Source organism: Ovis canadensis, chromosome 14 (assembly GCF_042477335.2).
Source record: "Ovis canadensis isolate MfBH-ARS-UI-01 breed Bighorn chromosome 14, ARS-UI_OviCan_v2, whole genome shotgun sequence".
Classification (NCBI taxonomy): domain Eukaryota; kingdom Metazoa; phylum Chordata; class Mammalia; order Artiodactyla; family Bovidae; genus Ovis; species Ovis canadensis.
Genome location: NC_091258.1, coordinates 34,286,032 through 34,358,120, shown reverse-complemented (window position 1 = coordinate 34,358,120; position 72,089 = coordinate 34,286,032). Strand labels below are relative to the sequence as shown.

General features: G+C 43.0%; 1 pseudogene; it reads right to left on the bottom strand.

The window, feature by feature from the left end:
• Nucleotides 1-31,718: 31,718 nt before the first annotated feature.
• Nucleotides 31,719-32,455, bottom strand: LOC138419001 (CTD nuclear envelope phosphatase 1 pseudogene; annotated as a pseudogene).
• Nucleotides 32,456-72,089: the final 39,634 nt, after the last annotated feature.

Sequence of the window (72,089 nt, the reverse complement as noted above, 5' to 3'; positions counted from 1 at the left end):
TTGAGTAATGGTACAGCAAGAGCACCTGAAGACTGGGCTAAGAAAGGAAAATGAAATCACCCATAATCGCTTCAGTCATGTCTGACTCTTTGTGACACTGGACTGTAGCCCCTCGGGCTCCTCTGTGCATGGGATTCTCCAGGCAAGAATACTGGAGAGGACTGCCATTCCTGCTCCAGGGGATCTTCCCAGCCCAGAGTTCAAACCCATGTCTCTTGTGTCTCCTCCATTGGCAGGCGGGTTCTTTTACCACTGGCACCACTTGGGAAGCCCTTTTGACCCTTAAGACAATTGAAATCAGAGGTAGACTAAAACTAACTTAATTACAATTCAGCCACCACTTATTTTAATTCTTGCTTGAGTCAAGGTGATTAGCCCCAGTTTCTCTTACAATGGAAAATTAATATTGATTTACATCTCTAATTTCTTTTATATGAATGTCTGACCTATAATAAAAATATGATAAATGAAAAGGAGAAGGAAGGTGGATCCATAATCAAGAGAATAATTATCCAATAGAAACAGGCTTCCTCATACAACTTTCATGCATTGTGGGTGGAAAGGGAAAATGTTGCAATTCTGGAAAACTTTAGTCCTTTCTTATACAATTAAATATAGTTACTTGAGCTTTCCAGGTGGTGCTAATGACAAAGAACCTGCCTGCCCATGCAGAAGACTCCTGCCCATGCAGGAGATCCAGGATCAGTCTCTGGGTCTGGAAGATCTCCTGCAGGAGAGCATGGCAATTCACTCCAGTATTCTCACCTGGAGAATCCCATGGACAGAGAAACCTGGTGGGCTACAGTCCATAGCTTTGTAAAGAGTCAGAAACGACTGAAGCAACCTAGCACATGTGTATAGACTTACTTAGCATCAAGCCTAGCAATTCCACTCTCAGATATTTATTCAAGAGAGATGAAAACAAATGTTTCAACAGAGATAAAAAACATTAATAGCAGGAAAATCTAGAAACAATGCCAACTTCAAAAGGTAAAAGGATAAACAAGTTCTTCAGGCTGAGGGAAAAGTTTGCAGTTAGAACAGAACTGTAAGAAGGAACAAAAAGCTCTTAAAAAGTATGAATACATGTAAAAGATTATTGACTGCTTAAAGGAACAATAACACTAGCTTATGGTGTTTATAAATATGACACATGAAGAAAATATAAAACCATGATAACCTAAAGGATAGAGGGTAAATCAATTACAAGCTTATAATTTTAAAGTTAAATAAACTGGTGTTGACTCTCCAGGAATATGACAAAATGGAGGTATTAACTGTTTTCAAAATAATCTTGTCCATTGAAGAATCCATTCTTATTCCTCAGAAGAAATAAAAATGTTCTTGTGAGGCCTAAAATAAAATTTCAACTTGCCATTTATAGTTGGGACATTGAATGTAGTGTGTGATGTACTCAAAAACATCCCTGTAAGAAACATAGTAACTTTGCTTAGCAGTTTCTTAAAGCTTCTCACAGTATAATCCAAGAGTGTATTATCAGGGCATGGCTGGGTGAAGACTATTCTATTGGTGGAAGTACAATGTAATTTATCACTCAAATTGAAACCGTTATCTGATTGGTCAGAAGATTATTTCTCCCAACCCTTCATCTCACATTAATATCTTGAAATGACATTATGAACATATTTGGAACATATGTAAATCCTGATATATCAATAGTCACCTTAAATGTAATATGTTTAGAACATGATCACCTTAAATGTAAATGAGCTAAACCCAAGAATTAAAAGGCAGAGATTGATAAAATGGATTTTAAAGCACCATCTAGTAGATATAAGAAACTCATTTCAAATACTTAACAGTAAAAATTTGAAACAACAAAAACAGGCAAAACTATACCTTTCTCAAGTCAGGAAAAATAATCCACGGTATTTGTAAAAGTGAAGTCGCTCAGTTGTGTCTGACTCTTTGCGACCCATGGACTCTAGCCCACCAAGGTCTTCCATCCATGGGATTCTCCAGGCAAGAATACTGGAGTGGGTTGCCATTTCCTTCTCCAGGGGATCTTCCTGACCCAGGGATCGAACCCAGGTCTACCCACATTGTAGGCAGACGCTTTAACCTCTGCATCACCAGGGAAACCCTTTACACGTGGTATTTGTAAAGTGATTTGGTAAGTTTCTTGCCAAAAGCTAAAACCCAAATAAAAATGAAAACAACGTAAGCACTGGCTAACATTGAAATTACTGTTCCTTTCTCAGCAGCTAGTATATTGTGTGTGTTCACTAAGTGAATATTTTGGATCAAATTGTGATCTTTTTTCAATGTATGTGACTCACAGACTTCAGTAATTCAATTCACTTTAGCTCTACAATTGATCCAGTTCAGTTATTAAGACAAGGGTTGAAAATGCTGCCTTTTGAACAGGACGCTAACTTCCTTATTCCCAAAAACATGGTTCTCATAAAAACAAAACCGTAATAATCTAGAGGAAAACACTTATATTTTCAAATAAAAGAAGAGAAAAGCTAAACTTAACCAGAGTTCAGGTCTATGTGTACATAGTGAGATACTTTTATTTCTTTATCACTGCTACAGAAAAAATACTTGCATCTACAACTTTTAATATTTTAACTTCCTTTACCTTTTGATGCTAAAAAGAATCTTTTAGGTATGTATTTCCCCCTTTCTCTTCCATGAATTTTTGAGCAGTGGAAGGATTTATATTGCTAAGACAACAGAGAATATTCAACCAGCATGTTACTTAAGGATAGAAATAGAAGTTTACATAATTAAGAAGTTTGCCTAATCTTAATACTAAAAACTGATAAAATAGCACAAAATAAGAAAAAAAATATTGGTTTGGAATATAAATGCTATAATCCTGAATAGTATATTAGCAAATATAATATCTCAGGCTCAAATCAGGTGATTAGAAAATCTCTTAGCATGAATTGACATATATATATATATATATATAATCACTTATGATCCCATTCAGGTTGATGAGAAGAGTCCTATGAGTTGGGTTGACAAAATATTGTTTTTTTCATTGTTTAAAAAAATAGCCCAAACACTTTAAATATTCTGAGTAATGGGATATAATACTGTCTGCTTACTGCTTTTCTGGTTTTATATTGCTGCAGTAAATTATGGGCAACTTTATGATGGGATTACTGATTTACTTTTTAAAAGGACATCAGCTTTATTATTTATTATTTTTAACAGATTTCTTCCATAAGCACTCTATAAATATTAACATATTTGATAGATTATAAAGATCTCATGAAAGTGAAAAAACATTATGTCTGACATATGGTGACGATTTGACAACATCCTCTTTTTATGTTGTTTGTTCTTTATTGTTTTTGATAGCAAAAAGTGCAATTAATTAGCAACATGCCAGTGGAAGAGAAAGATGTAGTATTAATGTAAGTGAGTTTTAGATCCTTCTACTAGGAATACATACATCATTCTCTCTAGAAGTTTATAGTAGTATATTTTTGAAGTTTTCCTAAATTAAAACTTACTAAAAAGTTTTCTTTAATTTACTACTATAAATTATTTTCAATAGAATCAAAGTTTTCATGATTAAACTAGGGAAATGACCAGTGCCACATAGACACAAGGCCTTTTTAAAATGAGATAGATCTGGGTCTTAATGTCTTTGAGAAGACATCCTCAATATACAAGTATTAATTAAGTGCTCCTTGTGGTGGTGGGCTATTAATATCTTAATATTAATGCAGGTCTTAATATCTTTTAGTAATGAATCTTACTTCTATATTTAGTTCAGAAATTTTAAAATTAAAGAAAGTCTATTAGCAAGTTAAAATTCTAGACCATGGTGACTTCCTCTTCATAGGAGTACCTCTTCATCTCAATTTAACATGCAAATAGAAAATGTAACAACGGTGGGAGGGGGGGTCATGTTTGGGAACGCATGTAAGAATTAAAGATTTTAAAATTAAAATAAAAAAAATAAAAAATAAAAAAAAAAAGAAAGAAAATGTAACAAATAAGAAGCTCATCTGTGTTTTCCCTATGAACAAGAATGTGGGTAATGGACCTGTACATAAAATTTTAAATTATGGCTAATATGTCTTGCATGTCACTTATATGCCTGGCCCTGTGCTAAGAACCTTGCATATATTATTTTGCCAATCATTTACTCTGAAACCTGTGAGATAGGTTATTATTATTTCCTTTTTTTTTTTTAAGTATAAGGGGAAATAAAAGTCCAGGAACACATCATCAGTGAAACTGAGTCGATCTGTGAGATCTTTAAGTTATTTCCTTCTTTGCGGTTTCAACAAAGAGGATGTCTCAGCAGTATGTATTTAACACCTCTGTAACATTTGTTAATCAATTTCTCTCTCAAATTTTTTCTCTTTCTCCCTCTCAACAAAGACAGAGCAAGCCTCAGGCTTGAAGCCTCTGGAAAGCAACAATTTGTAGCTAAATTGTAACAACATTGTTTTGCTTGAATTCCATTTTTTCCACACTAAATACAAATACATGTTTATTGTAGAAACATTAGAAAGGGCATACAAGCAACAATTAAACTTCTTTATATTCCTACCGCTCTAAAATAATTGCCACCAACATCTTGCTTTTATCTTATTTTGATTTTACAAAATTTTAGGTTGTTTTCTTACGTGACCTAGAGGTCTGAGATTGGATCTTAGCTGCTAGTCACCTATAAGTGACTCATGTATTCATATATTCCTCAATGAAACTATAAGCCATGTCGTGAAGGGCCACCCAAGATGGACGGGTCATAGTGGAGATTTTTTACAGAATGTGGGACCCTGGAGAAGGAAATGGCAAACCACTTCAGTATTCTTTCCTTGAGAACCCCATGAACAATATGAAAAGGTCAAAAGATATGACACTGAAAGATGAACACTGAAAGGGGCCCAATATGCTACTGGGGAAGAGTGGAGAAAAACTCCAGAAAGAATGAAGAGACGGAGCCAAAGCAAAAACAAGACCCAGTTGTGGATGTGACTGGTGATGGAAGTGAAGTCCAAAGCTGTAAAGAGCAATATTGCATAGGAACCTGGAATGTTAGGTCCACGAATCAAGGTAAATTGGAAATAGTCAAACAGGAGATGGCAAGACTGAACACCAACATTTTAGGAATCAGCGATCAAAAATGGACTAGAATGGGTGAATTTAACTCAGATGACCATTATATCTACTACTGTGGGTAAGAATCCCTTAGAAGAAATGGAGTAGCCCTTATGGTCAACAAAAGAATCTGAAATGCAGTTCTTGGGTGCAATCTCAGAGCTCTGTTTGTTTCCAAGGCAAACCATTCAATATTATGGTAATCCAAGTCTATGCCACAACCAGTAATGCTGAAGACGCTGAAGTTGAATGGTTCTATGAAGACCTACAAGACCTTCTAGAACTAATACCCAAAAAAGATGTCCTTTTCATTACAGGGGACTGGAATGCAAGATTAGGAAGTCGCACCTGGAGCAAATTTGGCCTTGGAGTGCAAAATAAAGCAGGGCAAGGCTAACAGAATTTTGCCAAGAGAACACACTGCTCATAGCAAACACCATCTTCTGACAACATAAGAGAAGACTCTACATGGACATCACCAGATGGTCAATACTGAAATCAGATTGATTATATTCTTCACAGCCAAAGATGGAGAAGCTCCACACAGTGAGCAAAAACAAGACCCGAAGCTGACTGTGGCTCAGATCATGAACTCCTTATTGCCAAATTCAGACTTAAATTGAAGAAAATGGGGAGAACCACTAGACCATTCAGGTACGACCTAAATCAAATCCCTTACAATTATACAGTGGAAGTGAGAAATAGATTCAAGGATTAGATCTGATACAGTGCCTGAAGGACTATGGACGGAGGTTCATGAGACTGTACAGGAGGCAAAGATCAAGACTATCCCCAAGAAAGAAAAATGAAAAAAGGTAAAATGGTTGTCTGAGGAGGCCTTACAAATAGCTGAGAAAAGAAGAAAAGCTAAAGGCAAAGGAGAAAAGGAAAGATATACCCATTTGAATGCAGAGTTCCAAAGAATAGCATCGAGAGATAAGAAAGGCTTCCTCAGTAATCAATGCAAAGAAATACAGGAAAACAATAGAATGGGAAAGACTAGAGATCTCTTCAAGAAAATTAGAGGTACCAAGGGAACATTTCATGCAAAGATGGGCACAATAAAGGACAGAAATGGTATGGACCTAACAGAAGCAGAAGATATTAAGAAGAGGTGGCAGGAATACACAGAAGAACTATACAAAAAAGATCTTCATGACCCAGATAACATGACGGTGTGATCACTCACCTAGGGCCAGACACCCTGGAAGGCAAAGTAAAGTGAGTCTTAGGAAGCATCACTATGAACAAAGCTAGTACAGATGATGGAACTCCAGTTGAGCTATTTCAAATCCTCAAAGATGATGCTGTGAAAATGCTGCACTCAATATGTCAACAAATTTGGAAACCTCATCAGTGGCCACAGGACTGGAAAAGCTCAATTTTCATTCAAATCCCAAAGAAAGGCAATGCCAAAGAATGTTCAAACTAACACACAGTTGCACTCATCTCACACACTAGCAATAATGCTCAAAATTCTCCAAGCCAGGCTTCAAGAGTATGTGAATCGTGAATTTCCGGATGGCCAAGCTGGATTTAGAAAAGGCAGAGGAACCAGAGATCAAATTGCCTACATCCGTTGGATCACTGAAAAAGCAAGAGAGTTCCAGAAAAAAATCTACTTTTGCTTTATCGACTATGCCAAAAACCTTTGACTGTGTGGATCACAACAAACTGGAAAATTCTTCAAGAAATGGGAATACCAGACCACCTGACCTGCCTCCTGAGAAATCTGTATGCAGATCAAGAAACAACCATTAGAACTGGATGTGGAACAACAGACTGGTTCCAAATTGGGAAAGGAGTATGTCAAGGCTGTATATTGTTACCCTGCTTATTTAAATTATATGCAGAGTAAATCATGCAAAATGCCAGGCTTGATGAAGCAGAAGCTGGACTCAAGATTGCTAGCAAGAATATCAATAACCTCAGATATGCAGATGACACCACACTTGTGGCAGAAATCAGGAAGAACTAAAAAGCCTCTTGATGAAAGTGAAAGAGGAGAGTGAAAAAGTTGGCTTAAAGCTCAACATTCAGAAAACTAAGATCCTGGCATCTGGTCCCATCACTTCCTGGCAGATAGATGGGAAACAGTGGAAACAGTGATAGACTTTATTTTGGGGGGCTCCAAAATCACTGCAGATCATGACTGCAGCCATGAAATTAAAAGATGCTTGCTCCTTGGAAGAAAAGCTATGACCAATCTAGACAGCATATTACAAAGTTGAGACATTACTTTGCCAACAAAGGTCTATTTAGTCAAAACTATGGTTTTTCCAGTAGTCATGTATGGATGTTAGAGTTGTACCATAAAGAAAGCTGAATGCTGAAGAATTGATGCTTTTGAACTGTGGTGTTGGAGAAGACTCTTGAGAGTCCCTTGGACTGCAAGGAGATCCTACCAGTCAATCCTAAAGGAAATCAGTCCTGAATACTCATTGGAAGGACTAATGCTGAAGCTGAAGCTCCAATACTTTGGCCACCTGATGCAAAGAACTGACACATTTGAAAATACCCTGATGCTGGGAAAAATTGAAGGCAGGTGGAGAAGGGGATGACAAAGGATGAGATGGTTGAATGGCATCACCAACTCAATGGACATGAGTTTGAGCAAGCTCCAGGAGTCAGTGATGGACAGTGAAGTCTGGTGTGCTGCAGTCCATGAGGTAGCAAAGAGCTGGACATGACTCAACTGAACTGAACTGAATATTCCTCTAAGTCACCAAACTTTCTGGGCCTGGTTTTCCCATTCGTAAAATGGGAACAACAATGGGACCCAAATAGGTTTTGCTTCCTTTTTTTTTTTTTTTTAAATTGGGTAATTGCTTTACAAGATTTCCCTGGTGGCTCAGACAGTAAAGCGTCTGCCTACAATGCAGGAGAATGCTGTGTTGGCTTCTGCCATACAACAACCATGAATGAGTCATAATTTTATATATATATATATGTGTGTATATATATATATATATATATATATAATATAAAGCTTCCCTGGTAGCTGAGCTGGTAAAGAAACCACTTGCAACGCAGGAGACCCTGGTTCCATTCTTGGGTGGGGAAAAACCCTTGAGAAGGGATAGGCTACCCACTCCAGTGTTGTTGGGCTCCCCTATTGGCTCAGATGGTAAAGAATCTGCCTGCAATGCGAGAGACCTGGGTTTGACCCCTGGGTTGGGAAGATCCCCTGGAGGAAGGCATGACAACCCACTCCAGTATTCTCGCCTGGAGAATATTCCATCTAGTCAAAGGTATGGTTTTTCCCGTAGTCATGTATGGATGTGAAAGTTGGACCATAAAGAAAGCTGAGTGCCAAAGAATTGATGCTTTTGAACTGTGGTGTTAGAGAAGACTCTTGAGAGTCCCTTGGACTGCAAGGAGATCCAACCAGTCAACCCTAAAGAAAATCAGTCCTGAATATTCATTAGAAGTACTGATGCTGAAGCTGAAACTCCAATACTTTGGCTACTTGATTCAAAGAACTGACGCATTGGAAAAGACCCTGATGCTAGGAAAGACTGAAGTTTGGAGAAGAAGGGGACGACAGATGATAAAATGGTTGGATGGCATCAAGACATGAGTTTGAGCGAGCTCTAGGAGTTGGTGATGGACAGGGAGGCCTGGCATCCTGAAGTCCATGGGGTCTCAAAGAGTCAGACATGACTGAGCGACTGAACTGAACTACATCTCCAAACAGCCCCCAAGCTCCTATAGGAAGAAGCTTGGATATGGACGTGCTATTGGAGTGTCCATGTTTGTAGCCCAGAGGCTTCCTGCAGCATGGGATGCAACCAGGAATGGTACGGGAAAGAGAACATACCATGAGCTGGGAGCAAAGACATAGCTCTCCCAATGCAGAAGCCTAAGGACTCCAAGAATTCCAAAGTCAAACCTGAATTTCCATGTAATTAAGAAGGTATGCATGCACGCGTGTGCACTAAGTCAATTCAGTCATGTCTGACACTTTGCAAGCCTATGGATGGTAGCCCGCCAGTCTCCTCTGCCCATGGGATTCTCCAGGCAAGAATACTGGAGTGGGTTGCCATGCCCTCCTCCAGGGGATCTTCCCACCCAGGGATCAAACCAACATCTCTTATGTCTCCTGCATTGGCAAGTGGGTTCTTTACCACAGCTGCCAGCTGGGAAGACCCCATCCCTCCAGGTCATCACAAAATGCCAGGCTGGGCTTCCTGTGTTACATAGCAGCTTCCCACTAGTTAATCGTTTTCCACATGATAGAGTATATATGTCAGTGCTGGTCTCTCAATTCGTCCTACTTCTTCCCCATTGTATCCACACGTCCATACTCGACATCTGTGTTTTGATTCCTTCCCTGCAAATAGGTTTATCAGTACCATTTTTCTGGATTCCATATATATGCATTAATATAAGATACTTGTTTTTCTCTTTCTGACTTACTTCACTCTGAATAACAGACCCTAGGTTCATCTACCTCATTAGAACTGACTCAGAGTCATTCCTTTTTATGATTGAGTAGTATTCCATTGTATATAATACTACAGCTTCTTTATCCACTCATCTATTGATGGACATCTGAGTTGCTTCCATGTCCTGGCTATTGCAAATAGTGCTGCAATGAATAGCGGTACACCATTGCAACAAAAGTACAAATACCTAGAAATAAAGCTACGTAAGGAGATAAAAGACTTGTATGCAGAAACTATAAGACATTGATGAAAGAAATCAAAAGACACAAACAGATGGAGATACATTCCAGGTTCTTGGACTGGAAGAATCAATATTGTGAAATGATTATACTACCCAAAGCAATCTACAGATTCAATGCAATCCTTATTAAACCACCAATCGCATTTTTCACAAAACTAGAACAAAAAGTTTCACAATTTGTGTAGAAACATAAAAGACCCTGAATAGCCAAAGCAATCTTGAGAAAGAAAAATGGAGCTGGAGGAATCAACCTTCCTGACTTCAGGAAGTTTAAGTCATCAAGACAGTATGGTACTGGCACAAAAACAGAAATGAAGATCAACAGAACAAGATAGAAAGCCTAGAGATAAACCCACGTACCTATGGGCACCTTATCTTTGACAAAGGAGGCAAGAATATACAGCAGACTAAAGACAGTTGCTTCAGTATGTGGTGCTGGGAAAACTGGACAGCTACATGTAAAAGAATGAAATCAGAACACTACCTAACACAATACACAAAAGTAAACTCAAGATGGATTAAAGCCTTAAATGTAATTATATATACAGAAATTATGCAACTCTTAGAGGAAAACATAGGCATATATCTTTGACATATATCACAGCAAGATCCTCTTTGAATTCCATTTATAGTGCATATTTTTATTTATGCTCAGAGATACTCATATTCCATATATAATAGTACCCCAAATTTCCTTTTGAAATTAATTTAAAAATATTGAGTAATTAATTGCAATTTTAGAAGGTGGTAAGCAAAAGGCTAAAGTATGGGAAATAGCATAGAATGCACTGCTGCTTTAGTCACTGAAAAAGTTCATACGTGCTTTAAAATCTATTTGTATTTAAGGCACATATTTTCTGGAGATTTTAAACTAAGGTACAAAGAACTGGGATTTGCAATACTAGAAATGAGTCATGGTTCTGAAATTTAACGTCTTTGAATACATAGATCTAAGTTGATCAAACCAACCTGAATACTATGAGTATTTGTGACTTTTATTTTAATAAGGAAGAGAAATGTAAAAGAAAGGGAAAATTAAGACTTTACACACCCTTGATTTAATCAAGACAGTCTGAATTTCTATTTTTTACTAATAAATATTTTGATCATTTTTTATACATCATTTTACTACATGTCTTAAATGTGTTATTTCACTTAATTCCTGTAATAATCTTATCATATAGGACTGTGGTTGTCTCAGTTCTTAAAACATAAAAAAATCATAGATTAGGAGACTTGATCAATGTAATAAACTTCAATTTTTACTCTTCTTATATAATGCCTAATATCCACCATGGCGACAGCTCCAGTCACTGAGAGCCCATTATGGGCTGAACCCTGTACTAAGCACTCTAGGGACATTTCTCCAATTTCTTGATACTCATACAGAGGTGTTATTAACCCAACAAGGGATAAAGGAATTGGCTCAGAGTAGTTAAACTGATCTAATACCATATAGTTTATAAGTGGTAGACCTGGAATTTATTCTAAACTTCTCTGATTGGATATAGTTTTAACTTCATTTCGTTCAGTTCAGTTCAGTCACTCAGTCGTGTCCAACTCTTTAAGACCTCATGGATTGCAGCACACCAGGCTTCCCTGTCCATCACCAACTCTTGGAGCTTACTCAAACTCATGTCCATCGAGTTAGTGATGCCATCCAACCATCTCATCCTTTGTCGTCCCCTTCTCCTCCTGCCTTCAATTTTTCCCAGCATCAGGGTGTTTTCAAATGAGTCAGCTCTTTGCATCAGGTGGCCAAAGTATTGGAGCTTCAGCTTCAACATCAATCCTTCCAATGAATACTCAGGACTGATGTCCTTTAGGATGGACTGGTTGGATCTCCTTGCAGTCCAAGGGACTCTCATGAGTCTTCTCCAACATCACAGTTCCAAAGCATCAATTCTTAGTGCTCAGCTTTCTTTATGGTCCAACTCTCACATCCATACATGACTACTGGAAAAACCATGGCTTTGACTAAGCAGATCTTTGTCAGCAAAATAATGTCTCTGCTTTTTAAAGTACTGTCTAGGTTGGTCGAAGCTTTTCTTCAAAGGAGCAAGCGTCTTTTAATTTCATGGCTGCAGTCACCATCTGCAGTAAAAGGTCTTCCCTGGTAGCTCAGCTGGTAAAGAATTTGCCAATAATTCAGGAGACCCAGGTTTGATTCCTGGGTTGGGAAGATCCCCTGGAGAAGGGATAGGCTACCCACTCCAGTATTCTTGGGCTTCCCTGGTGGCTCAGCTGGTAAAGAATCCACCTGCAATGCGGGAGATCTGGGTTTGATCCCTGGGTTGGGAAGATCCCCTGGAGTAGAGAACGGCTACCCACTCCAGTATTTTGGCCTGGAGAATTCCATGGACTGTATAGTTTATGGGTCACAAAGAGTCAGACATGACTGAATGACTGTCACTTTCAATTCTTTCTCATCTTCCCTCCTTGTAACTTGGCAGCAGTCTGCTCCTCGTTATACATATCCCTAAGAAATGTTTTACTTCATTACTCTTCTCCATTCCTCCTCTCCCTTTTTAAATTTCCTTTTTGTTGATCAGTCACTCAGTCATGTCTGACTTTTTGCAATCCTATGGACTGCAGCACACCAGGGTTCCCTGTCCTTCACTATCTCCTGCAGTTTGCTTAGATTCATGTCCATTGAGTCGATGATGCCATCCAATCATCTCATCTGTCGCCCCCTTCTCCATCTTTCATATTCACTTTCATAGTCGCCTTTTCTGGTGCTCGTCATTCCTCCCTGTAGATCCAAGCTTCTACATGTTCATTCAGCCTGAAGAATTGCCAATAGCACCTGTTGTAATTCAAGTCTGTTGCTGACAAACTGTGTTAGCTTTTATCTGACAGTGTCTTTATTTCACCCTTGTTGTTTAAAGATATATTTTTCTGCATATAAAACTCTGGCTTGACAGTATTTTCTTTCAGTACAGAAAATGTATTGTCTCATTGTCTTCTGGTTACCTTATTTTTATAAAAAGTTGCCTCACATTTATAGTATTATTTTTCTCTAAGTAATATGCTATTTCACTCTAGCTGTTTCAGGATATTTTTTATGTTTCATTTTCAGGTATTTGAGTCTGATATGCCAAAGCTGTGGTTTCTTTTTGTCTTGTGTAGGCTTTGTTAACCTTCTTAAATCTTTTTTTTTTTCATTAAATTTGGGGAAATTTTACATCATTATTTGAAGAAAAAAACTTTTGTGCCCATTCCCAACATCTCCCCTCTCTCTGGTACTGTAATCACATGCGTAACATCAAGATACTCGCTATTGTCCCTTCTGTCACTGGGACTCTAGTAATGTTCTAATTTTTAAAGCATGTAATCTTCTTATTCGGTCTTTGCTATTATCTTGTTTTAAAGGTCAGTAGACAATGGCACCCCACTCTGGTACTCTTGCCTGGAAAATCCTATGGACGGAGGAGCCTGGTAGGCTGTAGTCCATGGGGTCGCAAAGAGTCAGACACGACTGAGCGACTTCCCTTTCACTTCTCACTTTCATGCGTTGGAGAAGGAAATGGCAACCCACTCCAGTGTTCTTACCTGGAGAATCCCAGGGATGGGGGAGCCTGGTGGGCTGCCATCTCTGGTGTCGCACAGAGTCGAGCATGACTGAAGCGACTTAGCAGCAGCAGCAGCAGACAGTTTTCTGCCTTTTGTATCATCCAGCTCATCCAGTGAAGTTTCCATTTCAAATATAGTACTTTTCAGTTATAGAATTTCCAATTCATTTTTTAATAGCTTCTATTTCCCACTAAGATTTTTCTGTTTACTTAATAGGACCATAGTTTTAAGTTTTCAAATATTTATAACAGCTGCTCCTCTGTTGTTCACCCCTGAGTTATCTTAGCACCTATTTCTAATGATTTTGTTTCTTCTTGACTACGGGCCACATTTTCCTATTTCTCCACATCTAATTGGAGAAGGCAATGGCACCCCACTCCAGTACTCTTGCCTGGAAAATCCCATGGATGGAGGAGCCTGGAAGGCTGCAGTCCATGGGTTCGCTGAGGGTCAGACACGACTGAGCGACTTCCCTTTCACTTTTCACTTTCACGCATTGGAAAAGAGAATAGCAACCCACTCTAGCGTTCTTGCATGGAGAATCCCAGGGACGAGAGAGCCTGGTTGGTTGCCGTCTCTGGGGTCGCACAGAGTCGGACATGACTGAAGTGACTTAGCAGCAGCTGCAGCCACATCTAATACACGTCTATTGTATGCTAGGTAATGATATATCTTAAAGCATGTGAATTACAATATCTTCCTTTAAACAGTGTTGAGTTTGTTCCTGGCAATGAACTTACCGTGTGACCTTGAGTATGTCCATTCCACCCTGAGAATATCTCAAAGGTAGTCATTGGTTCCTGCTAGGCCCGATGGAGTCTTTCCACATATATTCCACAACACAGCAGTTCTACTCCTGTGAATATACCCTAGAGAAATTCACACCTGTGAACACCAAAGTATGTCCTAAAATGTATATATAAGAGCACAATTTGTTACCACCACAGAGGGAAAACTACCCAAATGTTCCTCAACAGCAGCATAGATAAATAAATGCCGGTCTAGTCACACAATGGGATATTGTGCATTGAGTCTGCACGATACGCAACCACACAGAACAGTATGAATGAATCTCATCAACACAGTGATTAAAGAGGACACCCTACAAAAGTACACACAGTGTGATCCATTTCTAAAGAATCTGAAATAAGCAATAATATATGCTATTGGACTAAAGATAGTGGTTACTGTTGGGGAAAGAAAAATAAGGGCTTTTGTGATGTTGGTAAGGGTCTTCTCTTAATCTGGGTGCTACTTACACTAGTGTGCTCAGTTAGTGATTATTTATTGAGCTACATATTTATTATTTGGATATATTTGTATGTGTATATGTATCATATGTGTGTATCAATTTTATCTATATCTTTATTGCACTTATTTTTTAAGCTGAGTGGTGACAGAGCTGGCAAGGATTAGTCTCTTTGTTGCTGTCTATTGAATTGAGATGAATGAGAATTTTACAATTATGATTGCTCTTCTATTTTGAGTGACTGATCCAGCCTATATTTTCTACAGCCCCTGTAAGTGCCATTTTGAGGACCAGAGTGGCTCGCAGTGGGTTTGGCATTTGTCCTAGCCTCTCTCTTTGAGTGGAAGGTGTAATCTGAGTTGCTAGCAAACACACCTCCGAAGCCAGATTGCTCTGTGGCCGAGACCAATAGCTTTAGAGCTGCTCAGCTCTGCACAGGGCTTACCGGATGCACACAGGCTTAGATGCTGCCGTGTGGAGGGGAACTGGCTCACATTTATGCCTCTGAATGCTTTTTCAGTCTATAAGGCTCCCAAGCTCCCCTCAAGGGCCCCAGAGACATCAGCTCTAGCTCTTGGCCCCCCTGCAATCTTTGTAAGCACTGGTATCTTAGTGTTTTTCCTCTGGGTCTCTCACTATTAGGTCGTATGGCTTCACAGTCCCTTCACCTCTTTTTTGCTTGTAGGAGTGTACCATTTCCCCAGAAGAAAGCTAATGCACAAACGCACATAAGTTCATATGTTGGGGCAACATATTAAGGAAGGCTGAGAGATGGAAAGAATGCTTTTCACATGCTTATAGAGCATGTATGTGACTTGTATCTGAGTAACATCAGACCCAGAGTCTTGCCTGGGTTGTCCTGAAATCTGCCCCTGGAAGGCCTGACTACTATTACAGACTGGATCTATCAACAAGAACCAAGCAGCTGCCACTCAAATCTCTCCAAATACATACGGCCCTGCCAACTTGGTCACTGTGCCAAGAATCTTCTAAGAGTTTCCTTAGGACTCTGAGAATTGACTTCACGCTCAGGTTCCAGATACTGGGTGGATTCTTGTAGAAGAGGCTAGTGGACAGTCTTTTCAGCTCACAAGCAGTACAGAGTTATCTCTCAAAGAGGATGCTAAGTTCAGAAGGACCTATTTGCCTGAGAGAAGAAATAGAAACACACAGAAAAATCTGGGTGACATTTCCTCCTTTCTTGTCTGTATACGGGAAGAACAGGGCAATTTTTCTTGGATTCCCCATCAAAGACTCTAGAGCCTCAGTTCTCCGAGACAAAGATACAAAGTAGGAAAGAATAAAAGGCATTTCGAAATAATTGGCAGTGAGCCAGCCAAATCAAATCATAGTCCTCCGAAATCCTCCTCCAAGTCTAAGTAATAACCTGGCAGGGCTTGAGTGTGGCGTTGTTGTTTGCTCAGTAGTTGTTTTATTATGTATTTTTATTGGTTATTTTTCCTTCGATCCCTTGTTGATAGAGGGTACTTAACGGTTTATGAGTGTTGTTAAAGGGTGATGTTTTTGATTTCCTGCCTGGAATTCTAAGTAAATGGAGGTGAGTGGGGTGGGGGAGCAGGTCATTAATAGAGGCTGAGGGGTGGGGTGGAGTTTCTCATGGCCCCCACTGAGCCCAGATGGGGATTTTCACACTGCATCCTACTGCTTGGCTACATAACTGCTTTAGAGATGCCTACTGCCTCAGAATTCTAAGCTCAAGGCTTTAGTGTGTCCTAAAGGATCACAAGTCTTCTCTAGCAGCTCAGACATAAAAAAATCTGCCTGCAATGCAGGAGACCCAGGTTCAATCCCTGAGTTGGGAATATCCCCTAGAGAAGGGAATGGCTACCCTCTCCAGTGATGCTTTTGAACTGTGGTGGTGTTGGAGAAGACTCTTGAGAGTCCCTTGGACAGCAAGGAGATCCAACCAGTCAATCCTAAAGGCAATCAGTCCTGAATATTCATTAGAAGGACTGATGCTGAAGCTGAAACTCCAATACTCTGGCCATCTGATGTGAAGAACTGACTCACTGGAAAAGACCCTGATGCTGGGAAAGACTGAAGACAGGGGAAGAAGGGGATGACAGAGGATGAGATGGTTGGATGGCATCACCAACTCGACGGACATGAGTTTGAACAGGCTCCAGGAGTTGGTGATGGACAGGGAGGCCTGGCATCCATGGGGTCTCAAAGAGTCGGACATGACTGAATGACTGAACTGAACCCACTCCAGTATTCTTGTCTGGAGAATTCCAAGGACAGAGGAGCCTGGTGGGCTACAGTCTGTGAGGTTGCAAAGAGTGGGACACGTGAGTGAGTAATTGCATGGGGTCACACAGGCTCTGGCCAACTTGTCTCTTTCTGTTTCCATCTCTTTTTATAATAATACCTTAAATTTATTAAGTGCTTATCCCACTATCTTTTTCCCAATGTGCTAATAGTAATAACAATAATAATCTGATAATCTAGCACTTACTATGGAGAAGGCAATGGCACCCCACTCCAGTACTCTTGCCTGGAAAATCCCATGGACTGAGGAGCCTGGTAGGCTGCAGTCCATGGGGTCGCTAAGGGTTGGACATGACTGAGCGACTTCACTTTCACTTTCCACTTTCATGTATTGGAGAAGGAAATGGCAACCAACTCCAGTGTTCTTGCCTGGAGAATCCCAGGGACGGGGAAGCCTGGTGGGCTGCCGTCTGTGGGGCCGCACATAGTTGGACATGACTGAAACGACTTAGCAGCAGCACTTACTATGTTCTACGCACTGTCTACACTCTTCATACGAATTGGGAGTAGGAAATGGCAGCCCACTCCAGTGTTCTTGCTTGCAAAATCCTATGGACAGAGGAGCCTGGTCGACTACAGTCCATGGGGTCACAAAAGAGTTGGACATGACTGAGCATATGAATTAAAGTGTATTCACAACACCTTTATGAGGTAGATAGTACTGTTACCACGACTTTACTACTGAGGATATGAAGTCATAGAGAAGTGGAGATATTTGCCCAGGGTCACAGAGCTTGTAAGTAGTGGGGCTGGGATTCAAACCTAGGAGGCATGAGGGCAGAGTTGGTGGATGTAACCATCATAGACAACCGCTGCACACTGACTTGGAGGCTTTGGTTAGAGTTGTCTGATTGTTTGTGTCCTCTACCATCTCTGTAAGCCTTAAGTGCATAACTACGGGTTGCATATTTTCTTGGGCATGATTTTACCTGAAATAGCATTTTCCTGCCAGCATGAAAACAGTTGAGTGGTAGCCTGGGGTCAGTAGTGTTAGGACTAAAGTAACTGGTGGTAGAAGTTTTTTTTCTTTCTTTCTTCTTAAAAAATTTATTTGGCTGTGCCTGGTCTTAGTTGTGGCATGCAGGATCTAGTTTCTTGACAAGGAATGAAACCTTGGACCCCTGCATTGGGAGCGCAGAGCCTGAACCTCTGGACTACCAGGGAAGTCCCAGTGGTAGAATTTTCAAAAGTCAGTGTTATCATCAGGGCAACAGCACGGCAGCCCAATATCTGTCCTTCCTGGGTCCCCGTGGAAGTCCCAATCCCAGGGGTATTTTTAGCAAGTCCCTGTCTCAGTTTAGGTGACTCCAAAAGTACCTAAGAATCAAGTTCAAGTAGTTCATTTGGGATGCTGAGGACACCAGTGGGGCAGGAGAGAAGAGAGCCAGGGAAGGGAAGGCAGCTGATAAAATGTGCATTATCAGATCAGCTACCACAGTGGGGGGGCTGGAGCTTAACCCCAGGAGGAATACATGGCCTCAGAACTTCCCAGTCAAGGCGAGAGTGGGCTGGGACATTTATATTCGAACACACAAGAATCAGGGGTTGAGAGGGTCTTCGGGGGTTGCAATTCCCTAGCACTTCTGGAGTGCTCTGCAAGGTACTGCAGCCTTCTAGGGATCTGGATGGACCCAGAGGCCATTTTGCTGAGTGAAATATTCCAGACAAAGAAAGACAGATGCTGTGTGATCTCGCTTACATGTGATGGGATTTAAGAAAGCTGAGCTTATCAAAGCAGAGAGTAGAGGGGTGGTTACCAGGTTCTAGAGGGGAGAGGAAAGTGGGCAGGTGTTGGTCAAGAGTACAAACGTTCAGCTATGAGACGGATAAGCTCTGAAGCTGTAATGTGCAGCATGGCAATTATAGTTAAGAAGACTGGAACTTCCCTGGTGGTACAGTGGATAGGAATCTACCTGCCAATGCAGGAGATGTAGGTTTGATCTCCGGACTGGGAAAATTCCATGGAGAAGGAAATGGCAAACCACTCCAGTATTCTTGCCTGGAAGATCCCTTGGATGGATGAGCCTGGTAGGCTACAGTCCATGGGGTCACAAAGAGTCAGATACGACTGAGTGACTTTACTGGGCGCAACTAAGCCCATGAGCAGCAACTACTGAGCCCACCTGCTGCAAGTACTGCAGCCGATGAGCCCTAGAGCCTGTGCGGACACAGCAAGAGAAGCCATCACAATGCGAAGCGCACGCCTCACAACTAGAGAGAAGCCCCTCCTCACCGCAACCAGAGGAAGCCCGCATACAGCAATGATGACCCAGCGCCACCAAAGAGAAATACATAATACTTTTTAAAAGAGGATAACACTGGAGACCATGGACTATTCATAAAAAAGAAGACTGTATTGTATATAATTAAAGGGTATAGTTACCCTAAGTGTTCTCACCACACACACAGTCACAGATGTCACGGTATGAAGTGATGGATGTGCTAATTAGCTTGATCGTGATAATCATTTCACAATGTATATATATTTCAGATCATCACGTTGTACACCTTAACTGTATACAATTTTTATCTGTCAATTACACCTCACTGAAGCTGGGGAAAGCCAGGCTTCAGGCCCAGAGGACAGGCACTGGCAGCTGGAAGGCGGCCAGGAGACAGCTGTGGGCAGGCCGGGGGCTGCCAGCGCCTGCAGCGTCCCGGCTGTGGCTAAAGACAAACGCTATTGGGAGATGTGGGACGGGGTTTTCACCCAGGTTGCAGCACCTATGCCATGACTTTGGACGAGTGATTTCATTTCCCTAAACCTCAGTTCCTTTATAGGATAGAGTCCTGGGCTGGACTCAGAAAAACAGGCAACTTCTTTTTACTTTCTGATTATTATCATTGTTACCTAACGTGACACGTCCAAGTGGAGGGAAAGGGACTTGGGGAGAAAGTGCTGGTCTCCAAGGCGCTTCGAGCAACTCAACGCTCGCCAAACAATTTAGAGCTGTCAGAAGGACTCAAACGGCATGAGGCTTCCATGAGCATTTTCTTCCTTCTCCTCCCCCACAAAGGTCAAACATATGCTTCGAGTGGGACATTTCCTTCAATCACTTTCAAAATAACAATTTGCCAGAACGTTTTTATTAACCTTGAAACTTGTCCAATCTGCTGAGGAATAATAGGCTACAGTGATGTGGATGATAATAAAGTCCCAAACAAACCTGGCCAACAAGTGACACATGGACTCTCTCTTTGCACATAATGAAATTTTTGTTTTTTTTAATGCTGAATGCAATCGGCACACAGAGCTGGTCCTCCCCAGGGGCAGTGTTCGTGTGGCAAACTGCCGAAGGAGGATGCGCTGCTTTGCTTTAATAAAGAGGCAAAGGCAACAATTTTTCCTCCATAACCACGGCTCTGGGCTTTGAAGCCATCAGGTGTGGATCTGCATGTGTTAGGGTGATGGGTTCAGTGGCCAAAACTGCAGATCAGAAGGCCCCCGAGGGAGAAATTCTACAGGTGGAAGATTCCATGTCCTCACCTGATCAGATGCGAGAGGCTGGTTGTCTTGGACAGGGTCTTCTGGGAACAGACTTGCATGCAGAAAGTTCCTCATGTGTGTTCTCAGGACATGGTCCTATGGGGGCCAGGAAGAGGTAGGCAGAGAGAGAAGCTGGTCCTCAGTATGGTGACAAGTGAGGCCTTGGCTCCTACAGGGAGCGCTGGGGCTGCAGTGGCCCTTCAGAGGTGTCCCAAAGTGAAGCAAGGCATCAGAAGCCAGGGCTTCCCTGGTGGCTCAGCTGGTAAAGAATCTGCCTGCAATGCAGGAGACTCGGGTTCCATTCCTGAGTCAGGAAGATTCCCTGGAGAAGGGACAGGCTACCCACTTCAGTATTCTTGGGCTTCCCTGGCAGCTCAGATGGTAAAGAATCTGCCTGCAGTGTGGGAGACCTGGGTTTGATCCCTGGGTTGGGAAGATCCCCTGGAGGAGAGTATGGCAACCCACTCCAGCGTTTTTGCCTGGAGAATCCCCATGGACAGAGGAGCCTGGCAGGCTACAGTCCATGGGGTAGCAAAGAGTTGGACATGACTGAGTGACTAAACACAGCACAGCAGAAGCCAAGCTTTTTTTAAAAAAAAAAAAAATTAAAATAAAATATTGTCATTTTGAAGGTGTAGTTGCCAAAGTGGGAGGATGGCACTTATTTAACAGCTTTTAGCTTGATTTATAGCTTGTAAATACCTAGACATATGGTACGTGGGCTTCTATTTGAAGTCCTGCCCTGGGCCCTACAAATGATGGAAGCAGCCTCAGCCAAAGGAAGGTGTTCAATCTCAGAAACTTCAGATCCACATAGGTGGACCCAGGTGTGGACTTAGCATGAGCAGGGCAAGGAGGTTCTGCCATTTTCTGGCTTTGTGACTCTGGCTACAATAAGTGGCTTCCCAGGGGACTCAGTGGTATAGAATCTGCCTGCTAATGAAGGAGATGAGATTTCAGTCTCTGGGTCAGAAAGATCCCCTGGAGAAGCGAATGACAAACCCACTCTAGTATTCTTGCCTAGAAAAATACCATGGACAGAGGGTCCTGGTGGGCTACAGTCCTTAGGGTCACAAAAGAGTTGGATACAACTTAGCAACTAAACAACTACTACTACCATAAGCAGACACTGTCATTATTACCCCTCTTTCCTAGATAGGGACTTTGAGGATCTGAGAACTTTATTTTGCTGTGCGGCTGGTAACTAGTAAAACCAGGACTAAAACTAGACAATTCTGAACCCAGGGCCTGTCCACTCCATAGCTCCATGGGCAAGGCCAAGCTGGAATTCAGTCACTCCCATGGATCCTTGTACTGGGCCCAGCTCTCTGCTTGCAGAAATTCTCTTGGAATTTTAAGTCCCGTGCAAATGTCACTTCCTCCATGAAGTGTTCTCTGATTTTTCTTTGCCACATTTCTTTCTCACTTTGCTTGTGTCTTTCTCAGACATAAACTTATATACACTGATTAATATTTAAATTGCCTCTATGTGTATCTTATCTCCAGGACTAGAGTATAAGTTCCCTGGGGCCGGGAACCCTCTATATTCATCTTTGTTTTTCTTTATATTAGTTTTCTCTTGCAAAGCAACAAAGTTCTACAAACTTAGCAGCTTAAAATGACATAAAGTGACTCACAGTTTCTGGAGGTCAGAAGTTGGGCTTGGGGTCCTCTTATGAGGTTGTTGGCTGAATTCATTGCTTTGTGAATGGGAGACTGAGCTCCCATTTTCCTGTTAGTTGTCAGCTGGGAACTGCTGTTAGCTGCTAGTCTGCCCCCATCAGTTCCTTGGCCACATGATCCCCATAAATAATCCGTGTATTTGTTTTCTTCCAGGCCAGCTCATTTCTGCAACCAGCTGAAGAAAACTCTGATGACTAGGTCATTAGCACTCACACGACTAGGTCTGGCCCACCCAGAGTCAGCAGTGGAATGTACAGTCGACTGTAATAATTACAGGTGTGCTCTGTGATACAGTCATATACACAGATTCAACCCCCAGTCACAGGGGAGGTGACGATATAAAGGTGAAGGTTACTGAAGATCATCTGAGAGTTCTCCTGAGACCCCCTTCTACCTCCTGAAACATATCCTGTGAAAGGTGGCGATGCAGCAAAGAATTTCTCATTGAGTCACTCTTGCATTTTCCTAGTTTATTGTACTCTGCCTGGGAATACAGAAAAACTCAGGATGCCCTCATTCTTTCAGTCTGGGAGACAAATCAAGAAACATATCAAAGAGGGCAGAAGTGATGTTGGTCACTCTTATTCTTGGACTCCAATATTTCCCCAAATAAATACATTGCTGAGGGAAGACAAGATGATTTTAAGGTGTACGTGGGCACACTGATAAATAATATTGAAGCAAATGATGAGAAAAACATTCCCTTTTCTTTTCTAATACCTTTCATTATATTAAGGAGAAAGTCTCTGTTTTCTACCCACATGTCCTTAACACCTCCTAAGTTTGCAAATCTCCCTCTTTCACAAAGGGTTAGGCTTAGAGACTTACAGGTGCAACAGTATCCACCTAGCACTGAACAACATTTTCGTTTGTATTGTGCCAATTTTTAGGTCCCTTTAATTACGGCAAATGGTACCAGCTTTTACTCACAGTGCTGATGAAAGATTTTCTTATTAAACTTTTTTTAAAGAAAAAAGACAGTGTCCATTTATTTTTATAATTTCTCTTTATTTACTTATTCATTTCTGGCTGCACAGGGTCTGCGTTGCTGCACACAGGCTTTGTCTAGTTGAAGCGAGCGGGCTTCTCATTGCAGTGGCAGCTTTTCTTGTTGCAGCACGGGCTCTAGAGCGTAGCCTCAGTAGTTGAGGGACATTGGCCTAGTTGCCCAGTTGCATGTGGAATCTTCCCAGACCAAGGATTGAGCCCATGTTCCCCGCATTAGCAGGCAGATTCTTAACCACTGGACCACTGGGGAAATCCGTTCGTGTCCATTTAAATGAAAATATTATATAAAGAACAGATCTGGTGGTTCATGTTGTCATTGTTTAGTCACTAAGTTGTGTCTGACTCTTTTGGGACCCCAGGGACTGTAGCATGCCAGGCTTCTCTGTCCATGGCATTTCCCAGGCAAGAATACTGGAGCCATTTCCTTCTCCAGGGGATTTTCCCAACCCAGGGATTGAACCCATGTCTCCTGCATTGACAGGTTAATTCTTTACCACTGAACCACCAGGGAAGCCCACTGGTGGTTCATAGATACAGTAAGTCATCAGTTTGTAGGATGTGAATAAAGGGAGTTGGGGAGACGGGGCTCTAATTCAGGAATAATTGGGCTGCAGCCTCTAGGCTGAGGCTAAGCCTGCAGGGGAGAGTTAAAAGGAGGTTCCATTGCTGACACATTGGAAAGGGAGAGGGAAATGCCTTGAGAAGGACATGGGCAGTGGAACCCTGGCTTCCTGCCCTGGGTTGGCCAAACCAGCTGTGTAGCTTAGAGCCTTCTCTTCCCTTTCTGGACTTGCACGGTCCCTACTGTAAAATGAAAAGTTTGGATTTGATCATCTCTAATGTTCCCTTCAACCCTGACTTTCTGTGATTCTGTGAATGAGTTAGGCATGATAAAGTCTCAATCATTTTGATTCACACATTCATATGTTGATATGAAGAAAAAAATCTCCCCATTGCTGATCATTCACAGCAGTGTTTCTCAGCTGCTGCATTTATCGACATTTGAGGCAATATATTTCCCTGTTAAGGTGACTGTCTTATGCATTGTAGGATGTTGAGTAGCATCGCTATTCTCTACCCATTAGACACCAGTAGCAATCCCCCTGGGCTTCTCACATGGCGCTAATGGTAAAGACTGCCTGCCAATGCAGGAGACATAAGAGACATAAGATCACCCGGTTCGATCCCTGGCTCTGGAAGATCCTCTGTAGGAGGGCATGGCAACCCACCCCAGTATTCTTGCCTGGAGAATCCCATAGACAGAGGAGCTTGGTGGGTTACAGTCAATAGGATCCCAAAGAGTTGGACACAACTGAAGCAACTTAGCACACACCCTCAGCAATCTCCCAATATGATAACGAAAAATATTTCCAGACATTGCTAAATACCCTCTAGAAAGCAAAATCACCCTGATTGGGAATCACTAATTTAGGGAAAACTCATCTGTTTTTGTGTGATCTATGTCCCATTGATTCTAATAGCAAAACATTAAGAAGGTGAAGTTGAACGGTTCTATGAAGACCTTCTAGAATTAATACCCAAAAAAGACATCCTTTTCATTATAAGGGACTGGAATACAAAAATAGGATATCAGGAAACACCTGGAGTAACAGGGAAATTTGGCCTTGGAGTAAAAATTAGGCAGGACAAAGACTAATAGAGTTTTGCCAACAGAACACACTAGTCATAGCAAACACCCTCTTCCAACAACACAAGAGAAGACTCTACACATGGATATTACCAGATGGTCAACACCAAAATCAGATTGATTATATTCTTTGCAGCCAAAGATGGAGAAGCTCTATACAGTCAGCAAAAACAAGACTGGGCCCTGACTGTGGCTCAGATCATGAACTCCTTATTGCCAAATTCAGACTTAAATTGAAGAAAGTAGGGAAAACCTCTAGACCATCCAGGTATGACCTAAATCAAATCCCTTACAATTTTACAGTGGAAGTGACAAATAGATTCAAGGGATTAGATCTGATAGACAGAGTGCCTGAAGAACTATGGATGGAAGCTCATGACATTGTACAGGAGGCAGTGATCAAGACCATCACCAATAAAAAGAAATGCAAAAAGGCACAATGGTTGTCTGAGGAGGCCTTACAAATAGCTGAGAAAAGAAGAAAAGCTAAAGGCAAAGGAGAAAAGGAAAGATACACCCATTTGAATGCAGAGTTCCAAAGAACAGCAAGGAGAGGTAAGAAAGCCTTCCTCAGTGATCAGTGCAAAGAAATAGAGGAAAACAACAGGATGGGAAAGGCTAGAGATCTCTTTAAGAAAATTAGAGACACCAAGGGAACATTTCATGCAAAGATGGGCTCAATAAAGGACAGAAATGGTATGGACCTAACAGAAGCAGAGATGTTAACAAGAGGTGGCAAGAATATACAGAAGAACTATACAAAAAAGGTCCTCATGACCCAGATAACATGATGGTGTGATCACTCACCTAGAGCCAGATATCCTGAAATGCGAAGTCAAGTGGGTCTTAGGATGCATCACTACAAACAAAGCTAGTGGAGGTGATGGAATTCCAGTTGAACTATTTCAAATCTTGAAGGATGACGCTGTGAAAGTGCTGCACTCAATATGCCAGCAAATTTGGAAAACTCAGCAATGACCGCAGGACTGGAAAACGTCAATTTTCATTCCAATCCCAAAGAAAGGCAATGCCAAAGAATGCTCAGACTACTGCACAATTGTACTCATCTCACACAATAGCAAAGTAATGCTCAAAATTCTCCAGGCTTTAAGAGTATGTGAACTGGGAACTTACAGATGTTCAAGCTGGATTAAGAAAAGGCAGAGGAACCAGAGATCAAATTGCCAACATCCATTGGCTCATTGAAAAAGCAAGAAAGTTCCAGAAAAACATCTACTTCTGCTTTTTTGACTATGCCAAAACCTTTGACTTTGTGAATCACAACAAACTGTGGAAAATCTTCAAGAGATGGGAATACCAGACCACCTAACCTGTCCTCTGAGAAATCTGGATGCAGGTCAAGAAGCAACAGTTAGAAATAGACATGGAACAATAGACTGGTTCCAAGTTGGGAAAGAAGTATGTCAAGGCTTATTTAAGTTGTATGCAGAGTACATCATGAGAAATGCTGGAGTGGATGAAGCACAAGCTGGAATCAAGATTGCCAGCAGAAATATCAATAACCTCAGATATGCAGATGATACCACCCTTATGGCAGAAAGTGAAGAACTAAAGAGCCTCTTGATGAAAGTGAAAGAGGAGAGTGAAAAAGTTGGCTTAAAACAACATTCAGAAGACTAAGATCATGGGATCTGGTCCCATTATTTCATGGCAAATAGATAGGAAAACAGTGGAAACAGTGCCTGACTTTATTTTTCTGGGCTCCAAAATCACTGCAGATGGTGACTGCAGTCATGAAATTAAAGGATGCTTGCTCCTTTGAAGAAAAATTATGACCTACCTAGACAGCATATTAAAAAGCAGACATTACTTTGCCAACAAAGGTCCATTTAGTCAAAACCATGGTTTTTCCAGTAGTCATGTATGGATGTGAGAGCTGGACTATACAGAAAGCTGAGCACCAAAGAGTTGATCCTTTTGAACTGTGGTGTTGGAGAAGACTCTTGAGAGTCCCTTGGACTGCAAGGAGATCCAACCAGCCCATCCTAAAGGAAAACCGTCCTGAATATTCAATGGAAGGACTGATGTTGAAGCTGAAACTTCTTTGGCCACCTGATGTGAAGAACTGATTCATTTGAAAACACCCTGATGCTGAGAAAGATTGATGGCAGGAGGAGGAGGGGACAACAGAGGATGAGATGGTTGGATGGCATCTCTGACTCAATGGGCGTGAGTTTAGTAAACTCCGGGATTTGGTGATGGACAGGGAGGCCTGGTGTGCTGCAGGCCATGAGGTTGCAAAGAGTCAGACATGACTGAGTGACTGAACTAAACTGAACTGAACTCACACATTCCAGAGGTAATTTGGCAGTTCAAGTTGCCTTCCTTAGAGGAATAGGAGATACAAGGCTTCTGGCTCATCCACTGATTAATTTACTTGCTAATCATTTACTGAGCATGATCATACTAAACACCAGGCATACAATGGTACACAGGAACTTTCAAGAACTTGCAATGGGTCACCATTGATTTATGCATCATTTCTTACAAACTGTATTAATTAAGCTATTACTTCAGCTCTTGTTCTTCATCTAACAAATATTTCTTGTAGGTGTTGCTTTTGTTAGCACTATACGGAAGCATAGAGCAGTGAGAAAGACAGACATGCTATGTCTCCTTATGGATGTTCCAGCATACAAAGCACTGTTGCGTTGTTCCAGCGTTGGTCAGCACTCAAAGGTGACTGTGATGAATGAATATGAATGGAGGCTGCCTCAAGTAGGCTCAGTTTGGTGAGGATGATGAAGTACTCACCTAGTGGAGTCTATTGAAAAACAAGATGTGGGAGAGATTCCCTGTGGCTGGCAAGATATTTGAGCTGGATAATTACAAACATGTATTATGAATGGGTACAGTGTACCCATTTGAGAGATGGGAAAACTCCTTCAGAAGGCTGAGAAACTTACTCAATGGAGTCAGTTAGCGGAATGCAGGAGATGGAGGGAAGATGGAGAAGGAACTTGAATCCGTGCACGGATGTGTGGCAACAAAGCCTCATGGACTTGTTTGCTTTCCCAGGCTGGTAATAAAGGCTGTGGGAGGCCTGTCTCGGATGGAGATAGATAGAAGTTATAGAAGTTTTAGGGTCACAGAAGAATGCATTCCCAGTTGGAAAGAGATGCAGAAGCAGAGAGAGAGAGAGAGGGAGGGAGAGATTGGTGGCCACAACAGGAAAGAAAAAAAATGATCATAGTTTGAAAGAAGAAAACTAGTAGCCAAATTCAAAATGAGCTCCATTGAACATGGCATTCCTTCACTTTCATTGTTTAGACCTTGAATCCTTATGCAGTCGTCCCCAACTTTTTTGGCACCAGGGACTGGTTTTGCAGAAGAGAATTTTTCCACTTTAACAGCATCATCTTTTAGGATTTTCACTAGCTCAGTTGGAATTCCATCACCTCCACTAGCTTTGTTCCTAGTAATGCTTCCCAAGGCCCCCTTGACTTCACACTCCAGGATGTCTGGCTCCAGGTGAGTAACTACTACACCATGGTTATCTGGGTCATTAAGACTTTTTTTGTACAGTTCTTCCATATATTCTTGCCACCTCTTAATCTATTTGGCTTCTTTTAGGTCCTTTTAGGAAGGACCTAATAAAAAAAGGACAGAAATAAAGGTTTCTGTCCTTTATTGTGCCCATCTTTGCATGAATTGTTCCCTTGGTATCTCCAATTTTCTTGAAGAGATCCCTAGTCTTCCCCATTCTAATGTCTTCCTCTATTTTTTTGCACTGTTCATTTAAGAAGGCTCTCTTATCTCTCCTTCCTATTCTCTGAAACGTTGTGTTCAGTTGGGTATATCTCTACCTTTCTCCTTTGCCTTTTGCTCCTCTTCTTTTCTCAGCTATTTGTAAGGCCTCTTCAGACAACCATTTTACCTGCTTGCATTTCTTTCTCTCTGGGATGGTTTTGGTCACCATCTCTTGTACAATGTTATGAACCTCTGTCTGACTCAGTGGACATGAGTTTGAGCAAACTCTGGGAGACAGTGAAGGATGGGGAAGCCTGGTATGCTAAAGTTCATGGGGTCACAGAGTTGGACACAGCTTAGTGACCAAACAACAGCAACTATTTTTCCACAGTCGGTGTGGGTGGTGGTGGTAGTAGATGGTTTCGGGATGAGTTGAGTGCATCACATTTATTGTGCACTTTACTTCTATTATTATTACATCAGGTCCACCTCAGGTCATCAGGAATTAGACCTCAAAGGTTGGGGACCTCTGCCTTTATAGGACTTGTCATCAAAGAACAGCTTGCTCTTAAGGATACTTGCTAAAGGAAACCTCTTCTCATTCTGACTTTTAGTCTTGGTTTTTCTCCTAGAATTTGCTTGCAAGACAAACCCAAATCCTAAAGATTTCACCCATTATGGGGACAGAAATCTCTGCAGGTTCTTTACTAGTTTCAGTACTGAGTGAGCTGTGTTATCACAGATGTCATTTTACATGTCTGACTAAAGAACAGCGGAGTATTTTCAGTATGTGTGGTACATAACATCAGCGTATGTTCCTGAAACATGCTTTCATCTCTATTTGCTGCCCCCTCCCCATGTGATTTGTTCATAAATAATGCAAAATCTGAGAGCAAATAGAGGAATTTATCTTGTTCCATCAAAAGAATTTCTGTTGGAGTGGGAACTTATTTTTTTGCTAATGGTCTTTAAATGTCTTGAAAGACTAGTTGTGTCTAGCACAAATGCCTTCATGTTGAAAAACAATTACCCAAGAACTCTATTAGAATGAGGGTTTTGAGAATGTAATAAGGTAGAACATTTAAAGCAGATAATATTATAGCTGCATTGTTACAAATTGGCAGCCTATCAATCTCTGAGAATCAAATCTTTGGGAAACTCATTGCATATACCCTGATGTGCTCCAAATATCAGTAAATATTCAGTACCAAGGCTGATGCATATTTCTCTAGGAAAAATAAAGCAATTTATCAAAGAGAGTGTGTCTGTGTCTCCACTAGATTATAGGCTTACTGAGGTCAGGGAAAGGGGCTTGTATTTTTCACAGCACCAGGGACAGTGGTTTGCAAAACGGGGTGCTGGAACTGGCTTGTCCTGATTTATGCAAGCTTTGGAAATTCTGCAAGTCAATTGTAAAACCCAGGGTAGCTTGAAATTGGCTGTAGTGGGGATATTTACTCCATAGAAATTGACCAACACAACCAATCAGGGTTTTGTTTTGTTGAGTGCTGGTTTTCCAGGAAATGTTTGCTCATCTAGAATTTGGGAGCTTCTATTTAGCGGAAATAACAACAACAACAATTCCACACTCATACTTTATGATGAGCTGGAATTTCTTCCTTTGTAGACTGGAGCACACTCTGAACTCCATCTCTCTCTCTCTCTCAATAATGCTATTTCACAACATGCATGAAGAGACCAGGGTAGACCATGTCCTAATTTTCCAAGCATAAATAGACCCTTGTCAGAGAGGCAACGTCTACACAAAGAAAGCATTTCCAATTTTACTATGAAGAACACTCTCCATACTGCCTTCCTTCTTTATGTTAATTCTCTGACATTGAACACATTGGAATTAACACTCTGATAGCAGTTTGGGGACCCTACAATGCACAAGGCACTTTGCCAGGGACTGAGGGGCACTCCATGTGACTAAGAGCTAGTTCATGCTGTCTGATAGTGTTCTTCTGATAGGAGAAGAGAAGAATACTCAGAGAGCCTGGCTGTGGCCACTCTGTTTTGTTCGTGTGATGTACAAGGGACAAAGGTTTAAAGTCAAGGAAGATGTGGGTCAAGAAAAGTCAGTATAAGAGGAGGTCCAGGGAGGATGTGAGAAGCTGAGTCTGGATATTCTAGAAGTAGAGATAGGACAATGGGATAATTCTGAAATTGCCCGGTGGGTGTGGGGATCTCTACATTTCCAATCTGGTGACTGTGGGCATGGGTGTGCTGAGACCATGAAAAGAGATCGACTTTGGCAAAGCCTACAATCACAAGGAGCTTGCAGATGACTTGAAAGTTCATTAAACACACAGGAAAAGGGAGCTCACGATGAAGTCAGAACAAGTGCATGTTAATAAGGGGCCTGGATTGAAGTCTAGCACATCCTTACATAGAAGGGGGATTGTGATTGGCTTCAAGGATAAGGTGGGATTTCTAAAAATTATGAAGAATTTCAAGGGGAAGACAGCAGTGGAGTAAACTGAGAGCAAGGACCCCCGCTGAGCTCAGAGCTCTGTTCAGCTGCATGTCTCACACACCTGTGAAACCAGTCTTGTATATTTCTCCAATTTGCCTGACAAGTTACCTTGGGGAGGCATACAGATTTTATAGATTTTTGGATTCTCCTCTGAAGAATCCAATCCATGGGTTAAAGGGGGAGTCCTGGAATCTGTATTCAAATTTTTTAAAATTTAAATTTATTATTATTATTTGGTTTCAAAGTTATAATGCATGGTTTAAAAGAGAGGAAAGGAAAAAAGAGAGAGAAAGCTGGTTACAGATCTGAGGGAATCTAGGAGGAAAGGCAAATAGAGGGAAAGTAAGGGAGAGGACAAGTTTGGGGGAAGTCCAGTGGCCCCAAATCCCAGTTTCCTACCCACAGCCCAGCCCTTGGAGTGAAGAATTAGATCAGCTTTGTACAAGCGTTTTAAAATAATCAAATCACAACAAAGCTGGTTTGGCTTCTCTTTTGAGCCTCCCGGATTACCCAGTGTCTGTCTTACTCTGGCCAGGCGTGTTTCTCCACCAGACGCTGCTGCGGCTCTCCTAGGTCTCCGCTTATGTCCCAGTCTGGTGTTTCCGGGAGTGTGAACACAGAGTTAGAGTGAGGCTGCTTCAGAATCTGGTCCTTGTGTCCATCCAGACTCTGTAGGGATTGCAAGGCTCCCAGGGCAGAGAGGGCTGGGAAGGGGGCAGATCCTGCCCAGGCAGTCCTCACCATTGGACAGGGCATCAGACGGCATCCCGAGGACTCACCCTCCCCTTCCCCTCCACCGAAGCTCAGGTGGAGGGGGAGCAGCTGTCACCAAAGCCTATGTTGGTGAGGGTTTCGGCTCAGCACAGAACGAACATCAGCGGTGAACCTGAGGGCATCCAGCATTGGAATCTGGTTGAGAAGGGCAGTATCCCTGGGCTTTGATGGGGATGGCATTGTCTGGATGGCTCCTGTAAGCCCCTGGGGAGTTATCCAGGATCACCACGCTGGAGAGGTCACTGTGGACCACAGAGAGGTCCTTGATGTAGCTGCCCAATACCAAAGTGCAGTGCTGTCTGTGGTATCTCCTTTGAGAATGCTTCCGCTATTATCCAGTTCATCTGCCACAGCACAGCCATAAATCTCCATGCTTGCTGTGAACACCATCAGCTCCTACCACTGGCTCACTGCTTCCAAGAAGAAATCCACATGGGGCCTCTTATGTACAAAAAACCGGACGGGATGTTTGTCCATTACCACCTTGAGAATGAAGTTAGGAGGCGTTCCAGGCCGGACTGTGGGCCCCAGGACCCCATCATGATGGTAGTGAATAAGTGTCTCATCCAGGTCCAGCACCAGGATCTTCCTCTTCACCTGGCTTAGCCGATTCCGGGACACAGGAGATAAGGGAAGGATGTCACATCGAACAGTTTTGTACTGAATTACTTTGCGGATCTGCCTCCGCAAAAGGTAAATGAAGAAGCTCTAGAGCTTGGCGGCGAAGGCCACGAATGTACGCAGCCCCAGCAGACACTGAGTCCCCAGCATCATCCGATGAGACCCCGGCACTGCCAGCCCCGGGGTCCCCGCAGCCCAGCTCCGCCAGGCCCCTGGGGGCAGCCGCCTGCCACCGGGAGGGGGAACGGGCCCCGAGTGGCAGAGGAGGCTGCAGAGAGGGGCACGGAGCGGGCAGCGGAACGGGGAGCTGTGGGACGGGCGTGGGCAGCCCGCAGGGGCCCACATGGGCGGGGAGTGGCACAGACGGCTTTGCCAAGGTTGCGGGCTGAGACAGGTTGGGCTACAGTGGGGTCCTCCAAGACCAGGAGGGAAGGGGATGGAGAATTGGGGGAGGGGGTATGGGGGAGGGGAGTAGGGATAGAGAAGGAAGGGGGAGTGGAAGAGGGGGAAGCGGAGGGTCTATTATTATTTTTAATATTTTGTCTGTGCTGGGTCGTCACTGCAACACACCATCTCTTCAATGTGGCACACCGGCTTTCTGCATGTGGGGGCGCCTTCTATTTCTGAGCATGCGCTCTAGAGGGCACAGGCTCAGTAGTTGGAGCCTGTAGGATGTCCAGTTGCCCGACAGCATGTGCGATCTTAGTTCTCTGACGAGGGATGGAACTCGCGTCTACAGCATCGGAAGGAAGATCCTTAACCACTGGACCACCAGAGAAGTCCCCTGGAATCTGTATTTTAATGAGGGAAACTGCAATGGGCTGTGCATCCTGGCTCTTTTGGAGGATCGGCTCTGTGCTCAGCGCTGTGTGGATGTTTTGGGGGAGGGGAGAGGGGCGAGCCACTAGCCGGTACTTCGCGGGAGTGAAGAGTATGAGTTTTGCAGAATCTCCATCTTCCAAACTCGCTCCCTCCGACATCTCCAGCCCCAGGAATGGGCTCCTTTATTCCCCTGCGTTGGAACTGCCTGAATTTTAAAGCACTGCACGATTTATTCAGAGGAAGTCTTTGAAGAAGGAGTGGGAGCTAGGCCGCAGGATTCTAATCTTGAATATTCAGGGAAAGCAGCATGCCCTATTCAACACGGCTGATCAATAATGAGTGCATTCACACTCTCAGTGTGTGCATTATGTACAGATACAAAATATACAATGCCCCCAAAACGGGGAAAGACATTTCTGATGGAATTTTTTTGTTTGGGTTTATAAAAATAACTTGTGGTGCATCAATTACTCTCCATTTCCATGGATACAGGCAATACTTTATTATGTAACTCTACAGCTGTGCCGGTTTTTAATATAAAACCCAGATTTTTTCATCTATTTCTCTTTCATAGTTACTGAACTGAGATAATAACATCTTTTACCTATGAATGTATTCTTTTTTTTTTCACCACCCTGCAAACTCTTATTGATTAGAATTTCATTTTGTGGCTTTTGTAATAAAATCTCCAGTAAATGTTACCATTGTAGGCAGTGGAAGGGAGGAGCGGGAAAGGAGGTCATTCTTTATGTATATTGTGTGTAAATATGCATGTGGAAAGAATGCAGTGTGGGTGTGCATGTGGCTTCCAGCTCTAACAAGTGAATGCCTGGGAATTGTCCTGGCTTCCAATTTGTTCTGGGGCAGTTTTCAAGTGACTGTTTATGACATGTTAAAAAAATATTCTGTTCCTTCTTTTAAAGAACCTACCACCCTCTTTTCTGAGAGCAAAACTCTTATTTCTGTACTTCTACAATTGGTAATTCAGTGTCAGTGTTTTAACTCGCTGCAAGTGTTGGTCACTCAGACGCGTCCAACTCTTTGCGACCCCATGGACTGCAGCCCCCTAGGCTCCTCTGTCCATGGGACTTTTCAGGCAAGAATACTGGAGTGGATTGCCATTTCCTTCTCCAAGGGATCTTCCCAACCCAAGGATTTGAACCCCGGTTTCCTGCATTGCAGGCAGAATCTTTACTGTCTGAGCCACTTCCCTTTAACTCCCTGGTGAAGTGCAAAGTTGATGAATATCTTGTGGTTCTTTCCAGGTCTCCCTGCACAGCAATGGCCTCCTATCTTCCCAGTGGGGCTGGACTAGTGAGTGCTAGAAAGGGGGAAGGAAGTGAAGATGGAGATGAAGATCCAGGGTGGGCTGGAAAGGGGGCAGATTAGGAGAATAAAGCTGGATAGGATTTGAAGGGCTACTGGGAGGAAACAGACCCTACAGATTATCAGCCATTTGGAACTCTTCCACTGATAATTCAAATTTTTGGTAAACAGGGTTGACTTAAGGGACCAGAAGGGGCCTCAAGGGTCTGACAACTCGTTAGCATTGTATGTGAAAAACTGCACGCTTGTGAGTATGCGCAGTTTGGGAGGAAAGGTTCTGTTACCGTAGATTTGGGGGTGGCTGCCTGGCTTACAACAAATCCTGGCAAGCTCACTTCCTCTTTTCATGACAGAGCCCTCAAAGATAGTGAAAGTGAAAGCGGCTCAGTCATGTCCGCCTGTTTGTGACCCCAGGCCAGAATACCGGAGTGGGTAGACTTTCCCTTCTCCAGGGCGTTTTCCAACCCAGGGCTCAAACCCAGGTCTCTTGAATTGCAGGCAGATTCTTTACCAACTGAGCCACAAGGGAAGTCAAAGAGAGTAGGGGAGAGTTAAGCCATCCATCACCATCCTGGTGACAGTGATTGACCTAAGAGGTGGGCACCTGACCTGAGCTGGGCCAGTTAGAATGCTTCCCTGGGAGTTTTCCAAGTCGACCAGGAGGAAAGTGCTCATTCCCATTTTGGGGTGATGGAATGAGGATTTAGCCATGATCTCCACCATATGGCAAAAATCCATCCGCAATAGGAGGGAATATTTAAATAATTAATGAATTCACAAGATCACTACGGAACAGAAGAAAATGACAGGATATCATGGGATCGTCCGTGTTGGGCCTTTCCCCACATCTCTTCTCTCTCAGGAGGAGTCAGATGCACAGAAATTCTGGTTCTATGGTTTTTCTTTTCAAAGGAGCCTTGGTATTGCCCTTTTCCCAATCTCTAAAGTGGTCAGAATAATTTAAGCCCTACCTACTTCATCGAGGTATTGTGGGGACCTAATGAGATCTTTAAAATTAAATGTTGTTTGTACACTCCCAGGAGTTATACCTGGACCTGTGGTGACATGTCTTGGTCTGAGATGGCAAGCATGCACAAATGATGCCAATGTTCTTTTTCTCTGCCTCTGGTTCAGTTCAGTCCAGTTGCTCAGTCATGTCCAACTCTTTGCGACCCCATGAATCGCAGCACGCCAGGCCTCCCTGTCCATCACCAACTCCTGGAGTTCACTCAGACTCACGTACATCGAGTCAGCGATGCCATCCAACCAACTCATCCTCTGTCGTCCCCTTTTTCTCCTGCCCCCAATCCCTCCCAGCATCAGAGTCTTTTCCAATGAGTCAACTCTTTGCATGAGGTGGCCAAAGTATTGGAGTTTCAGCTTTAGCATCATTCCTTCCAAAGAACACCCAGGGCTGATGTTCTAAATCTCCTTTAGAATGGACTGGTTGGGTCTCCTTGCAGTCCAAGGGACTCTCAAGAGCCTTCTCAAACACCACAGTTCCAAAGCATCTGGTAGACATCATCAGTTGATCCTAGCACAGCTTCTGGCTCAACTTGGATAGAACCTCACAATCTTTTTCAGCACAATTCTCCATATAGCCTCCACCACTAATTAGAGTTGGCATGTAAAATAAAACCTATTTGTGGTCTTTGATCTAGGCTCTTGCATGAGCTGATATTAGGGTTGCAGCCTGGAGATCAATTTCCCAACTAATCATAGGGGAAGGGATAAAGATATAATGATATGTTGCCATCATTTTGAAAAGGACAAGATGGTGTAACTGTTAGGAAAACATAAACAGGTATTTGGGGGTTAGGAGAAAGGAACCGTCATCTTAGTTGTTTAAACATCATTAATAACAGAGAGCAGAAAGGTGAGTTAAAATCATTCTTATTACTTGCCTGTAGCATCCCAGGTTGTGAGCCTAATACTGAACAATTTGACAAGTCAGTACAGGACACAGTGCAAGTCTTATCACTTTTTGCTTCTGGGAATTTAAGAACATGAGACTATAAGAACAATCTGATGTAGAGGGACATAAAACTAATGAAAACAAGTTCACTTAAAAATAACTTTTGAGTAGTTGCAGAGAACTGCATGTGTTGGTATGTTTACCCAGAAGTGAGCAATGTTATACAATGTAGGAGACCTGGGTTCAATTCCTAGATTGGAGAGATCCCCTGGAGCTATGCAAAACTATAGCGTATCAACAACTGGCTGGAGGATACAAGCGGCATCTAGGCAGGGGCCTGAAACTTCAATGATCATCAGTCACAGACCCATGGCAACTGCATCATCTCAGGCTCTCCTCAGCTTGTCTGAGCCCTCCAAGCCTTGGGCTCAATGTCTTCTGGGAGCCTACACACCAAGACACCCAGACTATGACTGGTTGAGTCAGAGCTGGATTCCTCACCCAAGATGAGCCAATAGGATCTTATTTCCTCACTTTTAGAATTAAGTGAATGGACCTCTAGTAGGTATTATTGGACCTAGCAGGCTATTTGGATGCCAAGGATAAGCAGTTGGGATGGGCTACTTGCAGGCAGAGCAGAGCAGCCTTCTGGAAATGGATGTGGTGGAGGCTTTGGTTCTCCTTTCTGAAAACAAAGCCCTTGTCATTCCAGCCAGCTTAACTGGACTTCCGTTCTCTGCCAGGAACCCTGTGCTGACCCCAACTGCTCCCCCAAATCTGGGATGTGCACCTCTGTGGTGCACAAGCTGATATTTAGATGGCAGGAGAGATGATTTTTCCATAGTACAGACTTTTAAGATATCCCCATCGATTTCTATCACGAGAAGGAAATTCCCTTTCAGCCCTTTTGAGGATCTCAGTTTGGTGCTTGTCTTTTACACCTAAGACTTGCTAATTTCCTATTTCAACAAAGAGAGGATTGGGCTTAGGCTAAGAGCCTTCAGCAATCAATGTTATCTTGCTAGAATTTAATAATATTATCTTGCATCCGGTTTTAGGGTGCCTTCTTTTATGGCAGGTGATCTTATTTTTCCATTGCCCTCATTCTGACCCACAGAAGACACAAGGGATATTAAAAAGATTGCTGTTGTTTAAAACCAGTAAGTTTAGGCTTGTTACAGAGCAATAGATAATGGAAACAGAATCCATGCCAGATAATTCAATAGAGGGTAATTAACATACAGAACCAAATAGAAAAATGTTGGAAGGGCTGAAAGTGTTGATAAGGGATGGTACAGCCACTCAGATTTAGCAAGGGCAGGAAGTCGCTTCTGCTCATAAGGCTGGAGGGACAAAGAAGGTAGGAAGTATTACTGGTGCCCAGGAGCAAGGGCCACCTGGCAGGAGCTGGAGCCATGGCAGAGAAATCTGGTGCCACAGGGAATTTTGTTTGCTGTTGTTCAGTATCCTATTCTATGTGACCCTATGGACTGTAGCAAGCCAGGTTTTAGAGTCCGAAGTGAAGAGTGGTATAAACATTTTAGCTTCTTCCCTTCTCCTACCATCCAATCTTTTGTTGGGGTTTCTCATGAGACTCTTACCAGAAACCTGTTGCTAAGGAACATGACTGCCATAATTTGCTTAGGTCAGTTCCCTGAGATACCAGGAGGTCTAAGAGCAAAGGGGACCAGACTTCCCTGCTGGTTCAGCGGCTAAGACTCTGCACGCCCAATGCAGGGGGCTTGAGTTTGATCCCTGATCTGGGAGCTAGATCCCACGTGCCACTACTAAAAATCCAGCATGCTGCAATGAAGATCGAAGCTCTGAGTGCCACAGCTAAGAACCTGTGCAGATGAACAAAAAACAAAAAGAGTAAATGGGGCGAGTGACCAGCACTCAGGGTCGTGTGACACAAACCAAGGCCAAGTCCTTCCAAGGAACTGCTGCAGGCACTGGGCTTAGAATGGAATCGAGGATGAGAAAGCCATGTGGAGTGCCACATACTGCCCTTCAGCCTGTGCATATGCCACCCCAATTCCTAAAGGTATGCCTTAATCTAACCACAGTGCACTGGTAACAAACAGGACCCTTAATAGTTGGAAGTGGCTCATTTCCTGAAAGGTCCAGGGTGAAAAGGCCTCAGAACAGATGGGTGCAGAGGTTCCACGGCACCCATCAGGTGACTGTCTGTCCATCTCTCAGCTCTCTGCTCCTCTGCCTTCATCTTCAGGGGCCACATGACCACCAGCGGCTCTGGACTTGCAGCCATTGGCTGAGCAGGCCCAGGGAAAGCTCAGAACCTTTCTCAACATTTCCAGCTAAAGTTCCAGACTTGAGCTTGACTGGCCTGACTTAGGTCAAATATCCATGTCTGCACTGACCGCTAGGGCCAGGGAAGTGGAATATGCTGGTCGTGTCTGTCAGTGTGCCCATCAATGGAGGCAGGAAACCAAGTCAGGCGAGTCAGAGGTCAGCCTCACTTGACCGGAAGGACAATTTGCTTAAATTAAGGTGCTTGTCCCCAGAAGAGGGGATGCTGGGTGGGTTTAAATAATTGATGTCTCATCAAACCCTTCTAGCACTTCTATTATCTGCTTTGTTTTCTATTTCCCTGTGTCCCTTCTATTCCAGTAAATGTTATGCCTTATTCATCTCTGTATCGCAACAACATCTGGAATGGTACCAGGGACCAGGTAAGCACTCAGTGAATGTTTGTGGAATTGCGTTGAGGTGTAAGCACTTGCAGTCTTCCTAGGTGGTGCTAGTGGGAAAGAATCCACCTGCCAATGCAGGAGGTGCAAGAGATGTGGGTTCAGTTCCTAGATCAGTAAGATCTGATGAAGAAGGAAATGGCAACCCACTCCAGTATTCTTGCCTGGAGAATCTCATGGACAGAGGAGCCTGGCAGGCTACAATCCATAGGGTTGTAAAGAGTCAGACTCCACTGAAGTGAAGTAAGCGCTCGCATTATGCATTTATTTCTAGAGCACAATGCGTATTTTCCATACCCTGGAGGGGGTGGGGGTCTGGATTTCTTGTATTTTTCTCTACAGTGGGTGTGTGGTAGGCAGAAGAGAGGGCGGCAATATTGGCCCAAACACACCCTTTTTGCATCTCAGGATCTTTCCCAGGCTACCAGGTCCCTGGGGACTCTGGCCAAGCCAGCTGAGAGCTCATCTCTATTTACTACAAATTAGAAAACCAGCATTTTCCTTTCAGTTAGCCTGAGGCACAATCTTTCCCTTCCAATTTGAATTGCATATATAAGTACCACGTCTTCCCATTGGATGTGTAAGGACTATCTGACACTTCAGTTGTTTTCCTTATTTTTCAGATTTAAAAGAGAAAACACATTTTAGAGGCCGACTGGGTGTAGCCCCTTTTGGAAAGTCCTGTCCGCATCACACTGCAAAACCAAAGTTCTTCAATTACTCAGCACAAATTAACTTCTGATTAGTCTTTGTACTAATCAGGATTAGTCTTTCCTTTGGAGAAGGAAATGGCAGCCCAGTCCAGTACTCTTGCCTGGAGAATCCCAGGGATGGAGGAGCCTGGTGGGCTGCTGTCTATGGGGTCACACAGAGTTGGACACGACTGAAGTGACTTAGCAGCTTAGTAGTCTTTGCACAGAGCCGCCATGGAAGCCCAGATTCCTTCAGTCTTTGGCTTGCAAGACAATCTCCCAACTCAACAGAACCATCATGGGGCCTGTTTATAAGTGTCATTAAAAATGAAGCCCTGTCAAGAATCCTTGATAATGATGTTGGAAACTATTCACAAGGATTTTTTTAAATGACTGGATGGTTTTTTAAAAAGGCAATGAAACTCTTTTAAGGAACTCTAATGTAATAAACCAATCATAATCCCTCTGACTTGACTGCACTGTCTTTATATTTATTGTAGCATATGGAAAACCTCAATTCTTTCCTATCTCCTCCTCCCCACCACTGCAACATTTGAGGAGACATCTAGGTAGAACATATTTATATTTTAAGAGATTTATATTTGCTTTTAGTATTATTTTTAATTTTTATTTTATATTGGAGTATAGTTGATTTATGATGTATTAGTTTCAGGTCTACAGCAAGATGTATGTGCAGTGAATATATGTATATGGCTCCATTCTTTTTCAGATTCTTTTCCCCTATAGGTTATTACGGAATATTCCCTGTGCTATACACTAGGTCCTTATTGATTATCTATTTTATTTTCTATTTATTAACAATTTTTAAGTTAATTTATTTGTTTTTGCTGCTGGAGGGTTTTCTCTAGTTGCAGCAGTGGCTTCTCTTGGGCAGCTGCCACCTGCTGTAACAGATAATGAGCTTCCCAGGTGGTACTGCTGCTGCTGCTGCTGCTAAGTCGCTTCAGTGGTGTCTGACTCTGCGACCCCATAGACGGCAGCCCACCAGGCTCCGCCGTCCCTGGGACTCTCCAGGCAAGAACACTGGAATGGGTTGCCATTTCCTTCTCCAATGCATGAAAGTGGAAAGTGAAAGTGAAGTCACTCAGTCGTGTCCGACTCTTCTCGACCCCATGGACTGCAGCCTACCAGGCTCCTCGGTCCATGGGATTTTCCAGGCAAGAGTACTGGAGTGGGGTGCCATCGCCTTCTCCACCCAGGTGGCGCTAGTGGTAAAGAACTTGCCTGCCAAGGTAGGTCATGCAAGAGATGAGGGTTCCATCCCTGTGTCAGGAAGGTCCCCTGGAGGAGGGCATGGCAACCCACTCCACTATTCTTTCCTGGAGAATCCCATGGACTGAGGAGCCTGGCGGGGGTGGGCTACAGTCCATAGGGTCTCAAAGAGTCCATGTGACCAAAGCGTCTGAGCATGCACACAAGCATAACAGGTAATACCCCTTATCCTGTTTATTGTTTTAACACAACAAAATTTTATTTCTCCAATACATTATAGTCACTTTGGCTGTTCCTAATTGTGTTTTTATTTTAAAGGTTATTCTGTTGCAATGTGATTGATATTGAAACATATGTACATATTTTAATGTGTATACATGGGCGTATGTTTACACCCAGGAAGGCATCAGTACCATCAACATCATAAACATATCCCTCACCTCTCAAAATTCCCTCTCACCTTTATTATTAGTAGTAATAATAGTAATAATAATAGTAGTAGTAGTAAATACACAACACGAGAGATACTCTCTTAGCAACTTTCAAGTATTCAACAAAGAATTGTTAACTATAGACACTGTGCTGAATAATAGAGCTCCAGAACTTATTTATTTTACTTTTCTGAAACGTTGTACCTTTAACCACCACATCTCATTACCAGTCAATCCTAAAGGATATCAATCCTGAATATTCACTGGAAGGACTGATGATGGAGTTGGAGCTCCAATACTTTGGCTACATGATGCAAAGAGCCGACTCATTGGAAAAGACCCTGATGCTGGGAAGGATTGAAGGCAGGAAGAGAAGACAGAGGACGAGAGGGCTGGGCGGCATCATGGACTCGATGGACATGAGTTTGAGCAAGCTCTGAGAGATGGTGAAGGACAGAGAAGCCTGACGTGCTACAGTCCATGGGGTCGAATAGAGTTGGACATGATTGAGGGAGTGTCAACAGCAACTACCATCACCTCTCTATTTCTCCCTCTTCCTAGTTTTGGTAACCATTATTCCACTCTCTGCTTCTATAAGTTCAGCTGTTTAAGATCCACATATAAGTGAGATCATATGGGATTTATTAATGTCTTTCGGTGTCTGGCTTACTTCACTTAGCATAATGCCCTCTGGGTTCACCCATGTTGTTGCAAATGATAGGATTTCCTTTTCTAAGGCTCAACGATCTTCCATTGTATGCATATACCACATTATTTTCATCTAATTTTCCATCAACAAACCCATAGTTTGTTTCTAATTTTTTATTCTTACCAGTTTGAGAAAAATCGACATATGTCACTGAATAAGGTGTACAGTGTGATGATTTGATTTACACATATTGTGTAATGATTATCTTAATAGGTTCAGCTAACATCCAACATCTCATACAGGTACAATATAAAGAAAAGAAAGAAGAAAAGAGAAAAAAAGAAAAAATAATTCATTCTTGTGATGAGGACTCAGGATTAACTTTCTTAACAACTTTCTAATATATCATACAGCAGTGTTAATAGTCACTATGCTGTGCATTTACACCCCTAAAAGTGAAAGTTAGTCACTCAGTCGTGTCCAGCTCTTTGTGACCCCATGGACTGTAACCCACCAGGCTCCTCTGTCCATGGAATTCTCCAGGCAAGAATACTGGAGTGGGTTGCCATTTCCTTCTTCAGGGGATCTTCCCAACCCAGGGATTGAACCCAGGTCTCCTGCATTGCAAGCAGACTCTTTACCAACTGAGCCACCAGGGAAATCACTTTTACATCCCTGTAATTTATTTATCTTATAACTAGAAATTTGTACCTTTTGACCACATTCCTCAATACCCATTCCCCAGCCCCTCACATCTGGTAACCATATGTCTTGTCTTTTTTTTCTATAAAGGTCTTAAAAAGAAAATTCCATATATAAGTGTCTGGCATTTCACTTGGCATGATGCCTTCAAGGTCCATCCATGTTGTTGCAAATAGTCAGATTTCCTCATTTTTTAAAGACTGAATAATATTCCACTGTATAAATATATACAACTTCTTTATCTGTTTATCCATCAATGAACACTTAGTTTCTGTGTCCTGGCTATGGTAAATAACGCTGCTATGGAAGCTTCCCTGGTGGTCAGTGGTAAAGAATTTGCCTGCCAATGGAGGAGACACAGGTTCAATCCCTGATCTGGGAAGATCCCACATGCTTTGGAGCAACTAAGCCTCTGCACTGCAACTATTCAGCCTGTGCCCTAGAGCCCAGGAGCCGCAACCACGGAAGCCCACCCACCCTAGATCTTGTGCTCTGCAACAAGAGAAACCACTGGAATGAGAAGCCCGAGCACCACAACTACAGAGTAGTCCCTGCTCGCTGAAATCAAAGGAAAGTCCATGAAGTGACAAAGACCCAGCACAGCCAAAAGTAAATAAAAACTATTTTTAAAAATGCTGCTATGAACATGAAGGTGCAGGTATTTTTTTGAGTTAGTGTTTCTGTTTCCTTTGGATGCATTTCCAGAAGTAGAACTACGCTGGATCATATGATAGTTCTATTTCTAATGTTTGGAGGAATCATCATGATGCTTTCCATAGTGACTGTACCAATTTAAAATCCCATCAAGAGTTAACAAAGCTTTCCGTTTTTCCCACCACCACACCAGCATTTGTTATCTCTTGTCTTTTCAATGATGGCAAGAGAGAAATAGGCCTCTTGGGCATGTTCTTCAAGGCTAGGAAAGCCAGGCAATCACTTCATTCTCACTTTCCCTGGTGGGAGAAATTGTGAGCCAGGAGGACTTCTTTCAGCTCCGAGCTGTGCCACTTTGGGGGATGGACAACAAGAGGAAAGTGAAACTGGTCTTCACTTCTTCAATGCATCTATTCTTGGACTTTTTGCTACAACAAGGTGCTGGAACCTCTTAGCTATGTCCCTGGTCTCCCATAAAGGTATTTTTTCATAGATGATCATGAAAATCAATCTTTCTGCTGCTGTATGAGCACTGGACTATCCTATTTGGCTACCTGGCTGATATCCTCTGGTGGCTCCTAACTGGAAGGCTCTTTTCCAAGGAGGGATCCAGATTCAGGGATCTAGGTTCCTTCCACCCTGTAGCCCTATATTTTCAATAGATGCTTCCAAACTCACTCTACTGGAGAAGATTCTTGAGGGTCCCTTGGTCAGCAAGGAGATCAAACCGGTCAATCCTGAAGGAAATCAACCCTGAATATTCACTGGAAGCACTGATGCTGAAACCAAAACTCCAGTACTTTGGCCACCTGATGCAAAGAGCTGACTCATTAGAGAAGACCCTGATGCTGGGAAAGATTGAGGGCAGGAGGAGAAAGGGGTGGCAGAGGATGAGTTGATTGGATGGCATCACCGAGTCAAGAGACATGAGTTTGAGCAAGTACTGGGAGATAGCAAAGGACGGGGAAGCCTGGCGTGCTGCAGTCCATGGGGTGGCAGAGTCAGACACAACTTAGTAACTGAAGAACAAAAACAAAACTCACCCTGTAAGTGTTCTCTATTTCAGAGGAAGTGTGGAAGATTGCCCTTGCCTCTTTCAATGGACCACATCTGGGAATGGTGGACATCATTTCTGCTCATTCCATTGACTAGAAGTCAGTCATATGGTCCTACTGAATTTCCAAGGGGGTTGGAAAATAGAACTCCCGCCAGGGTAGTTGCTTCCCAGCAGTGTTCTGCACCATTGAAGGAAAGTATAAAACCTTAGAGGACAGAGAGGCGCCTTTGCCATAGCAAGGGGATGACAGAGAGGCGCCTTTGCCATAGCAAGGGGATGAGGGATGGTTATAAAATCTCCTCCAACAGACATGGATCCACTATTAAGTTTGGGCAGGTGTTAAATTTCTCTAATCTGAACATGGCTGACTGCAGAAGTGAGACTTCAAGTTTTGCTACTAGATCCTCCCGACCTCAACACATACCTGACCTCTCATCTATAATGTTCCCAGGTGGTACCAGTGGTAAAGAATCCACCTGCTAATGCAGAAGATGCAAGAGACACAGTTTCCATCCCTGGGTCAGGAAGCTCCCCTGGAGAAGGAAATGGCCACCCACTCCAGTATTCTTGCCTGGAAAATTCCAGGGACAGAAGAGCCTGGAGGGTACAGTTCATGGAATTGCAAAGAGTTGGACACAATTGAGCATGCACACAAATGGAATAATAGTAAGACTGGAAATGTTGCTATCCCCATTTTGCACCCAGGAAATTTGAGAACTAAGGAAAACAAGAGCTTGCATTTAGCTTTTTTTGAATCCTCGGAAAATGATCCTCTCACGACACAACCTTGTATCCATAGCATTTTGACATCTTGTTTCCTTGAGCAATAAAGGAAGTTCCATACTGACACTGGAACCGAAGGTAAGCCCTATTTTCCACTCTAATGGGAAAGGTTGCTGTGTACTTTTCCTATCTAAAGTAAAACAAACCCTCCCTCATTTTCCTCTCCATTGAACCCCCATTGAACCCAATTACCCAGTTCAATTCTCTATGTGGGCTTGTTTCACAAGTTTATTTTCTCCCAGAGATGAAAGTTTCTTACAACAACCTCAAGCATTTTAAAACAAAGATCTTAGTTGTTATGCAAACACAGTCTCATTTCCACAAAAGAACCTTTCACAAAAAGGAAAAGAAATGCACATTTCAAAATGTCAGTTAAAGAAATGGGAAAAAAATGAAAAAGAATGTAAACCTGTCAGGGAAAAGATGAAATAAAATGCCAAGGTGCCTAAAGAGTTTTCCAATGTCACTGAGGTAAGTGAAAGTGACTGGCTTAGGAACAGGAGCATTTTGACAATTTTAAAAGTGTGTATATGTGTGTATATAATATAATATAACCATATATATAATTTAAACCAATGCAGTATATTGGTTAGAGTGATGGGCTGCAAACAGTAAACACAGATTTACTGCCTTAATTTCTTGCATCTGTATCTTGGGTCTTCAGCACTAAATTCACATTAAGTACACTTTTAAGCAAAATAATCAGCTAGGGATGTAATTCTGATCAATGCTGTGTCATTTCATGGGGAGGTGGTAGTGGTTCAATTGCTCAGTCTTGTCCGAGTCTTTGTGGCCCCATGGACTGTAGCCCGCCAGGTTCCTCTGCCTGTGGAATTTTCCAGTAAGAATATTGGAGTGGGTTGCCACTTCCTACTCTAGGGGGTCTTCCTGACCCAGGGATGGAACTCAAGTCTCTTGCATCTCCTGCACTGGAGGTGAATTCTTTACCATTAGCGCCACCTGGGAAGCCGGTGGGGCGGGAGAGAAGGTCCTTCATCCTGTGGCTAACATTATACTCGAGTGGGATGTGCCTTAGGTTTAAGGTCAGAAGAGCTGGGTACAAGTCCGAGCTTTGCTTGTGACTGTGGACACTGATTTCCCTGTCTGCTCTTGAATCCCTGTAGTAAATTTTTCAAGTTAGTTATTGCATTCTTCGGCTTCCTAATTTCTGTTTGGCATTTTCTTCTATTTCTATTTCTTTGTTGAAATTCTCACTTTGCTCATGAATTGTTTCCAGGGAGCATCTTTACGATGGTTATCTTGAATTCTTTTTCAGGTAAAGAATATAGCTCCACTCCATTAGGGGCGTTTATCTTGTTGTTGTTTTTTAATTTGGAACATATTTCCCTGTTTAATCATTTCCCTTGGCTCTCCGCGTTGGTGTCTGCACTAAACAGTCACCCTACCCAGTCTTTGTGGACTGGCATTATGCAGGAGAAGACCCAGACATTCTGGGGCTTTCCTAACCTTTGTGCTAGTCTAGTCTGTTTCTCTATTCCCAGCTGCCCACAGACGTCGGGAGTACACCAGATCTTGTCAGCTCTCCAAGCAAGTGAGACTAAAGCCCAGTCCTCAGGTAGCCTCCAGAAAAGTTAGATCATTAAAAACTCTTTTCAGCTCTTTTCATACCCAAGGAGAAGCTGGAGTCTGGAGTTATCCACCTGTTTGCACCATGCTTAACCACTATGCTTAACCAAGGGAGAGGCTGTGGTAACCAGCTGTGTCAAAGTGTGAAAGTGAAAGCGTTAGTGGCTTGGTTGTGTCTGATCCTTTTGGGACCCCATGGACCATAGCCTGACAGGTTCCTCTGTCCATGGAATTCTCCAGGCAAGAATATTGCAGTGGGTTGTGTAACTACAACCTGTATATAACCTATATAATTATATAGGTAGAATCTTCTATAAATACTTCTGGAAGAGTGTCTTCAAGATCTCATTCCTCCAGCTTGCTTTTCCAAGTCCCCGCCTGTCTTGAACTCCTTGTCGTTTCCACCGAATCCATCCTTCCCTCCTTCATTGCTCAATGGCTGTAGCCTGCCCTCACTGCTACCATTTCTTAAGTTTCTTTCTCTTCCCTCCTTCCCCCATTCCAGGCTCCTATCTACTGGTTTTCTTCTCTTGTTCTCTGGGCTTGCCTTCAGGCTTACTCACTGTACTAAAAAAGGTGTTGAAATGTCACCCTTCTTCCATAATTCATGGAGAGAAGTTTCTCAAGGTTTAGGAAATACTACCACATAGACACCAAGTCCCCTCCCTAGAACCCATCTTCCTCTCCTGGCACCCACACACTGAACCAGCTATGGAGCTCCTCTTTGCAATTTGGTGTTCATTTCTGGGACCAAGGACCCAGAGACACAGGAGTTTCACTCTTGAGCAGCTCTTTCTGTGTCAGAACCAGGAGGGGACTGTGGGCAGGAGGGCAGCACGCTCTTGTTTCCTGCTCTTGTGCTCTCAGGGCTGAGGCTTCCCTAGAGCTGAGGTCCAGCCAGAACTCAACATATAAGGAGTTGATGTGATCCATGTGGGGATGCCCAACTGAGAGCTACAGGCCTTGTTCATTCACTTGAAGGAGGTTCCTAGGAGAGTCCTAAGGACACAGAACACCCATCTCATGCCCCTTCTCTCAACCTCCTTCTTTTGAAGAATAAGCCAAGAGAGAAGAGAAAGGGAAGGGAAAGGAAGGGAAGGGAAGGGCAATCAGAGAAAAGGAGGGAAGTCAGGATAAGAGCAGGGGAAGAAAGAACAGAAGAAGTCAAAGAGGTTTAACTTTGCGCTGAGGATGTGAAATGCAGGTCTTGGGTCTAACTTGCAACAAAATAGAGGTCTGTCTCTGTTCCCAATGGCTCCAGGGGTTGAGGGAATATGGCGTCAAATTCTACTCTCAGCTCAAGGGGAAATAACCTTGGTGGAAATTTGCTGAGGCCTCCGTGGAAGTTGAAACAGCAACTTTGAACTCCAGGTTTGGAAAGAATCAAGGCTTCCTGTGCTGGAACTTCCCTGGTGGACCAGTGGTTAAGATTCCACTCTCCCAATGCAGGGGGCCTGGGCCTGATCCCTGGTCAAGGAACAAAGATTCTGCATGCCACTCATGCACAGTTAAACAAATAAATAAATGTTTTTTTTTAAAAATTAGGTATTTTTGATATAAGTGAGTGAGGCAGTAATTAAAAAAAAAAAAAGACTTCCTGTGGTGGGATGGGCTCCTCACGGAGCTTGGTGCCGGGCAGGGGGGCGGGCAGGGGGGGCAGAGAATTAGGGACAACCAACCCCCTCTCCCCACCGTCCTTATGTACTTGAGAGTCTGAAAGGAATGGAGTTATTTTTCTGTGCCTCATTGTAAGGCAGCCCAGCCACCTGGGAGCCTTCCTGGATTACTATCCTGTCTTTCTCTTAGAGGTGTTGCCCCATCTTTCTTCCCTTTTTGTTTTTCAACCCTGTGTTCCAAATGGTTTCTCCCAGAGATGCACATGGGAGGTGCTCAGTAATTACTATTTGTTGAGTGAACACCTGAAGGAGGTGCTGTGCTACAGGTGGGAAAGGGCTTGGGGCTCTTTGGAATTCTGTGTCCATTTCCAGTTGCACCATTAATTCAGCTGCATGACTCTGGGCAGGTCTCTAATTCTCTGACTCAGAGTTTTCTCATGTGTAAAATAACTTTATAAAGAAGCTTCACTATTTACAGGGTGTGATAGGCAAAATTATGTCCGCTCCCCCCGCCCCCCGCCAACAAAGACGCTCACATTTAAATTCCTGAAACTTGTGAATATGGGAATGAAGGGGAATCAAACCTGCAGGTGGAACTGGAATTAATCAGCCAATCTTAAAATAGCTAAATTATCCTGGATTATCCAGATGGGCCCAATGTAATCACAAGTGTCATTAGTAACAGAAGAGGGAGGCAGACGTGAACCAAAGAGACATGGCTGAGAGAAAGAGCCTCAGGTCACAGGCTTCAGAGACGGATGTAGAGGCCAAGAGCACAGGAATGCAGGCAATCGCTAGAAATTGTAAAAAAGCAAGGAAATGGATTCTTCCTTCCCCTAGAGCACCTAGGAGGAGTGCAAGCTTGTGGACACCTTGCCCAGTGGGACTCATTTCAGATTTCTGATTTCCAGCACTGTAAGAGGATGTTTCGCTGTGTGGTAATGTGTTACAGCAGCAAGAAGAAACTAATACGCAGGTGCTGTGTGAGCTTTTGTGATGGCTCAGTGGTAAAGAACCCGCCTGCCAGTGCAGGAGACACAGGATCAATCCGTAGATCAGGAAGATCCCCTGGAGGGGGAAATTCTGGCTACCCGCTCCAGAATTCTTGCCTGGGAAATCCCGTGGACAAAGGAGCCTGGTGGGCTACAGTCCACGGGGTGGCAAAAGAGTTGGACACAACTTCGTGAATTAACAACAATGGTGTGTAAAGTCCCTTGCACATATTGGGTACTTGAATGGGTGATAGAAGAGACAAAATGCACGAGAATTCGTGTTTCTCACTAGACTGTTAGCAACATAAAGGCAGTGTTTCTTCTCTTATATCTATCCACTTTCTAACAGAGTGCCGGATACACATCAATGCTCAAAAAGACTTCTAGACTCAGCCTAAGTTTCACATTTGGGGCTTGAGTGATGCCAGCAGGAGAGACAGGAAAGAGAGACAGCATAGAAGAGGATGTTGTTATTCAGTCATTCAGTCCTGTCTGACTATTTGTGACCCCATGGACTGCAGCATGCCAGGCTTCCCTGCCCTTCACCATCTCCTGGAGCTTGCTCAAACTCATGTCTATTGAGTCAGTGATGCCACCTAACCATCTCATTCTCTGTCGTCCCCTTCTCCTCCTGCTTTCAGTCTTTCCCAGTATCAGGGTCTTTTCCAATGAGTCAGTTTCAAGGAACTCTCAAGAGTCTTCTCCAGCACCACAACTTGAAAGCATCAGTTCTTCAGCTCTCAGCCTTCTTTATGGTCCAGTTCTCACATCCGTATGTGACTATTGGAAGAATTGTAGTTTTGACTATACATAATTTTGTGGGCAAATGTCTCTGCTTTTTAATACGCCGTCTATGTTTGTCATAACTTGTCTTCCAAGGAGCAAGCGTCTTTTAATTTCATGGCTAGAGTTGCAGTGGTTTTGGAGAGAGGATGTAGGTTAAAGAGAGGGTGTAGGATAAAAGGTAAACTGATTTCCTCCTGAAGTGCAAGTGTGGTGAACACAGGTTACAACACAGAAGTAAAAGCACAGAACACAGAAGCCAAGATTTAACACCACTGTACTGGGAGGATCCTTGCAAAGATGCTGGAGAAGATGGGAGAGAGGACTAGCCACTCATCCCCAAGATAGAGATTTCATCTCTGGGTGAGAGATGCTACTTATAGGGGGAAATGTTACTTATGAGCAAGCCCGCTTCTATTTACAACACTATTTGCTGAGGCATGATGCTGAATTCACCCAGTGTATCCAAAGAGCCAGGGCTAGGTACTTGCAAAGACAGGGAAGGCCATTGCAGAGCCAGATTTTGCAAAATTTCTTCCCGCATTTGGGCCCTCCTGACAGTCCAGGCTCCAAAGAAGAAATCTTGGCTCTAAGGATCCTGCTGATCGATTGATCAGTACGATGCTGTTGCAAATCACCACATATCATGAATGTCTTCCTTCATTTAAAAGAGAGAGGAAAAAAATTTGGTTTCAGTTCTGAAAGCACAGGGTAAGAAACCCAGAGGTCACTTTCTCTTTCTTTTAAGCTCTCGCTCACTCTCTTAAATAAGGAGAAAGGCTATATTTTTCCATGGATTAAGTCCAACACAGAGAAAACTGTCACTGTGAAAACAATAGAATTTATCTCCACTGATATAGCTTGACACTGGGACAAGTGCCTGAATTGTTGCCATAGCAATAAATGTGTCGGACTTATGCATGCGTTTTCTGCTATAGGATTTTGATTAATGGCATTGACTAAATGGTGTGAAGGGGGAGAGACCATGCAGAAGGCCCGAGGAGAGGAGAGAGAGCCGGGCTGTGGAGATTTTGCCACAGCCTGCTACAGAGCGGTGGCAAGTGGGGTAGACCAGAAGCCAGTTAAAAGGGAGGTAGAATCTCTTCTGCTGTCATTTAGTCTGTAAGCCCTGTCTGACTCTTTTGTGATGCCATGAACTATAGCCTGCCAGGCTCCTCTGTCTATGGGATTTTCCAGGCAAGAGTACTGGAGTGGGTTGCTGTTTCCTTCTCCAGGGGATCTTCCTGACCCAGGGATTGAACCCGCGTCTCCTGCATGGGCAGGCAGATTCTTTACCACTGAGCCACCAGGGAAGCCCACACTCTTCTATGGAGCAGCATCTGCATGAGAGCAGTGCCTTGTACCTGGGGTCTGAGACGGGGAGGGGAGGGTGCCTGACACTGAAGCCATGGCTCCATTGGGCCAGAGAGCTCATGAAATCTCCCTTCCATGAATTGTTTTCTGTGTGTCTGTGTGCTTGGCATTTGGCATGTCTTAACTTATTAATTCCTCACATGAACTCTATGAGGCAGCTATTATTTTTTTTGCTGATTTAGAAAGTGAGGCACAGAAAAGTCAATTAGCTTGCAAAAGCCACACAGCTAGTAAGCGGTAGAGTTCGGATTTAACCCTCAGGCTGGCTGGTCTTGGATGCTGAGCTTAACCACTGCACTGTGCTTTGCCCCAGAAACAGGTTCTACCCTCCTGATTTTGCCTATCAGTGCTGGCAGTGAACGTGGAAGAGGCAGTGTGGTATGGGGGTGAAAGGGAATGACTGAGTGATAGGCCTCCTCACGTCTGGAAATCAAGCAAAGTCCTCGGGGCTTTCTGCAGGAAGGGGACACATCTTGCTTATTGCTAACATCATAGGTACCAGTAAGTGCCTGGGGCCTTTGATGGGCTACCTGTAAGAAAGGCTGGACTCCTTGCTGTCAGCGTGACCTTGCACTACCCGCTGGATCTCTCCAGGCCTCCACTTTCTCATCTGTGAGATGGATATAATATGAGCACCACCTCATTTGTGGTTGTGAGGATTCAATGAGAGGGTGCTTTGAATACAGCAACTGGCATACTCACCCACTCATCAGATTAAATTCATTTTTCAAAAGACTCATGTTTACTAATTTGCCTGATGTTGAGAAGACCCTTTCAGTTTTCAGACTCGGTCTTTCCTTTAGTTCAAACAAACTATTTACTATCATTTTCTTTGGCTTTTGCTTCTGTTCCTCCTCTTCTTTCCTTCTTGATATTTCTTTTACTTGTAAACTGAGTCTCCAGTCCATCCACTTCCTTTACCTCTTTTCATTTCTAAGGTCTATTCTCCTTTGAGATCAGGATGCAATGATCAAGTTTGTCTTCCACCTTACTTATTTGGTGTTTTTCTTCAGTATTCATTCTACTGGACATTCCTCTGAAATCTCATACTTTTAAATTATTCCTTTGTGACTATCTAGTCTAGTTCTACAGATTCAATGTTGTGTTAAATATTTTTGAAATCACTATTCAGAATTCTTCTAATAACGTTTTCAGTTTTCGGCAATATATCTATGTGAGAAAGGCTGCTTCTCCAAGGTGTTCCTGTTCTGTTGGGCCGCAGTGTTACTGGTCTGATTACACTCATTCATTCACTCAAGAATCGTTTATTGTGTCTACTATACACCTTGGGCTTCCCTGGTGGCTCAGACAGTAAAGCATCTGTCTGCAATGCAGGAGACCCAGGTTCGATCCCTAGATAGGGAAGATCCCCTGGAGAAGGAAGTGGCAGCCCACTCCAGTATTCTTGCCTGGAAAATCCCATGACGGCGGAGCCTGGTGGGCTACTGTCCATGGGGTAGCAAAGAGTCAGACACGACTGAGTAACTTCACTTTCACTTTCACTTTCCCTATACACCTACATCATTTGTCATGTCAGATATTCAAAGGTTCCCTGAAGGGAAATACAGCAGGGTAATAGGGAACTGAGACTGGCTTGGTTGTGGTGTTGTCAGGGAAGGTCTCTTTGCAGAGGCAATATTTGAGCAGAGTCCCAAAGAAATTAAGGGAGCAAGAAATGTGCTATCTAAGGGAAGAACATTCTAGCAGAGGGGATACCCAGTATGAAGGCCCTGTTCTATTTGCAGAAACCAGCTTGTTTGCTGTAGAAGACAGATTAAGTGGGAAATTCCATGTAGATGTCTGTCACCAGGGTGCCTCTTTCTGCTTCAAGTATAGGACAATTTTTGTAGGATTTTCTCTAGTTCCCAGAAATAGAGGCTTTTTATTTTCCCTGGGAGAGAGAATTTTGAGTTGGTGCATTATGTCTCCATCAATAAGATACTGCTCGAGCTGTAGCAAAAATCCTGTAACTTGTGAGATGTAGACCTAGTTTCAGGGACTGCTGCTGGTGTAGTGATGGCTTAAAGAGGGATGCACCGTGTACTCCACTGCAGAGACTGTTGCTGGTATGATGATGGCTTGAGGAGGGATGTAACCCATACTCCACTGCAGGAGACCAAGGATGGCAAATTCATGCCACAAATGCCCTGATCCCCTGACAGGTAGTGCTTGTTGGTCATGGTGTTCTTTCTTACCAGCACTAGATGCCACTTCAGAATCCTTCTTAACACTCCACGTTAGTCATGGTAGAACCCAAGATGAAAGTTTTCAAGGATGATGATTTCTGACACTATGCATATAAATTGAATTTTTATATTAGGTCAAACCATGTGAAATTGCTAAAAAGAGGTATCTATTTTTAACCTCAAAAATGACAATTTCATGTGGTTCAATCCAATTCACTGAATTAAACACAGCTCTGTTCAATGGAACTTTGCTGGGAAATCTTTTCCTAAGCAAGTCTTTCTTATCATCTGTGAACACTTAAACCTGAATATATCCACAAATTTTCATATTTGAAATTTGATGAAAGTGGGACCCAGAAGTATTCATTAACACCCCAACACATCTATCTAGGCGCCAAATTCAAATTTGTTTCCAGCCTTCGTCTAATTTTTTGCATTTTCTGGGACCATGAGGAGACTGAACCTAGAATAAGAGCCCCCCAGAGACATGCCAATAGGCCATTGCTTTCCCTCTAATCTCTGTATGGTAGCTTGTGTTCCTGCTCTCATTCATTTGCTTTCCCCCTGTAAGAGGTTCATGCTTTCCTCATGCTTTGCCAACTTACAGTGCATCCCTATGAGAGAAAGGTACTTCCTATTCCCTTAATGGCAGGCTTGGTCATGTGACCTGCTTTGGCCAATGGAATGTGATGTATAGTACTTTCAAAGGCATTGCAGGATTCATTCATAGTGCTTTTTCTTCTGTTGTGAGACCTGGATATTGCATTGTCAAAGACACATGAAGCAGAAATACAAAGTCTAAGCTTTGCAGCAGCAGCATGTAGAGTGAGTGAAAAATAAACTTTTGCAAGTCGCTGAAACGTTGGGTTTCACTTATTACTGGGCTATACTTGGCCAAGGATGACTAATATACTTTGTCAGCATTAAATACCATGTTAAGAAATAGCTTTCTCAGGGGCTTGCCCAGGGTAAGCATCCTGTAGCCATAGAACTTTATAGAGAATGCTTCAGTTTACATGAGGTATTGAAATCAAGGGTGTGGAGGGCGTAAGACCATCCATTCTTTCTAGACATGACCTATAATAGATGTGCCAAAAATCTTTAGGGGAATGGGTCCAAACCACATGATCACCGGCACTTTGTGGGAAAAAAAAAAGTGATTTGGGAAAAAAAAAATAAGTTTGGAAACACTGGGTTAAATAAAGTTAAATGGGATTCTTTGCAGCAAGATTCTCAGAGCTTTTAATACGCTGAGGTGCATTGTGAATCTCCTAGGGAAGAGGGTGGTATAGAATCGCAGTATTCCAAAATACTTTGATCATAGAACTCTTTTTTTTTTTTTTCCATAGAGTATTTCATGGGCTTAATGCTCTGCAAAAACACTGCCTCTGGTGGCAGCGGAATTTGCATATTTCTCCTATAACTCGCGTCTCTCTCAGCTATCTATTTACTTCTCTTTGTCTTCACTCTCACCTTTGTTTTGTCTTCTCTTCTTTTGCCACCTGTCCCTCCATCTCTTTTCATCATTCTACATCTCTACCTATTTCTCCTTCCTCCTTCTTTCTTCTTTCCCCTCCATCCCCTTCCAACCCTCACTGCCTCTTCTCCTCTTCTCTCCTGTTCACTCTCTTCACCCTCCTTCTTGCGGTTTTTCAGGAAGCCCAGAGAGTTTTTCTCTGACTGGATCTCCCAGGGGAATGTCTTCCTGGATTGTCAAGTATCATTCCTGAAAATAAAGCCAGTGATGGCGCAGCCTGCTCTTCCCAGGTGTGGTGTTAATTTTAAAGCAATGGGGTTTAGCATTGCATCAGCCTCCTTAAGGCAAGATCCTTTGTTCTAGATTCAGACAAAGCAGCCCAGTCGGCCTTAAAAGAAAAAAAAAAGCTGTTTCATTTTATATTGGAAAAATACAATGTGACATCTGGAGAATAAATTGTTCAGTCAGCCAGAAATACGCCTTGTAAAAATTGCTTAGGTTTCTGTAACAAGATTATTTACTGCGAGTGTTCACCTATAATACAGCACACTTTTGAAATGGACCTTTTATGAAACACATCAAGAACTGTAGAAATGTATTCAGCGCATTAATCTACAACACTGCACACTTTACCACACTTTCAGAGCAGATTTCAAAACTCAGACCATCTAATGAGATAGAAAAAAGTTATTCTTGTCCTATATTCATTCTGGGCATGTTCTATATGGAGCCCTTGGGATATTTAACATAATGTAGTAGGTTTTTCAACATACACACACACACACACACACACACACACACACCCTCCCTCTCAAACACAATCATACACACTGTTACACACACTCTCATACACAAACGAAATATATGACTGTTCAGACAGCTATTCAGTTTAGAATGCAGTAGGCCCATATTTCAACAGCCTGTGTGCAAGGCAAGGGCTGGCTATTTTAGAAACCAGAACTTTATAAATATTTAAAGATCTTGATTTAATTCAAATGAGAGATCGTTCAGGTACTGTCAGTTACTTTCCATAACTCCTTCATTTCTGATCACGGGGTGACAGTTTGGATAGCAATCTTTTGGCAATTTGAAGAACTGCCTCAGTGAGAATCTGGCAGCTGGCACTGGGTCTGAGGTGGCTGAAGCAGGTGGATTGGGGAGAACTGGGTCAGGTTGGGGAGGCAAGTAAAACCACGCCCTATGCTTGCCTGCTTTGCTGACCGTGATTTTTCCTCTCTGACCTTGATTTTTCTGACTTCAGAAATGGGTTCTTCCAGCTGGGTGGCTCCACATGAGGTTGTCCCAACTCTTCTGCCTCAAGGTCAATTCAACTGCTCCCTTGATATCAACTCTAGAACATACAGAGCAGGGAAGAGGCCTGCAGAATGGTTCCTCCACCAATCCAATGAAAAGCCCAGCCTCTCAAAATTCACCTTGGCTTGGAGATTTTAGAGTTCTTGTTGTTTGGTCGCTAAGTCATGTCTGACTCTTTGAGACCCCATATATTGCAGCACACCAGGCTTTTCTGTCCTTCACCATCTCCCAAAGTTTGCTCAAACTCAGGTCCATTGAGTCAATGGTGCCATCCAACCATCTCATCCTCTGTCGTCCCCTTCTCCTCCTGCCCTCAATCTTTCCCATCATCAGGATCTTTTCCAATGAGTCAGCTCTTCACATCAGGTGGCCAAAGTGTTGGAGCTTCAGCTACAGCATCAGTCTTTCCAATGAATATTCAGAGTTGATTTCCTTTAAGATTGACCTTCATTGATCAATGATCTTCATTGTGTTCAAGAGACTCCCAGAAGTCTTCTCCAGCACCACAATTTGAAAGCATCAGTTCTTCAGTGCTCAGCCTTCTTTATGGTCCAACTCTCATACCTGTACATGACTACTGGAAAAACCATAGCTTGGAGAGTTAACTTGGCCAGTATGGAAATTCAGGAGATGAGTAAAAGAACCACACCAGAATTCTCTCTCCTGTGACAAAGCTCAGCTCACCCCTCAGCCATCCCTTCTTATCCTCTTGGCATCTCCACAAAGCAAAGTCTGCATGAAGGTCAAGGCTGAGCTGGCAGCAGGTGTGCATTGTATGCATGTTGAAGGATAGAGTTCTGGAAGACTTCCAAGCTCGGCATTCTGCAGGTCTCTCCTCTCAGAGATTGATGTTCTGGGGGGAGCTTGCAAGAGGGTCTGGCTGGGGACTTCCCTGGTGGTCCAATGATTAAGAATCTACCTCCTAATGCAGAGGATGTGGGTTCAATCCCTGGTCAGGGAACTATTAATAAGATCGCATTTGCCATGGGGCAACTGAGCCTCAGCTACTGAGCCTGCATACTCTAGAGCCCACACACTATGACAAGAGAATCTTGCCCATCACAACTAGAGAGAAGCCCCACACGCTGCAACAAAAAGCCTGTGAGCCACAATGAAGACCCAGCACAGCTCTGCCCCCTCCCCGCTAAAGAAGACCTTTCTATTCTTCCCGGAGAGCAAGCCCAACTTTCTTGGACCTTTTTTTTTTTTCTTTAAATGGACTCTACAGGTTTCAATTCCAAACTCTTTCTTTGTAGTTACATCATAGTTTCTTGTTGAAGAGAACAAAGGCTTGATGGCATGGGAGCTGACATGCAAAGTAACAGTGAAAACATCCTTCCAAAAATCTGAAGAGGTCAAAAAAATCCATATTTTTCTAGATATCCAGATTTCATCAAGATATTTTGCATTCTGTGTATAGTAGAAAGAGCCAGAAAATCTTGGGAACCAACTGGTCAGGCTAGATCTCAACCAGTACATATGTAAAAGGAAGTTATGTCTGATGGTCTCCACTGGCCTTCTATTGTATGCCTATGATGAAATATGGTCTTAGTCTATCAATTTATGTGTATAATTGAAGCAAGAAATCAAGTATGGGGGTAGATTTGGGATCAATTTCTATTCTGTTTTAATAACAAGAATTAAAATACATTTCTTCTCCAAAAAATGGGCTTTAGCATTTTTTCTTCTAAGTCTTACACTCTGAGGATCTACCAGTCTCCTTGAGAGATCTTCCTCTACTCACAAGTTCCAATCCTTTCATGGGAATGTTGTCTTTCTTCTTCTTGGTCTGACCTGAGATATGAGCCCTCCATGAAGTCTTCCAGGATCCTCTGGCTCACACCAATCTTTCCCTCTTTATCCTTTCAGGCAATCTATGGAACCATGTAGTTTAACACTCAATCGCACATGGCTCTGCCTTGCTTCAACCATCTTGCCTTATCCTGTATGTTAAGTGGAAGCAAGGGGTTTGGTCAGACAAACAAACTAAGGTAAATAAACAAGGGGCTCTCATCTTCACACCATCATAAATTTATCATGTGGGGCTCCCAAGGTGGCACCAGCAGTAAAGAATCCGCCTGCCAGTGCATGAGATGCAAGAGACGCAGTTTCCATCCTTGGGTCAGGAAAATCCCCTGGAGGAGGAGATGGCAACCCACTCCAGTATTTCTTTCCTGGAAATATCCATAAACAGAGGGGTCTGGTGGGCTTCAGTTCTTGGGATCTTCAAGAGTTGTACAAGACTGAGCAACTGAGCAGGCATGCACCACTAGAACATCATTTGGGGCCTCAGTTTCCTCATGTATCAAATGAAGGTGTTACTAACATTGCTTGTATCATTGAAAAATTGTAAGAATAAGTGAACTCATGAAGCAAAACACTTCATAAACTGAAAATCTTGGAACATACATGTTCTGAGTCTCTAAGTCATGTCCAACTTTTTGCAACCCCATGGACTGTCCATGGAATTCTCCAGGCCAGAATACTGGAGTGGGTAGCCTTTCCCTTCTCCAGGGGAGTCTTCCCAACCCAGGAATCGAACCAGGGTCTCCTAAATTGTAGGTGGATTCTTTACCAACTGAGCTATCATACATAGAGTATCAATAATATTGAACTCGTCTTCCATTTGCTTCCACCATCCCACAGCAGAAGAAAGAGTGTTGAACACCCAGTAGGAAACCAACAAACATTGGTTACATAGAATGTTTCTTCCTGCCTCAGGGTATCTCTTACTGGTTCTGGCTTCTGGAAGCTCTACCACAAAGTGCAAAGCAGGGGATAATGAGGATGAAAACGATCTGAGGGCCCTGTTGGTTCTTTTCAGAAGGATTCAGAAAGTTGACTTTCAATTTTCCTCGACAGTCTTCTGGAAAACTGGGCAGAGAGTTTCGTTGCAGAGGATTATCTTGTCTGAGATGTTGACCAAAGCTTGAAAGTTTAGCACAAACCATGAGATGACTTATTTCCTTCTATCAGGAACAGAATAATAATAAAGTAAATCATTATTGAATAGGTCAGAGTTCACTAAATTATTTCCTGTAAAGTAGATTCATGCTTGTACGAAGGGAGGATGAGAAATAGCTACAGTCTTCCTGAGAGTTCTTTGATTCAGAATTTGGTTGGCTTGCTATTTGGTATTTCTCCACAAATAACCTTTCCCTTGAGTTCTGAAGATGGTAATGGACTTGACTGAGGATAAGAATGAATATCTTCTTGTCTTTTTTTGCCCTAGTAGCCTGGAGGGTGAGTACAGGGGGATTTGATTGTAACCCTGAAGCTCAAAGCCCCTCAGATTCTTGAAGATTTAACCTTCAGGCTGAGGCCCAGAAGGAATGTGTGTTATTTGTAGATATGGTTTAGCTATTAAGATAGTGAGTAAAACATACCTCAATAAAACATAACAAATTTTAAAAAGAAGACAATGAATAAAGAGCAGATGAATCCTTTCCATCAGCCTCTCCTTCTAGAAGTTCTACAATCTCTATATCATTGTGATGGAATAAAAACTAAGTGTTCAGTTCAGTTCAGTCACTCAGTCATGACTGACTCTGCAACCCCATGAACTGCAGCACACCAGGCCTCCCTGTCCATCACCAGTTCCCAGACTTCACCCAAACCCATGTCTATTGAGTTGGTGATGCCATCCAACCATCTCATCCTCTGTCATCCCCTTCTCCTCCTGCCCTCAATCTTTCCCAGCATCAAGGTCTTTTCAGATGAGTCAACTCTTCACATCAGGTGGCAAAAGTATTAGAGTTTCAGCTTCAACATCAGCCCTACCAATGAACACCAGGACTGACATCCTTTAGGATGGACTGGTTGGATCTCCTTGCAGTCCAAGGGACTCTCAAGAGTCTTCTCCAACACCACAGTTCAAAAGCATCAATTCTTTGGCGCTCAGCTTTCTTTATAGTCCAACTCTCACATCCATACATAACCACTGGAAAAACCATAGCCTTGACTAGACAGACCTTTGTTGACAAAGGTAATGTCTCTGCTTTTGAATATGCTATCTAGGTTGGTCATAACTTTCCTTTGAAGGAATAAGTGTCGTTTAATTTTATGGCTGCAGTCACCACCTGCAGTGATTTTGAAGCCCAGAAAAATAAAGTCAGCCCCTGTTTCCACTGTTTCCCCCGTCTATTTGCCATGAAGTGATGGGACCAGATGCCATGTTCTTAGTTTTCTGAATGTTGAGCTTTAAGCCAACTTTTTCACTCTCCTCTTTCACTTTCATCAAGAGGCTTTTTAGTTCTTCTTCGCTTTCTGCCATAAGGGTGGTGTCATCTGCATATATGAGGTTATTGATATTTCTCCCTGCAATCTTGATTCCAGCTTGTGCTTCCTCCAGCCCAGTATTTCTCATGATGTACTCTGCATGTAAGTTAAATAAGCAGGATGACAATATACAGCCTTGACATTCTCCTTTTCCTATTTGGAACCAGTCTGTTGTTCCATGTCCAGTTCTAACTGTTGCTTCCTGACCTGCATATAGATTTCTCAAGAGGCAGGTTAGGTGGTCTGGTATTCCCATCTCTTTCAGAATTTTCCACAGTTTATTGTGATCCACACAGTCAAAGGCTTTGGCATAGTCAATAAAGCAGAAATAAATGTTTTTCTGGAACTCTCTTGCTTTTTCAATGGTCCAGTGGATGTTGGCAATTTGATCTCTGGTTCCTCTGCCTTTTCTAAAACCAGCTTGTGTGGACTGCTCCATATTGGAGAGATAGTAACAAGATTTACAGCCCCCAACAGAGATCCTAGGCTCTGCATCCTGCCTGAAGCAAGCCTATCTCTATTCCCTTACTGCAATGAATGGACATATGTAAATATCAAACTCAGGTAGGGGAAGCTACAGGCCCTAAACTGAGGCCCCGCACATCAAGATCACTCTATTCTCCTACAAATGACACTTGGAAGGGATTGAGGAAACCATATCTCAAAGTGGACCTTATTCACTGATGCAAATTTCCCTTTAAAGGCATTTTAAAGGCATTCATTGAAAGACTTGTAGGTTCAAGATTTTGTGAGGAGAATTGTGGAATAAATGGGAATAAGTAAGATGGGTCCTATTCGCAATAACTCACTATCTGCTGGAGGAGACAGAGCTGTACAGATATAATGATGGTGTTAGACTATTATAAATACTGTAAAATATGTGTAAGAATTATTGAAAGAGAAGAGAAGAAGACATCTGTATAGGCTGAGGAAGTAAAGAAAGCCCCTTGGAGAAGGAAGACAATCTATCAAGGGCTGTCCTCAGTGATCAAACCATTATCTTCAACTATTAGCCTTTAGCTTCACAAGACTTCAGCACCAGTTTGATCAAAGAGGCATTTGAGGAGTATATGACATGCTATGTTGGAGAAAAGGTTCTAGAAATCATGTTCAGTCTTTTGATATGGGATTTGCTTCAGCAATATGAGCCCTTGAGATTTTTCTCATCTCTTCCTACATACTTTTTTGGTCTTTATGATTCTTGTTGGCCACTAGCAGGCAGGGGCTGTGATCTAGGTTCTGTCAAAACCATTTGAGTTTCAAGTAACATAAGCTAACACAAGAGAACTCCAGCAAAAAAAAAAAAAAGCTAAAACTGTGAAAGTCTTATGAAACCTAAGGGGCAGAATATTGTTGAACTTCAGAACAAAATTGCTATCAGAAACTGGAAAAGCTGCTGAGAATCCAAGCATTATTCCCTCACTCTCATTTCTGCTTCTCTCTGGGAATTGTTTTCATTCTTCTTTTTATATATCTATTCTCACTGCTTCTCAAGGCATATATATAAAAAAAGGGACAGCTACTCCAGATGTTCAAGTTTTTAATGTGTCCTTCATATCCTACCATTCACGTGAGTTAACCGGTTATCTCTGGATTCCTATTTCACACTCCAGGTAAAGAGAATTGCTTTACACTAACCTGAGCTATTTGTCTCCTTTTGCTGCAATAACCTCAGATAAGCAGATGACACCACCTTTACGGCAGAAAGCGAAGAAGAACTGAAGAGCCTCTTGATGAAAGTGAAAGAGGAGAGTGAAAAGTTGACTTAAAACTCAACATTCAGAAAACTGAAGATCATGGCATCCAGTCCCATCACTTCATGGCAAATAAATGGGGAAACAATGAAAACAGTGACAGGCTTTATCTTTTTGGGCTCCAAAAGCACTGCAGATGGTGACTGCAGCCATGAAATTAAAAGACACTTATTCCTTGGAAGAAAAGCTATGACCAACCTAGACAACATATTAAAAAACAGAGACATTAGTTTGCCAACAAAGGTCCGTCTAGTCAAAGCTCTGGTTTTTCCAGTAGTCGTGTATGGATGTGACAGTTGGACCATAAAGAAGGCTGAGTGCCAAAAAATTGATGCTTTTGAACTGTGGTGCTGGAGAAGACTTGTGAGAGTCCCTTCTACTGCAAGGAGATCCAACCAGTCCATTCTAAAGGAGATCGGTCCTGAGTATTCATTGGAAGGACTGATGCTGAAGCTGAAGCTCCAATAATTTGGCCACCTGATGTGAGGAACTGACTCACTGGAAAAGACCCTGATGCTGGGAGGGATTGAAGGTGGGAGTAGAAGGGGACGACAGAGGGTGAGATGGTTGGAGGGCATCACCGACTTGATGGACATGAGTTTGAGCAGGCTCCGGGAGATAGTGAAGGACAGGGAAGCCTGAAGTGCTGCAGTCCATGGGGTCTAAAAGAGTTGGACGTGACTGAGCAACTGAACTGAACTGGTCCAGTTTAAGCTTTTAACATCCAATTCTAACATCTAATTCTAATGGGTGTGTGTACTGGGGTGGGGGTTGGGGGGGCAGGTTCCCAACACATTCGAGCAATTCTCAGACACTAGCTAGGTGTTCTATAATTCAACTCAGTTCTCACACTATTTACCTGGAGACAACCAGTCCCACAAAATGGACTTCTACTCCAGATGCCAATCTCAAGCCGAGGCTATTACCCACGCTTCTGACCGATTGGCTGCAGACTGTAAGGTCCAGTGACCCTCCCTCCTTGGGTTATAGATTAAGGGTTCAGTCCTACAAGACTGCTCCCCCCGCTTCAGATCTCAAGTACAGATTGAGCCCTGGGCTTCTGATCAGCTAGCTATAAGTCAGAGGTTCCCTCCATCTCCTCTTTGGGTTTGATTGATTTGCTAGAGTGGCTCACAGAACTCAGAGAAACATTTTACTTACTAGGTGACTCATTTATTATTATTTTCATTATTTTTGCAAGAAATGAAAATATCTGGAAAGTTTAAGATGATCATAACATTATCATTTTCTGTTGCTTGATGCAGTGTTTCTTGGTATATAAGTGCTCCTTCACACCAGAGGGACACTTGTGCCTAGAGCCTATCGCCCAGCCACCATCCCAGCCAGGGATAGGAAGCGTGGACACAGAGGTTTCAGGAATTTCTTCCTGGGAAGGATGGGCAAAGACTAAGGTGGTGAGTGGAAATGGCAACGCACCCTAGGCCTTGCTCCTGTGGTGAGGTGGCAGCTTTCCATTACCCTGACAGTCTCCTGGAAGTCCTGCCAGTGTGGGCTCTCCTGCCAAATGAGGGACCTCGGCCCCTGCAGTAGGAACTCGTGGCCATCTGCACAGAACTGATGCACATGGATGGTGAACTGGAGGGCTGAGGCCCTTTGCAATACTGATGCCCCAGGGCAGCCTGCTGCTGGATCTCCTGCAATGAGGCCTCCAGCAACTTGGGTACCCGGGCTAGGGGCACTTTTGATGATGGTCCATGCTCTCTGCGATGCTGGCAAGCAGATGGCCAAGCTCGTGGGGTCCCTTGAGGTATGGTTTCCTGGGAGAGCCAGTCACTTCTTGCGAAGGTGCCGAAGGTAGTGGATGTTGAGGCCCTCATAGTGGACTCCACCTAGGGTCTGGGAAACTTCCCCCAGTAGGGAGCCAGCTCCCCAGGCAACTGCCTCTGCAGGCCCCACTGTGCTCTCGGACACTCAGCCTGCCCTGAGACTTCTGGAACTTTCCACGAACAGACTCAGACTGGAGAAATGGCAAGATAGTGGGTTCTTCAGGCCCACCGGGTACGAGGTGTCATCCTGGAGGTGGGGGGCAGAGGTAGTGTCAAGGATGGGACCTGAGCTGGGGTCCTCCCCATCCCTTTGGGCCAGCCTGACATTGTAGGTGGACCAGCTGGACACAAGACAGCGCTGCAGGGTCAAGTGTCGGGGAGCTAGTGGGGTTTTGCACCATCAATCAAGTGCAGGATTTTCTTCCTACTGGAGGCAACCAGGGGTCCACCTATGTATGGGTATATGAACTGACCTCAATGCTTCACTTCTTGTTCTGCCTACTGGCCCAACAAGCTGCGACAGTGTGCTCAAGCAGGGACAGCACCAGTGTGCAGGGGATGTCTCTCTGTAGCCTTTGCTAGGCTTTCTTTTCTTTTTTAAAGTTTATATTGGTGTATAATTGATTTACAATATTGTGTTAGTTTCAGATGTATGGCAAAGTCATTCCATTATACATGTTAGATTATTATTATTAGTTTATTATAGAAGGGTATAATTTTGAACAGTGAGATGGAAGAGGTGCATATGGGGAAGGGTGCTGAGCTCCCATGTCCTCTCTAGGAACTCATGAATCCCCTTGAATCTCCGCTGTTCATCCACCTGGAAGCTCTTGAGGAACCTTGTCCCTCAGTTTTATGCAGGTTTCATTACACAGGCACGAGTGATGAAATCATTGAGCATTGGTATTTGACTTCAAAGTCCAGTTCTCTTCTCTCCCCAGAAGTTGGAGGTGGGACTGAAAATTCCAACCCTCTAATCGCAAAGTTGGTCCTCCTGACAACCAGCCTCCATCATCCTTAAGTAAGGTTCAACAGTCACCTCATTAACATAACAAGAGACACCTTAATTGCTCTCAGCATCAGAAATTCCAAAGGTTTTAAGATCTATGTATCAGAAATGGGGATGAAAACCAAATATACAGTTGAATCTTGAACAACTTAAGCCTTTTGGTTGCCTATCCCTAGGGAGTCAAAAATCTAAGTACAGCTATCTGCTTAAAAAAATAAAAAGGAACTGATAAATGACTCACCCAAAGACAGGAAGCTGAAACATTTTGGATAGAACCAAGACTCGAACCCTAGTTCTTTTGATTCTACATATTGCTATCTTTATGGGTTTCCCTGGTGGCTCTGATGGTAAAGAACCGCCTGCAATGCAGGAAGCCCTGGTGCAATATCTGGGTCAGGGGGATCCCCTGGAAAAGGAAATGACAACTCACTCCAGTATTCTTGCCTTGAGAATTCCATGGACAGAGGTGCCTGGCAGGCTACAGTCCATGGGGGTCACATAGAATTGGACACGACTGCGCGACTAACATGCAAACACACACACACACACACACACACACACACACACGCTGCTATCTTTGGGCTTCTTGAGTGGCTCAGGGGTAAAGAACCTGCCTGCCAATGCAGGAGATACAAGAGACTCAGGATCGATCCCTGGTTCAGGAAGATCCCCTGGAGTAAGAAATGGCAACCCACTCCAATATTCTTGCCTGGAAAACCCTATGGACAGAGGAACCTGGCAGGCTGCAGTCCCTGGGGTCACAAAGAGTCTGACACTACTGAGAGACTGAATGCACACACACTGAGATCTTTAATTGAACATAAATGCTTCCCTACATTTAAAGATCTGTGAAATGAAAATACAGGTATTATATTTATTGAAAATAATCCATGTATAATTGGACCCACGCAGTTCAAACCAACTTCATTCAAGGGTCAGCTGTGTATTTCTTCTTGCAAATCACAATATCACACCAATCAACTTTGTCCATAGGCTGGGTCAAAGACTGTAAACACAGCTGTCCATGTCCCATTCCTGTGGTAGAAAGAAGTTCTTTTTTTTAAAAAAGAAGCTCCTTCCCATCTCCCTCCCCATACATCTCACCCTCTCCTTCCTCCCACCCCAGCCCCTATGTCATAAGTCTGTTCTCTGTTTCTCCATTGCTGCCTGCAAATAAATTCATCAGTTCCATCTTCCTAGATTCCAAATATATGCATTAGTATATGATATTTATCTTTCTCTTTCTGACTTATTTCACTCTGTATAATAGGCTCTAGGTTCATCCTCCTCATTGAGGGAGGGGACATGTATTCCTATGGCTGATTCATGTTGATGTTTGACAGAAAACAACAAAATTCTTTAAACCAATTATCCTTCAATTTAAAAATAAATAAATAACTGGGAATTAAAAAGGGGAAGGATTGCTCAGAGACTGGGCCGATCACTCCCTCCCACTTCATCTCTAAAAAGAACACCCCATCTGTCCCTTTCCAAGGACCGTGCTGCAGGAGAATCGCGAGTGACCAGGCTAGGGCAAGTTCGTGTATCAGGAGAAATAAGAAAAAAGAACATTACTAATTTTAAATGCCACTGTTCAAAAGAGCAGTGACGTGAACCTAATCTTGGTGATCTCAAGCTTTGACCACATCAAAGCTGTGTTTCTGGATGTTCCCACAGGGCACACAAGTCTATTTTGCTTGGTCTCAAGAACTTTGTCTTCTACCAGGTGTATCATTCTGCCTTACATTTGTGTGTGTGATGCTCCCAAACAAGGTGGGGTCATGAAGGTCCTAGAAAGCCCAAACTCTTTTGGTATCAAACAGAAGGCTTTTCAGACTCTTGACACTTGCTCCTTCTCCAGGCTCAACTGTGTCCACTCCTGATCTTGCAGTTTATGTTGCAGGCACGTAGAATTTCAAATAGTTCCTGAAGCGATGAACAGTGTTTGTGACTCCATGCCTCTGGACATCCTGCTCCCTCTTTCTGGAAACTTCTCATCATTTATCCATATCATAAACTCCTAATCACCTGTTAAAAACTGACTCACATAATTCCCTTTCCTGGAAGCTCTCCTTGAGACTTACAGACACACACACACACCACTAAATATGATGACAAAGTGGCCTAACCCATAACAAAGTGGCACTCTGAGGCCGGGTACCTCCTTTCAAAGCACTATATCTGTGTGCTCAGGGTTTCCCTGATGATTCAGTGAGTAAAGAATCTGCCTGCAATGCAGGAGACACAGGACATGCAGGTTTGATCCCTAGGTCAGGAAGATCCCCTAGAGAAGGAAATGACAACTCACTCCAATATTCTTGCCTGGAAAATTTCATGGACAGAGGAGCTTGGTGGTCTACATTCCAAAGGGTCCCTTTTTCTTCATTCCTGAATTATTCTTGTACACTAAATGTGACCCTAAGCTTCCTTAGGATGACTTTGTTTCGTTTATCTTCCTATTTATTCCCTGCAAACACATCTTTGGGCAAGAAAGTAATGTAACTTGGAGTTTAAATGTAACCTGGCTTCAAATCATAGTATTTCCAACTCTTAGATGTAACCAGGAGATGGTGCAGGACAGGGAAACCCAGCATGCTGTGGTCCATGGGATTGCAAAGAGTTGCATATGATTGAGTGACTGAACAACAGCCGATGTAACCCTGGGCAAGGTATTTCATTCTCTAGGTCTGTGTTCACGCCTACAAAATGGGGATAATCTTAAAGACTTACCTGTTAGGCTTATAATGTGATTTAATGAAATAATATGGGTAACATAGTAAGCCTTCAACAAATGTTGGATATTATTATTTTAAAAAAGTCTTCTGAACAGTATTTCTCTTTGGTTTGATGACTCGGAAGGGAATCTATTTCAACAATAACAACAAATCTTGTGTACCTTGGGGATCTTTCCTAAGAGCAATGATAAACCATCATCCAATAGATGGGCTAAACTTTTGGTCACCAGAAGGTTCTGGTCAATAGATTCAGTTTTGTCTCCTGAACACTTTTTTAACTTCAATTCATTTCCCTTTTCCTAGATGGGGAGCAATTGGAAATACAGCCCGAGTTTTGATTTTGCACCTGTGGATTCTCTTTAACAGCCACAAGACTACTGGGATGAAATGACTTTCCAGAGCTCTCTCATCCTTCTCTCTGCTTGCCAGCCAAGCCTCTGTTCAATTCATCCCAGATAAGTGTTCATCTCAAAACAATAGACACGCTTCTGTAAAGTTCTAGAACTCTGAGCTTATTAACCAAGAACTCCAGGGGGATAAGCTCTTATTCTGCAAGAGGAAACAGATTAAGGACCAAAAATTCTCTCTCTCTCTCTCACACACACACATACACACACCCTGCTCTGTTTGTGAGCTATAGGATTTTTGATTTATAAGAGAAATGCAGCAATTTTTCTAAGTCTGCTGGTGACAGCTCTTCTTTCCAGATCTCACCAGAGTGTTAATTCGTCTTGACGTGTATCCCACATCCTCAAAGACACAAGGACGGAAGTCTTGGAGCATCATCTTGCACTTCTTACCCACCTCCTCATCCTTTCCCCCGGCCCTTCCAGGCCTGGCTCATTGTTTCTGCTGTTCTTTGATCTCTTCTCTCTCTGTGTTTCTCCCCTCTCCCCTCTCCTTTCTCTCCCTCCTCCTACTTCTTTCTCCCCCTATTACTGGAAGAGCCTGTTCATTTCTGGTCCCATTCTGTTCTCAACGCTAGGAGATGGGACGCATTTCCAGCTCCATAAAACCAGCCCCAGGGCTGTGTTCCTCACGCATGAGCACAGCTTTTGTGGACAGACACAGGCCCTGAGGGATTCTGTCCCCAAACTCTGCCCAGCAGCCTGCTGCCTCCCACTATAGAATGTGGATAATATTCCTCCATCCAGAAAAGCCTGCAAATCCAGAGTCGTTGTTTTCAGCCCCAGCCACACTCCTCTTTGAGCTCTTTAGTTTGAAATCATTTCTTGCTGGATTCTGCAACAATCTGTCTCAAAAAAAAGGTAAAATGAAATGGACTGATCACCATGCACTGGCTCAGGGAACACAATAGATCTCGGGTATGATGCAAATAAATGTTTTAAATCTGCTGCCACTTTTCTAAATATTAGCATTAGGTTTAAACAGACATGTCTCCTACCCCAAATAAAAGAACATGAGGTTTAGGGCCAAAGGGAGTTGATTCTGACATTTGTTATGATTTTTTTTTAATAGTTCAATTTGGAGAAAATGAGATAGAGGATAACTGGGTACAGAAGAGAGCTGGGTTTTTTCTTTCTTTTTATTTTTTGAATGGGGGTTGGGTCTGAAGCCACACATGTCAGAGAATTTACCCAGGAGGATGCAGACCTGAGGCAGAGTCAATTTAGTTACAAGATCAAAATCTCTTGACTCATAGGAGACAGTGTTAAAAGGTTGGGAACAGCTACAGATCTGTTAAAATCATGCTTTTGCAGCAGAATCAGATTCTGAATTGCCTTACAGGCTCTTCATTTATAAAGCCCCTTTCAAGCTGGCAGTTTGGGATCCAAGCAGTCAGGATATTTAAGAAGCTGTTAAACCAAGACGTTGACTTCATACAACACACCTCCCCTACCTCCACCCCAAATCCCAGCCCCAGCCCAGGTCAGGTCCAGCTGCTTGAAGGACAAGAAGAAAAAGTAAAATCCCAGAGTGGGGTTGACTTCCAGGTGTTTCTGGTATAGTTGGTTGCAGCACTAGGAAGCCGCTGCCTGAGGCTCTCTTGCTAATATGATTAACAAACATGTTAACACCAGCCATTGGGCACTCACAGTTTGCCAGACATCGAGCCTAATATTTATGAACAGGGGTCAGAAACTATGGCCCATGATCCATGACAAACCCACTGCCTCTTTTTGTACAGCCTCTGAGATCAGAATGGTTTTGACATTTTAAAATGGTTAAAAACAATCAAAAGGAGAATATTACATGATTCATGAAAATTACATGAAAAACAAGTGACAGGGTTCATAAATAAAATTTTATTGGCACACAGATGTACCCATGCATTGACGTCTTGTCTATGGCTTCTTTGGGAGTACAATGGCTGGGTTGAGTGGTTGCAGCAGAAACGGTATGATCCACAAAACCTAAGATACTGGTTGCCTACCCTCCCTTATGTACATCATCTCATTCTCACAACAGCCTTTCCACATATCCCAGTTGTTGCAGATGGAGAAGGAATAGGGGTGCAAGGAAGTCACTGTCCCCATGTCCTTTGCATTATTTCCTTTATTTCTTTATTGTTTTAATCTTATTAAATAGTTTGGCCTCATCCTGTGCCATGTGGAATCATAGTTCCCCCACCAGGGATCAAACTCGTGCTCCCTGCAGTGGAAGCTGGCACTTTAACCACTGGACCCCCAGGGACGTCTCAATTTCCTTCTTTGAAAGTCCCTTTGGATGAGATTTCTTTTAAAAGGAGCCACTTCTCAGGTGTCAGGGACTAGTAGGGAATAACAGGCAAAGTCATGGACTGGGAAGACTTTCCTTCTAAGGTGGGAGCCTGTTGTATGTAGTTGGTATGTTTTCTTTAAGTCATATAACACTGTTCTTTCCTTCGTTTATTTATTTAACAAGCATGTCTACAGCCCTCAGGAGGTGGCAGATCCTATTCTAAGTGTCTGACAATTTTAATTCATTTATCTCAGCCAACCAAGGAAGTAAATACTATTCAGTTCAGCTCAGTCACTCAGTCATGTCCGACTCTCTGTGACCCTATGATTGAAGCAAGTCAGGCTTCCCTGTCTATCACCAACTCGTGGAGTTTACTCAAACTCATGTCCATTGAGTCGGTGATGCCATCCAACCATCTCATCCTGTCATCCCCTTCTCCTCCTGTCTTCAATCTTTCCCAGCATCACTGTCTTTTCAAATGTGTCAGTTCTTTGCATCAGAATTGGAGTTTCAGTTTCAGCATCAGTCTTTACAATGAATATTCAGGACTGATTTCCTTTAGGATGGACGGGTTGGATCTCCTTGCAGTCCAAGGGACTCTCAAGAGTCTTCTCCAACACCACAGTTCAAAAGCATCAATTCTTTGGCGCTCAGCTTTCTTTATAGTTCAACTCTCACATCTATACATGACCACTGGAAAAACCATAGCTTTGACTAGATGGACCTTTGTTGGCAAAGTAATGTCTTTGCTTTTTAATACGCTATCTAGGTTGGTCATAACTTTTCTTCCAAGGAGCAAGTGTCTTTTAATTTCATGGCTGCAGTCACCATCTGCAGTGATTTTGGAGCCCAAAAAGATAAAGTCTTTCACTGTTTCCACTGTTTCCCCATCTATTTGCCATGAAGTGATGGGACCAGATGCCATGATCTTAGTTTTTTGAATGTTCAGTTTTAAGCCAACTTTTTCCACTCACTTTCATTATGAGGCTTTTTAGTTCTTCTTTGCTTTCTGCCATAAGTGTGGTGTCATCTGCATATCTGAGATTATTGATATTTCTCCTGGCAATCTCGATTCCAGCTTGTCTTCATCCAGCCCAGCATTTCTCATGATGTACTCTGCATATAAGTTAAATAAGCAGGGTGACAATATACAGCCTTGACATATTCCTTTCCCGATTTGGAACCAGTCTGTTGTTCCATGTCCAGTTCTGATAGTTGCTTCTTGACCTGCATAT